The following is a 68,324-nucleotide window of genomic DNA, read 5'->3' as shown; positions in this document are numbered from 1 at the left end:
CGAAGAGGGCCTGTGATCGAGCCTCAGAGGAGCTCGTTGAGCTCAGGGACACTAGGGGACTCTGGCATGGGATGGAGCACCTCTCTGTATGTCCAGAACCCCCGTGGACCCGCTGATCTGAAATGAGAGAAGCCAGAGAGGGCCTAGGGGAGTGGGCAACCCTCGTCTGCTGGCCCATGAGGGTGAGACAGGTCTCTGTATCCCATTTCACAGACGGGGGTAGGGGCGAGGCTCCAGAGATGAAATGATTTGCCATGAGGTCTCATGGCAAGAAGTGATGGAGTCAGGATTCAAACCCAGGGTTTGTTTTGTTTTGTTTTGTTTTGTTTTGTTTTGTTTTGTTTTTTTCTCACTTTGGTGTCTGCTCTTTCCCTCTCCTGGCCGCATCGCTGGGACCCAGCCCATTCCTGGGCCATCCCCACTGCCAGATCCCCAACATCTGTGGGTCTTTCTTTTAATTCAAGGAGATAGAGCTAAGCTCACCAAACAATAGCAGCAGTGTCGTAACCATATTGAACCTGTTCTGTTATATACAAGCTTCTCTGATCTCTGATTCTTATCAGTACTCAGACCTCCTTCTTACCTAGTGGGGGTCAATTTAGCTATATTTGAGGCTCTCTATTTTAAATTTTGACCTCATTTGTAATTATTCATTCATGCATGGTATGTGTGTTGTTGTGTTATCCTGTGTCAGACGTTGATGACCTTTTCCTGATGATAGTTGAGATGTAGAAAATAAAGGCTAATGGCCATGGTGTACCCGTGAATGCTGAGCTGGGGAAACTCTGATCTGTAACGCTTGCTGGTTTCCGCGGTTTAAATGACCCCCGCCCTCTCCCATTTCCAGCCACCGATAGTTTAATGACCAGCTCACAGAATTCCTGAAAAGTGAACAGTCAGCTCTCCTGAGTCAGTGGGAGCCGTCTGCAGCGCACCATTGAGTATGGCGAGTGAGGAGAATTTCTAGGAAGATCAGAACAAGACAAGAGTATGCACTATCATTTCTTCTATTCCCCATTGCCTGGAGGGTCTAGGCCATGAAATATGACAGGATAAAAAAGTATACATATCGGATAGGAAAAGATAAGTACCGTTTATTTGTGCAAGATGTGGTCATTTCCTCAGAAAAATCAGAGGAAACCTGACTTCGTATTAGAATAGAGAATACGGGATGCCTGGGTGGCTCAACTGATTATTCGTCTCCTTCAGCTCAGGTTATATAATCCCAGGGTCCTGAGATCGAGTTTCATGTTGGGCTTCCTGCTCAGCGGGGAGTCTGCTTCTCCCTCCTTGCCTGCTGCTCCCCCTGCTTTGTGCTTTCTCTCTCTCTCTCTTTTTGACAAATAAATAAATAAAATATTTAAAAAAAAAAAAAAAGAATAGAGAATGATGGGGACAGGGAGCGAGTCCCACATGGCACTCCAGCAAGGTGACAGAGGAGCACCCAGGGGCTGGGGGAGGGGGGCTGGGAGCTCGGCGGCTCCAGGGCAATTGGCCACACCACGTTTCTGCCCACTGTGCTCGGCACAAAGGCTAGGCATCTCGTCCTTGAGGGGTCCCAGCCTTGCAGGGACAGAAAGATGTGTGTCAGGCAGAGGTGGAGAAAAGCATGGCACACAGGGGAACGGTGAAGCAAAGGCACGGTGGCAGGTGGGACACTCACTTAATTGGGACTAGAGGCCAAATAGGAGAATGAATGGTGTCCCACAAGCCGACACAGGGAACTGAGGTCTGAGTCTGAAAGGCTTTGAAAGGCCTCTAAGAAGCTTGAGCTTCAGCTCATAGGCCGTGAGGGCCATTGACGGCTCTGAAGCCAGAAACGATGGGATCCAGTATTCCATACCCAGCTCTATATTCTAGAGACAAAACCAGTATTGGTGTGAAGAGTGGCACAGAAAGAGTAGGCTGGCGGGCAGCTGGGGAGCAAGGGAAGCTGAAGGTCTGAGCTAAGTGGGAGGCCAAGGGGACTGCAGGATGGGGAGGCCGGCAATCGACTAGAATCGACTAGAATCTTCCATCCGTGCCTCCTAAGTGGCTGGGGGAAGAAGGTGGTGGAGACTCTGAGCAGAGAGGTGGGGGCAGGAAAGTGACTGGCTGCCACCAAGGCACAACATCTGGCTCAGAGCGATGGCCCTCACCTCCCCTGAGACCAGCCTCTCCCTTTCCCCTAGGTCCCTGCTGTCCTCTCTCCCCCACTCCCTCCTTCCAGCCTCTTACTACAAGGAGCTTCCAGCCCAAGGCAAAAGCTTGGCAAACTCAGCCCCCAGAATTGAGTGAGTGAATGGCTTTTCTGTTTCCCCTCCACCCCTCTACAAAGCGGCATCCCATGGGCGCCTGCCCATAGCCAGGCACTGCGCCCGGGGCCCCCAGAGCTTAGGAGCTGCCTGTCCACGGAGGAATCGGCGGCCCTGTGGGGTCAGGTCCCGCAAGGAGCAGCAGAGCCCTGGGAGGAAGTGCAGCCTGAAGGCCAGACTTGTGTTCTGTCTGCTCCACCTCGGGCTGCAATGCTGAGCAGGAAATGTGGGGCCTTGGACCCTGACCTCTGGACCTGTCCCTGCCACCCTGCCCTGCGGACCCCGTGGCTGTTGAGGGAGGTCAAGGCCTGTTGAGGCAGAGGTGGTGAGGGTGGGCATGGGGCGACATGAGTGATAACTCTCTAGGACTGGGGGAGGTAGGGGAGGTCAGATGGGGCTGTGTGTCCTGCATGGCCCGGGGATGGGTCGCAGAATGGGGCAGGGGTGTGGCGACCCAGGCAGCGGGCACAGGCAGGGGCTGAAAACTCTGCATGTGTGCAGGGTCTACCGAGACCGGGGCAGCTTGCTCACGATGGCTTCCTCTAGGTCTCTGTTTGCTTCCTGGGGGTTCCTTTAGCTGGGGATGTGCTGAGAAGTTGGTCCTGGAGAGGCTAGGGTTCAGAGGTCAAGGGTCATAGGTCTGGGGAATGCTGGGACGCAAGGGTCCGAGAAGGTGCTGAGGCGTTGCTTTTGGACTTGTAGCTTCTCCCGGTCTCCACCAAACAGTCACCACAGCCAAGCAGGGGAAGACAGGGGCCGAGGCCTCTCCGCTCATGGGGACCTCCCCAGCCCAGCACCCAGGAAGCTCCCCAGACACAGGAACATCTCCGTACGCGGGGACCTCTCCTCACGAAGCAACCTCTCCTCATGCAGGGACTTCCCGCTCACCCACACAGCCGGACTTCACCTCCGCGGAGGACACCCCTCTGTCCCCCAGCAGCAGCAGCTCTGTGTCCAGGTGAGCCCACAGTGACCAAGGTCACCTTTCAGGCCATCCCCACAACAGGAGGTGGCTGGGAGCAAGTGAGGAAGAATTGGCACTCCTTCCTCTAGGCGGACACAGCCTCCTATCGGGGCCGTGGCTAACAGCACAGAGGGCAGACGCAGCCCCCGTCCCCCCTCCGCAGGACCCTTGAGCAGTGGACAACCTACACTGCAGGGCCGGCAGCTATGTTGCTCTGGACACACAGGCCCACCTGAGGTGAACGGTCCACGGTGGCTCTGGCCCCCCTCTCTCTCCCCACCCCAGCAGCAGGGGCAGCCAGCCCAGTTTTGCCGATACACCTTGCACTGGGCCCTGTGCCAAGCACAAACATGGGTTTTTTTCTTACCCAACGGGAGCCGCAGCCTGAAAGATTGGTTCTTAGGGGTTGTATATAATCGCACTCCGTTGCTGACGGAGGCTTCCTGTCTGAGATATCCAGGTAACCTGTTGCCAAGTTCAGACCCAACTGAGAGTGTTTCCTGGGGTTAGTAGTGGGGGCTGGAGTCCCTCCCACTGAGACCGCCCAGGTGCTGTGGTTCCCGGTGCCCTCTGATCTCTTTGGGAAAGACAAGGGACATGGCTGGGATGTAGACGTAGACGAAGAATGCTATGGTGTACAGCGTGCCACGGTGATGTGGTGACAGCTGCTGGGGTCCTTCCGTCTCGCCCACAGTGTCTCCATCCCAACGGTCCGCATCTTGGCCCCGGTCTTTGTGCTGCTGGCTCTCCTCCTGGCTGCAGGCCTGGCAGCCCTCGGCAGCTGTGTTCTCCGCTGGAGGAAGGAAGGTAAGCAAAAGTAGACACCAGGGACCCCACTGAGACCTGCAGTCCCCCCACCACCCCAGGGAGACCTTGGGGCTCAGTGTGTCCCTCCAAGATATGAGCATCAGGAGCCGTGTTCCTCCCTTTTGAGGGAGCCACAGGTCAGCCAACATTAGGAAAAAGATATTCAAATGTACAAATGGGAGAACGGGGGCTCTTGGCTTGCCCCCATCTGTCCAACCTCATCAATCACTTCTGTCCCTATTGATCCCAGCAATCCACATCCCGCCTCCACAGGTACGGTTCCTTGTGTGACTACAGCAGGGGGTGGGGGCGGGAGTTAGAAACTAAGCCCTGAACAGGAAGGCTACTGGGGCCTCACACATACGGTGGGGTCTCAGCAGGTGCATAGCTCCTGGGAAGACTTGGCTTCAAGTCTTTTTAGACTTGCTCTGCTACTTTTTAGCCATGTGATCTTGGGCAAGTCACTTACCTCCCCTGAGCCACGACTTTTCCGGATCACAGATCTAGAATACAAGAGAACTAGAACTGGAAATAGAATACAGGTCCAACAGAAGTAGAATCCAAGCCACATATGCGATTTAAACTTCCCTAAAAGTCACATGAAAAAGGGTAAAGAGAAACCGGGGACGTCAGTTTTAATAATATACTTTTGTTAGCATGATCTATCCAAAACACGATCATTCCAACGTGGAAACAATATAAAACTATTCATGCTACCTATTCTTCATCCTGCGTTTTTCTCATATTGAGTCTTCAAAACCTGGCGTGATTTGGCGCAGTCGTGCTTCCGGGGTCAGTGGTTGAGTGCAACTCGGGGCTCCCCTGGCAGACAGTATGGTTTAAGAGGGGTAGCCGAAATATCAATCAAAGGAGCTGCCGTGGGCTGGGCGTTTCTGTGTGGCTTCTGTTGCTTTTATCTCCTCTAATGCTCTCGATACTGTGGCATTAGAAACTGCCCATTACAAGTGCCCCCATTTCACCGGGAAAGAAACTGAGGTAGAGTGATTAAGCAGCTTGCCCTCCGTCCGCACAGCCAGGAAGCGGTGGAACCAGGAAGACGTATGCCAGAACAGTCTGCAAATTGGCAAAGTATCTTACTGCTCCTGGCCTTGGGTGGGGGAGGGCGGTGATCCTGGGCCTGCCTCTGACTTCGCCCTGTGTGGCCCCCGGCAAGAAATGTCAGCTCTGCCCACACCCCCAGCTCACCGCAAAGGAGTCTGGAGGAGCACACAGGGTGGGAATATTCCCTATCGAGACCTCAGAACTTCTTAGCACCTTGCATCTCCAATTGTGGTCCCCAGCTAGCAGCAGTGACATCCTGTGGAAGCCTGTTAAAAGGACTCTCAGATTCTAGCCCCGACCTGCTGCAGAGAATGCACATTTTCATACAATGTCTCGGGATCCTGGAAGCACACTGAGGCTGAGAAGCAATGATCTTAGCTCATAGAATTACTTCCCCAGCCAGTTTCTGGCTCACACCAGGAGATTTCCGTGTACCCATCCCAAAAGTCTGGATCATAGCTAAGGGACTGAGCCGGAATTCCAAGAAGTCTGCCTGTCCCAACCTGTCTCCTACACATGCTCACCCTGGGAAGCCCCCGGTCCCAAGTCCAGGGGGGCCCTTCCACCCCTGTGGGAGCTGTTGCAAGCTGCTCTGGGCTGCTCCTGGCCTCAGGGTATGCCTGCTGGTCTCTTTCAGCTCACCTGGCCACAGAGACACAGAGGAACGGGAAGGTCCACCTCTCACACTTGGTAAGGAAGGCGGCCAGCCCCAAACCCCAGCTCCGATCCCTGTGGGGCCGGGCATCGGGACACCTGGGCCCTGTCTGTGCATCTCCCTACCTGCTTGTCTCTGAGCTCCACTCAAGGCTTGCTGCCCGTCTCTGGGGAATCTCTGTGAGCCCTGAGACTAGCCTTTCCGGGTGCAAGCCAAAAGAATGCCCCACCTCACCCTGAGTGCCCAGCGGGTTCCAGGCAGAGGTCTTCCCCAGGCCCAGCACCCTCTTCCCCTCCCCCTCTTAGAAGCAGAGACTGTCAGAGCTGGATCCTCGTGGTCTTTGGGAGGGCTGCAGGGTCATGGGTTCAGGACACAGAAGCCCCACCTCTGGCCCCCCACCTCTGCTGTTTATTGAGATGCCTCTACTTTATTCTCCTACACATGGGGACGGGAAAGGGGGGCTTGCCATGGCCTTCTTTCCTGGCGCCAGTGAAGACAAAAGACTCAGGCCTGATCGCCCTGGGGAGGGGCCGGGGCAGGAATGGGGTTCTGGGCTTTGGCTTAGGAAGCAGCTGTTGTTGTCTCAGGAAGCCCGGCAAGGCCAGAGGTGGTGGACAGGAGTGAGGGAAAGGTCAGACCCAGATGGGGAGGGGGGCTGCCGCTGTCCTCCAGTGCGTCCTGGGGCATCCTGGGGCATACCCTGCCGCTCTAGAAGAGGGGCGGGGCCAGAGGGGAAGTCTCTGCTCTGGGAGGTCCCAGAACATCTCCCTTCTCTCCAAGCTGCTGCTACCCAGCCCACCCTGGGAAGGGCCGCCAGGCCCTGCTTCCCACCTGCCCACCTGTCTCTGCCCCTGCTCCCGTGGGAGGGGCCAGGAAAGGGCACAGGGCTGTGGGCTGAGGGGCTGGGAACAGGGCAGGGTCCTTGTTGAGGGAAGGATGGAACAGGGTCTCCTGAGAGGATCAGAGACAAGAGCTCTGTGAACACGGCCAATTGAGAGCTTTTGCTTTTTTGGTTTATTTCCCTTTGGGCTTCTTTGTCATTTTTAGCAGGGGCTACAGGTGGAATTGAAAGGGTTTGGGGTTTTCTTCGCCCACATTCGGGTCAGAGAGGGAAGGGGGCACTCTGCTGGCTGTGCCCTAGAGCCGCCGGGGGGTGTGAAACTCGGAGGGAAGTACAAGGGCTCAAGCCAGCATTTCCCTTGCCCACAGAGATATTTCAAGATGCTCTCATTTTACTCTCTAATTGAACACCTACTGTGTACCTGGGGCTTCACCTATGTTGCTGAATCTTTGTTAAATCCTACCTGAGTTCTCATGACCCCCTTCTTACAGAATAAGAAACAGAGGCTCAGAGAGCATAAGTAATTTGCTCCCAGAGGCCCAGCATGAAAGAGGCAGAACTGGGAAAAGGGACCCAGTGTGTGGCGCTGACAGCAGTGCCCGAGCTGCTGCTGCCTCGCCACGCTGGAGTGCGGAGGGCTTGAGAAGTGGAGCCGACTGCTCGGCCCGCCCAGGCCGGTTCCCCTAGACTCAGAAGAAAGAGCCATCCTCAGCTCATGAACATCAGACAGCCAGGCCCCTGACTCCTGAAACAGGCAAGGGGGAGTGCTCGGCTCAGATTAGGGCTCAGCTCCCTCCTCCCAAAGCTTCCCAGAGTCCCTGCTTTTTCCCTAGTGCTCTCATATGTATCTCTATATTCAACAACCTAGAAAATGCCTCCGCACTTGCTGGAACAGGCCACTGGACCCACCCCTGGACATGGGGCAGGGGTCCTGGCCACTCCCTGCATGTGTGGTTTGGTCCCTGCCTCAGGAGAGTTCGGAAAATGCAGACACCCTTGGGTAAAAGCCGCTTTCGTGGCTGCCAGTGGGTGGTGGTGGTCAGCCGGGGCTGGTTGGGGCCGAATCACAAAACTGTAAAGATGGGACTGCTGGGGAAATGCACCTGACATCAGAGTCGTCAGATCGAGCCCCGGCTCTGCCGTGTCCTCACCGTAGGCAGGACCAGGAGAGACCAGGATCTGTGAAATCTCCTTCCACTCCCCCCCATTCCCTCGTCCCCTTGTACCCCCAGCCCCAGCCCCCTCGAGGAATTCTGCTCTGATTTTCATCTCATCCTGTAAGACTAAATGTGTCACCGGAGATGGCTCAAGTGTCGACCTCTGCCTCGATCCCCTGCAGCCAGGGCAGTGATAGAAGTAGGGGAGAGGGGCAGTTAGGGGACAAGGACACTGAAATGAAGGGAAGCGTGTGCAGCACGTCCCGCCAGGATGGTGGCCAGGGATAGGAAAAGAGCGTGGATCTGAAGTGTCCTGAGTCCGAGTCCCAGCCCAGCTGTGTGACATCTGGCAAGTTACCTCACCTCTCTGAGCCTCAGTATCCCTATCTCACGGGGTTGTGGTCAGGAAATTGTGAGAGGAGACCACCAGTAGGTGTCCAGAAGACAGGAGATTCCTTCTTTGTCTTCAGTGCCTGTGGGGTCATGGGACTTGCCAGCCGGGACCCCTAAGGGCAGCTATGCCCTTGGGATACTTGGCTGGAGCCCTTGGCTGGCTCCAGCCCCTTCTACCTGGCTGCTGGCCCCAGGACAGCCCCTACTCACCCTGGACCACCTGCCTCTCTTCCTTTGACCTTGGCTTCCTTATCTGATCAAGGGTGGGGGTTGGCGCCCAGGCTTATGGTTGTAAAGAATTTTTCCTCTGCGGTTTGTTATTCGGTGAACTTTGGAGGTGTTCAACTTTGCTTTCCCCGACCTGCGGACAGCCAGCAGCCTCCACATTCTTTCTGCTTCGAGGAGAGAGGAGACGATAATAAAAACAAATGAATCATTGCAGGAGTTCCCAGGTGTTGAGCAGTAAAACATTACCAGAAATATTCATTATAATCCCTAGGGAAAAATTCTGATCCCCATTTGACAGCTGAGGAGACTGAGTCTCAGAGAGGTTAGTGGTGTGCCCAAGGTCACTTGGAGATGCAGGAAATTGGATGGAAGGGCTCTGACCCTGCAGCCTGTGTTCCTCCCCTTGCCCGTGCTCTCCCGTGGCTCCTTCCTCTTGCTATGGATGGTGGTGGTGGGGGGGGGGGACCATCACTATCACTGCTGCCAGGAATGGGCTGTGCTGACCGAGTCTCTGTTTCAGCCACTGGAGTACACCGTGATCAACCTCGCAGGGCCCCCTGGGCCCCAAGCCAGCCCCAGCCCATGTACAGAAACCCAGGGCCTCAGCCAGGTGTGAACAGAGGTCTCAGGGGAGTGGGGAGGGGTGGGGGGAGGGTTTGGAGCCACCTAGCCTGGCTCCTCTCTGACAATGCAGGGAAGTCGGGGGAGGGGGCTCTTCCGTCAGCATCCGCTTGCTCCGAACACTGCCCCCTGAATCCCCCCACCTACAGGACCACAACTGCAGATGCTGGCCATTTCATTCGGGAGTCAGGACTTCCAACCCTGCATCCTCTTTTTTCCCCATCCAGAAAGTTCTTGAACAGCTTGCTGGTAGTCACAGTTTAAAAGCGCTCTGGGCTGGCAGGATTCCAGTATCTGCAGGCAAAAACCTGGCCGGAGGCCATGAGGAGGGTGTGGGGGGCATGGATCAATGCCTGGGGGTTCTGGGAAGAGCTTGTTAGTTTGTGCCCCTTAGAGGCCCAGAACTGTGGAAAAGGCTGGGGTGGACCCAACAGCTACCTGGAGAACCCCCTACCCTGCCTCCAGCTGGGCTCTGCTTTTCAACCCCTGACTGTTGTCTTTCCAGACTTCAGAGGAAGATGAAGCACCTTCCCAGGACCCGGAGCGGGACATGATCCCAGAGCCTCCCCTCCACATGTCCGGGGAGGAGCTCGGCTTCTCCAAGTTCATCTCAGTCTAGCACCAAGAGTCCCCTCCAGGCCGGCCCGCACTAACTCCGATAAGCTTTCCACGACAGCTTCAGAGTTCGCCTGCCAGACCCCGGGCTCTCCTCCTGCTTGCCCAGCCTGATCCAGAAGCCTTTGTCAGCCCCCAAACCTGCAGTGGTGGCCTCAGTGGTGCCAGCGGGACCCCCGGACCTCCTCAGCATGTTCGCATCCCTGGGGGGCTGGGGGGGGTGTTATGCAGCCCCCTCGGAGCTCACCAGAGCCAGGCAAGGCTCAGGAGATCTGGTCTGAGTTTGAATCTGCTACCAGAAATCCCCCGTGCCTGGGTGCCCAGCCAAAGACCCCCACCTACTTCTCCCTTCCTTCCATCCTGACTCAGCACCACTTTCTCTGGCATAAGTGGGCGAGGAGAAGAAAGAGGAGCGTGCTGGGAATAGACGGGGTTCTGGTTTCTCAAAATGTGACTGCATCCCAGTTCTTCAGGAGGCTGGTTAAAAATGTGCTTCCTGGGCTCTCCCAAGACCTACCAAGACCCTCTCTGTGGCTGGGCCCAGAACTTTACATTTCTAACAAGTGTCCATTGACTCTAATACTTGAGTTTGAGAAGCAGTGGGCTCAGGTTAAAGTCTACACTTGGTTTGCGGGGTCTCCCGTCTGCACCCTCCCCGTAGGGTCTGCTCTACCTACGACACCATGACCCAGCTGGGGGCTTTCCTGGGCTGGTCTGAGTCCAGACCCAGGTCAGGTGCCCATTGGAAGGCCTGAGCCCCCGGGACTGACAGGGAGGGGCTACTTTTCCCGGCTCCCTACTCAGCCGTGCATCCCAGGCTTTGGAAGGAGGCTGGAGAAAAGCTTGGCTCCTTCCTTGTTGAGAAAGAGTTAATTGCCTTTGGGTTGGGGTTGCCTTTGGGTTGGAGGAGTAGGAAAGCACAGGGGGCATCTAAAAGGCAGGAGAGAGGGTACAGGGCAGGAACCTAAGAGAAACCTGAAGATGACCCTGAGTCACCTGGAGATTGGGAAGGGGGAGGGAATAGAATAACAGAACTGCTATTTTTTTCTTTTTCAACTTTCTTTAAAAAGTGAAGTGGGTGGTCGCTTGGTATACAAAAGTTAGAAACACAGCGGGGAGGAGAAGAAAATGCACTCGGGCTCAACCCCTCCCCCCACAATCCAGCTGCATTTTGTTGCATTTCCTTCCCATTTTTTTTTTAACTCCACATCGTTCGCTGGTGTTCTCTGACAAATGAGTTTGTATATACAGATTTAAATTCTGCTTTCTCCACTGAATTCTTTCTTTTTTAAGATTTCTATCTGTGAATCATCTCCACACCCAAAGCGGGGCTCAAACTCATGACCCTGAGATCAAGAGTGGCACACGCTCCGCCCACTGAGCCAGCCAGGCGCCCACCCACTTAATTCTTAGAAACGTTTCTCCATGTTTCACCAAACTTTATAAATAAAATGTGTATCAGCTCTGTGATATTTCCTCACCGTGTGCTTCCATTTATTTCAATTCTCTCTCATTAGATATTTGTTTCTATTTTTGCTATTATAAATAACAGCATGGTGAGTCTTCCCACAGGCTCAATTTGTCTTTTTTTTTTTTTAAGATTTTATTTATTTATTTGACAGAGAGAGAGAGATCACAAGTAGGCAGAGAAGCAGGCAGAGGGGGAGGGGGAAGCAGGCCCCCTCCCAAGCAGAGAGCCAGATGTGGGGCTTGATCCCAGGACCCTGGGATCATGCCCTGAGCCAAAAGAAGAGGCTTAACCCACTGAGCTACCCAGGCGCCCCTTGATTTGCCTTTGAAGACTTCTTGAAGAAGGATTTGTGTGCGTGGAAGTGCTAGGTCATAGGGGGCGAACATTTCTGATGTTACCGATACCCATTGTTGAACAGCTTTCTGAAATGACAGAACCAATTTCACTCCCACCAGAGCCTTCCAAGCAGCCTTTCTCCAAGTCCTCACCAGTGTCTACATCTGTCTCCATGGGTATGGCGGGAGGAGGCACTCAGGAATGCCCCTGCAGTGAGGGTCTGGGGGACTGGGCAAGGTAGAGACGGTCTGATAGAGCATAGGAAGCTCTCCAGAAAGTTCCAGCCACTGCCCCAGGTCCCCAGGGACAGGTGAGTTCCTCTTACCTTCTCTGGGTAGAGAGGGAGGGCAGGGTGTGAGCTCTGGGGTCTCTGCCCAGGATCTGGGTATAGTGTGTAGCCAGCTGTCAAGGGAGGGAGGGAACATCAAGTTTCAGGTGGTGTCAGACGGACCCCAAAAATTTACCCTGTGGAAAACCCTTCAGCTGGAGGGCAGTAAGAACTGGGACTGCTCAGTGGGGAAAGAAGCCTCTTGTCCTCTCAACCTGTCACCTGCTGCAGCCAGGGCTACCCGGGGACCAAGGGACAGTCAGCCAGGTCATCCCACTACCACCTGTTGCCCATTCATTTTTCGACCATGTACCAACTGAACAGATCAATGTCTTTTGAGAGGCACAGCTCTCTCAAAGGCAACCTATGATTGGCATCCCTGGGATTCCAAGTCTCCACGGATTTATCAGATACTCGAGTACCCTCCATAGACATTTGCTCACTCCCTCAACGCCCACTGCTGCCACCGTGTGGGCCCAGTCACACCCTCCAGGCAGGGTTAAGAAAGACCACTCCTTTGCCAGTTGTCACTTTGCAACCTCCCATCTTGAAACACCTTAGTTTTATGTTTGTACATGGATACTCAGACCACTTTTCTACTTATCTCAGTATTCTGCAGTCTTACTCCTGGCCATGAACTCCTTATTTTCTTGTTTGCTATAAATTCTTGTATATGTGAATTCATGCCTGTCATCTGTTCTAGGCCATTCTCTTCAAATATTATCTGCTCTCCACCATTTTTAATCTTACCACAGACCAGAATTAAATTTTTCTAGGCCCTCTCTTTATCGCTGCCGAATCTCTTAACCTCTCCTTCACATTTCCCTCCTCATCTCTGTTCTGCTGGCTATGTCATTTCTACCAGTTTAATATTTCCCGAGCTTGGATATGCCTACAAATCACAGGGAATCTGTTAAACTTCAGATTCTGACTCAGTAGTTCTGGGTGGTGCCCAAGAACCTGCATTTCTAACAAGCTCTCAGGGATGATGATGCTGTAGGTCCAAGCACCATACTTAGAGGAAGAACTTTCTGGTTGACTAATCTCCATTCAGTTGTGTTTAATTGGATGTTAAACTCCCCAATATTGCTTTTCATTTTCATCCTTGCATTATTTTTTTAATTTTGAAAAGTTCTAGATAGTTCTCTTTCAAACCTAACTAGTCATTCTACAGTCTGGTTGCTTGTTAATTTTTGTAATGCCATCTTTTATTCCATTAAATATGTTATACACACACAGTTAGGTTACATTTTGTGCCAAATACCAAAAGTCCCTGGAGATATAAATACGCTGTTGTTTCTGTTGACTGTCCCTCATGGCAATTTGTTTCTTTGTATTTTGTAATCTCACAATGTGAGCTCATCTATGGATGATTTCAACCTGGGGGGCTGAAAATTGAGGATACCTTCCTCCAGAGAGGATTTGCTTTTGTTTCTGTCAGGATACAGGATACCAACTTGGGACCAAATTAGCTCCTTCCCAGATCCCTAATTTACCAAAACCTCAGGTTGTCCCTGACTTTATATTTAATTTTCCAAATGTGATGTTAATATTGTCATTTGCCTTTTAGGATAACTCCACCTTTCCTGTCCACTCACCATGCCTCTTGGATATTTCCCTTCCCACAAGCTCAGCAACACAATAAAAATTGTTTAATGTACAATCTCATTGTTTAAAAGCACACTGGTTCCTTGATCACCATTCTGCATGAACCAGATTCTGACTCCCATTTCCCAGGCACTATGTAAGTCCCATAGGTCTTTATGTAACTACAGGGAAAGGAGGAAGCTCTCCAAAATCGGATTGAGATTTCATTTCTTTCTACTCTAATGAGCAGAGACTCATGGAAAGATTTGATTCAAGTTAGAAAAAAAGGGGGGGGGGTATTTCTATAATTGGCATGTGAGAAAATAACATTCACCATCACCATATTAGAATAAATGATAATTCTTAAACTTAAATATATTCAGCTTAATCATAATTTTTCTTCTTTTGCTCTTAATTTCATCATATTGTCACAGATGAGATGGTCCATGGACCAGTGTTGGGGCACCTCTACCACATGGTATGAGGGTAAGTTTATGCGGAACTACAGGGAGAAGATCTATTTCTGGAAAAAGACCAAGCCCTAAAATAAAATGGGTGGGGTGGGGCTTACACACTTAGATAATTTGTGAAATTGTCAGGCATTGTGCCAAGACTTGTGAAAGTGAAAAAAGAGGGAAGACAAATAGAAGCTACATCCAGATGCTGGATGCAGCCCTTTCTCCTTCCTGGGCAAGGAGGACCATCAGAGAGGCACACCTACCACATCTGGTTCCCACAGTGCATGGTGGCTCCAGCGTGGTGCTTTTTGAGGACATTTGGCTGCTCCTATGAGCTGGATTCCTGCCACCTGAGAGGTGTCCTTGGTTAACCAGATTCAGTGGGCTGCTGCGATCATCAGCTTTGTCTTCTGGGAATGTTCCACAGACTCTCCCTTGGGCTCAGCCTCACTTTGCAGTAGCTTTTCTCCCTGATCCCTTAGCATAAAATAATTTTTTTATTTCCCCGGGACAAGCATCCCGAAAATGGCTATCAATCTGTTATTTCACAACTATTTCAGACATTGCTGAAATTACTAAGTACTTCAAAAGTTTCCTGCACTGGACCCTGTACTGGGATCCATCCCAGGTGTGCAGCTGTAGATGGGAGTATTTGTGTGTGTGGCTGTGTTTAAAGTTTCCTACTGTTGGGGCACCTGGGTGGCTCAGTTGGTTAAGCAACTGCCTTCGACTCAGGTCATGATCCTGGAGTCCCAGAATCGAGTCCCACATCAGGGTCCCTGCCTGGCAAGGAGTCTGCTTCTCCTCTGACCTCTCTCCTCTCCTGCTCTCTCTCTTTCTCATCCTCTCTCTCAAATAAATAAATAAAATCTTTTTTTAAAAAGTTTCCTACTATTTACCTAACTGATGCCGAATTTGCCTTTATCCTTTTGTATTATTCCAGAAAGATCCTACTTCAAGATGCTTCTAGGTCGTTTATCATGAATGCATGCTGAAGGCTAACTGAGCTATAGTAGTGAAAAAGGAAATTAAGGTTCTGTTCCTTACAGGTTACAGGGATAAGAGCTTACACACACACGGTCCACCTCCTCTATGTGTATCAAGGAGTCACACTCTATCTTATGAAGCCCTTTCCTGTTCAGAAGTTCAGAGACCACTGCCCAACTCATACATTTTTAAGGGAAGTAAATCAGTTGATTGTACTGGTTTCTTCAAAGAAATGATTTGGGGTTGACTATAATTGTACTAACCCTTGTGCCAAAGGATAGGAAAGCTTGGCCTCTGCCCTCCAGGAGCGCATGGTTATTGGGGTCCGGGAGGCAGTCATATAGACAATGGCCATGGTGTCCCGAGGGGGTATATGGTGGTACGTGGGGTTCTTGGAGGGTCACAGAGAGAATGAACGGCTGCATGGCAGGCACTTCCAACTATGGATTTGGGTCTTGGAAAATTTCTAAGGAGTTTTCTCAGGAAGAGATACCTTTGGAAAGCCATTGAGTCTCAGTGCACTGGAGGTGAGGCTGCGCATGTGCTGGCCCGACAGCCCATTTTGCAGAAAAGAAACAGGAGCTGCGGAAGGACAACGAAGCTGAGATCGGCTTCATAGATCCTCATTCCCTCCTGTTCTCTTGCCCTTCTTAGGAGAACAAAGCTTCAGTCTCTGCATTAAGTAAGTATATGAAGACACACCTTAGCCCCCAAGTAAGCCAAAAGAAGGGCCCTATTCTAGCCTGGAAATCCTAAGTGTCTTCAGTCTGGCCCAAAGTCAAAGTAGGCTGACAGACTAAGGACGACCGTTGTTCCCTTACTAAATTAAAATATTGTGAGTGGAAGGTAAACGAGAATTAGGTGATCTGTACCTTGAGCAGAAGCTCTGATTCCCACCCTTACCTCTCACAGGCACGCACACACTCAGGTGAGATTTCAGTAGTAGACAAGGAAATTCAATACCCAAAATACCAATTGTTTTTCAATGTGCAACAAGCATTCATTCATTCCCTTATCAAGAATTGCCTTATTTTTGAGAATTTACTCCAGCATCATTGCCTCTTGGAAATGCTTTGTGATGCCTCCCCACAAGTGATCTGATCAAGGAGCAGCTTCTTGGGTCTCCCATAACAGCTTCTTATTACAGCGTCCTGATGGGGACTGACGTCCTCTGTGCTCCCTCAGACTCTGGGCCTCTGGGTGTAGGGACTGTGCCCCAGTGGTACTCAGAAGATGGTGTTGAATTAATACTTAAGGTTCCATGCCATTATTTTTTAAGGAACTGGATGATTTATTAGAAGATGTAAGGTGAGGTGGGGTGGGGGGGACCTTGTTCTCCATAGCAACCTCAGTACAAAATACTCAACAAAACGCAGGGCATCTGTGTAATTAAACCCACTGAGAGATATAACCCAAACTTTGAGATTTGACAGATCAATAACACTTCCAAAATATATTTTGTCAACTTATACATCTAGAAACAAGAAAAAAAATTAAATACCTCCTCCCTTCTCTAAAAAGACTATTTTAACCCTGAAGAGTAGAGAAGGGGCGGGGGGAGAATCTCCTTTGAAAGGAAAGAATTTTGTTTTATAAGAAAGTCACAGTGTTCTCCTGGCTATCAGGCTGCTGCTGACCGGAGACCATGCCAGTCTCACCAGTGCTGCTTGCCAGACAGGTGCATGGGGGACCTGGGCTGGAAGGAGACCTGAGTACATGAGAGACAGACCATGGTCCTGTAGGAAAAGACTAAAGAGTGAGAATCCTCCCCGGTTAATGGCCTAATTTCATGCAATTCCAATTAGGATCCCCACAGGAAAACTAGTGTGCTCTGACAAAATGATCCTAGAGTTCCCCTTCTAGGAAAAATTTGAAAAGTGTTACTGAGAAAAATATCACTGATCAAAAGAGTAATTGGAAACTTTCTTCACCAGATAGTAAAACATAGAAGTTTCTAAATAATTAAAACCTTGATAATAGCAAATAGATTAGATAAATAAATCTATGGGACAAAATAGATTGTCCTCCCTGCTCCTTTGCATGGCCTGCTCAATGTCTCCCAGAGCTGTGGGCTCATTACTAAACCCAGTCCTGAGGGAGGAGGGGCCAGAGCTGGGTGAGCTCTAGAGAGTCGATGGCCTCAACCCCCTGGAATGCCTAGATCTCTCAAAGAGTTGAATCTTGGAGATGGCAAGATAACCCACTCCTCTGCTCAAGTTTCCATTTCTTATTCCATGTTCCTCCTCCAACAGTGCCTTCCTCCCCTAAGGGCACCCCACCCGGACTCTATCAATCCCCCTCCATCTTTAGGAGGCAGCACACAGGGAGAAAGCCCCAGCCTGAGAACCAGGAGTCCAGGGGTCTGTTCCAGCTCTGCCCATGACTTTCTGTGTGACATTGGACAAAAAGCCCATCACCTCTGTAGGTCAGTTTCCCAACTACAATATGGTAAGAATCCATTCTGCCCTGCTAATCATATGCTACTGTGCCAGGAAGGAAAAAGAATTTAAAAACAAAAACAAAACTGGTTGCTAAATTCCTCTTAAAAATTCAAATACCTTTAGTAGGAAACTACCTTGATGCTAATTTGGGGCTAAAAGGAGAGTTCCTCCGCTCCCTAGAGTATGGTGAAAATAGATGAGAAGTGGTTGGCAAACTTGGCTACAAATTAGAATCACCTGGGGAATTTTTTTTAAAAAAGGTTTTATTTATTCACATGACAGAGACACAGCTAGAGCACAAGCAGGAGCACAAGCAGGAGCACAAGCAGGGGTAGTTGGGGAGGGAGAAGCAGGCTCTCCACCCAGCAGGGAGCCCAAAGCAGGACTCCATCCCAGGACCCTGGGATCGTGACCTGATCCGAAGGCAGACACTCAATGACTGAGTCACCCAGGCGCACCACTTGGGGAATTTTTATTTTTTTTTTAATTTTTTTTTTATATTTTATTTATTTATTTGATAGAGAGAGAGAGAAAGATCACAAGGAGAGAGGCAGGCAGAGAGAGAGAGAAGGAAGCAGGCTCCCGCTGATCAGAGAGCCTGATGTGAGCCTTGATCCCAGGACCCCGAGATCATGACCTGAGCTGAAGGCAGAGGCTTAACCCACTGAGCCACCCAGGCGCCCCACTTGGGGAATTTTTAAAACACAAAACTTCCCAAACTCCACTCCTAGCCTAGCAGAGGCTGACTAGATCCTATTTCCTCTTCCTGAGCACCAAGGAAAACTACATTTCCCAGGCTCCTTTGCAATAATCCAGGGCCACATGACTAGGTTCTGGCCAACAAATGTTGGCCAAATGGCCTAGACCATAATATCCCTAAGTAATTTCTGACCCTCTACTCCTCTTCCATCCCACCTGTGCAGCCTGTTCTGAAAGATGGTGGTGTCAAAAATGGAAAGAGGCTGGATCCCTGAGTCACTACCAGGAATGCCACCCAATTCCCATCAGATATGATGTGAGCAAGAAATTAATAATAAAGCTGTGTTGGAGGCCCTGGCTGGCTCAGTTGAAGAGCATAAGACCTTGGTCTCAGGGTTGTGAGTTCGAATCCCACGTTGGTCATAGAGATTGTTTAAAAATAACAATCTTAAAATAAGGGGCGCCTGGGTGGCTCAGCCATTAAGCATCTGCCTTTGGCTCAGGTCATGATCCCAGGGTCTTGGGACTGAGCCCTGCATCAGGCTTCCTGTTTCTCGGGAAGCCTGCTTCTCCCTCTCCCACTGCCCCTGCTTGTGCTCCCTCTCGTGCTGTCTTTCTCTGTCAAATAAATAAATAAAATCTTTTTAAAAAAACTTAAAATAGGGGCGCCTGGGTGGCTCAGTGGGTTAAAGCCTCTGCCTTCGGCTCAGGTCGTGATCCCAGGGTCCTGGGATCGAGCCCCACATCGGGCTCTCTGCTCCGCAGGGAGCCTGCTTCCTCCTCTCTCTCTGCCTGCCTCTCTGCCTACCTCTGATCTCTGTCTGTCAAATAAATAAATAAAATCTTAAAAAAAAAAAAATAGGGATGCCCGTGTGGCTCGGTGGGTTAAACCTCTGCCTTCAGCTCAGGTCATGATCTCAGGATCCCTGCATCAGGCTTTCTGCTCAGCAGGGTGCCTGCTTCCTCCTCTCTCTCTGCTGGTCTCTGCCTACTTGTGATCTCTCTCTGTGGGTGTCAAATAAATAAATAAATCTTTTTTAAAAAAAGACAAATTGAGCCTGTGGGAAGACTCTCCGTGCTGTTATTTATAATAGCAAAAATAGAAACAAATATCTAATGAGAGAGAATTGAAAATTCTATAAATAAATAAAACAAAATAATAATAACAATAATAATAATAAACAACTGTGTTAGTTATAGTGGTCTGCTTTTCCAGAACTTCTGATTTAACTCATCTGGAATAAAATCCAAGCAGTTGTTTTTGTGTGTGTCTGTTTTTTAACCCCTCAGGCAATTCTAATGTGCAGCCAGGATTGAGAAACGCTGGATTAGGACAAAAATACAAGTGTGGAGTCGCTAGGTATGATCATGAAATACTCATTTTTCCAAGGACACTCCAGAGACGGGAAGAAGGTTGTTCAAAAATGAGAGGAAGACGGGCACCTGGGTGGCTCAGTTCTTTCGGTGACCAACTCTTGATCTCAGTTCAGGTCTTGATCTCAGGGTCATGAGTTCAGGCCCCGAGTTGGGCTCCACACTCAGTGTGGGGCCAACTTAAAAAAAAAAAAAAGAGAGAGAGAGAGAGAGGAAGAGGGTGTAACAACATGGAGGGAGACAGGGGACCCCAAAGGGAAAGGTTGACCAGAAAAGTATTCAATGTGCTGGGAATGATCAGGGAATATTTCAGAGTTGGGGCATTTAATATTCAACCCTAAATTCTCATCAGACCTGTTAGGTGGGAGACATGAGTCCTTATGCTGTCTCCACACCCCCCAACGAATTCCGTCCCATGCTCATCCCTGTGTGAGTGGATGCTTTGGGGAAATCAAAGGAAGAAAGCTGGTTCCACGTTTGGTTGTTGCGGGGAGGAGGGAAAAGCTAAAGCCCCCAGCTGAGATTCCTCAGTGAACATTCTGAGCTCCCCTGAAGAATTCAAGGTGGGAAGGAAGGCTGATGCCTTGCCTGAGGGATTTCATACACACACACACACACACACACACCCATGGTGACATCTGGGTGACATTTCAACCAGCTGTCTATGGCTTGTGTTGTTGAGTGCCTAGAACCAACCCCAACATTAGCTCAGAGAGAGTCCCATGACATTTCCATAAAGGATAAACCTAAGCAGGACAGGGACTTGCTGAAAGCCACAGAGCAAGTTCTGGGTGAAGTGGAGTGGATTAGCCTTGGAGTCCCCGAGTCCCCGGCCCCCATGAATGCTCACAGACTCCTGGATATGAGCATTTAGAACAAGCATCTTCTTCTTTTTTTTTTTTTTTTTTTTTTTTTTTTAAAGATTTTATTTATTTATTTGGCAGAGAGAGATCCCAAGTAGGCAGAAAGGCAGGCAGAGAGAGAGAGGAGGAAGCAGGCTCCCTATCGAGCAGAAAGCCCGATGTGGGACTCGATCCCAGGACGCTGAGATCATGACCTGAGCCAAAGGCAGAGGCTTCACCCACTGAGCTACCCAGGCGCCCCTAGAACAAGCATCTTCTGGTGATGGGGCACGTGGAATGGGGAGATGGGAAATCGTAGAAGACATCACTGGACACAAGTCACTCTGATTTCCATTCCAGAATCGTCTGTGCTGGGCTCCCCATTCTCACCCTGTACCAAAACCATATGCCGGGCCCCAACCGAAGACAGACAGAGCCCAGAAGCCTTTGTTTTCACATTTAATCAAAGGAAAAGAAAGAAAACCAGTCAGAGCAAAAGCTCAGGATTTGGCTGAGGGAGGGGAGAGGGGAAGGGCGACAGGGCCACTGAGTGTGGACAGTGTGGGGCAGAGTCCTCATTACCCCAAGGTGCCCCAAATACAAGCGTCCAGGGAAGGAGGATAGGGTCAGAGAGGTAATGTGATGGGCACACACCTGCTCCAACCCAGCCGCGGGCCGGGGAGTGAGTGGGGCTTGTGTAGGGGAGGTAGGACGCAGTTGATGGGATGAAGACAGGTGAGGAGGGGCCCAGCCCTGTCCCCCAGGCATCACTAGAGGTGAAGGTGCCAGAAGCCAGAACAGCATCAGCGCAGGAGATCTGTCCGGCAGGGCCAGGTGGCAGCTCCTCAGCAAGGTGCCCAGCACCCTAGGCGGGGCTCCCCCACCTCCATCCGAGGATGCTCTTTCCATTAGGGGACTTCGAGGGTTAACCAAGGGGAGGGGGCTGCACCTGCAGATCCTCCACTGCTTCTACTCCCAAGCGCCCCAGGTGAGGTGGGAACTGACAAAGGCCACCACTGTCTCCACCCGGAGGAGAGCAGCGCTTCCTCCCCTCCTGGTCCCCTTGGGCAGTGGCTAAGGGTGATGCAAGGAAGAGCTGGAAGCTGATGAAAGGGGAAAGAGGAGTATAAAGGTGACTGCATAGTGGATGCCAAGCTATGCAAATGAGATGGCAGCAGGCTTGACCTTTATATCTCATTTGCATATCCTAGGCAAATGCAAATGAGATCCCTAATATAATAAATATATTTCTAACTTTGTAATAAATATTCTGTTTCTTCTCCCTCCCCTTCCCTAGGAAATGGGCACACAGTGGTTCAGGGGCCAGCTCGGGCTGAACCTGCAGCGAAGACTGATCAGACACTCAGAGAACTAGGAAGGACAGAGGGGCTGGCTGGTGGTGGGGTTGACAGGGTGGTCCCTGCAAGGACAGGCTCACCCCAGACGGGGTCACAGAGAGGGACAAGGGCCAGGTGCCTGGGGAAGTCTAGGACGGCATTCTTAAAAGGGATTCTCCTATCTTACACAATTGCCTTCCCCAAGGACTCGAGCGTGTCGTATGGGATAGGGGGACACTAGGAGAGGGGGAGAAAGACATCCAGGGAGGGCCAAGGCCCTGGAAACTGGGATCAGGGTCTCATAAGAAATGGGGACTGATGGGGAGCCCCCAAAATAGGGCCCCAAAAAGTGACCTCCAAAGCAAAACAACCCTTTGCTTCTCTTCTCCCCAAACCGAGACTCACACACACGCAAACAGCACAAACACAGACCAGGTGCCCCGGCCTGCGGAACCTAAGCTGCGCAGGCAGAAACAGTGTGGATGGCGCCCCCTGGAGTTGTACAACAGGGAGCCGGCTAGAGCACAGACGTCCTCTGCCAAGCCCCTGCTCCATGGCCGGCTGGCGAGCTCCTCTCTGCACCCATCCTCAGTCCCGCAGGCACACCTGATGAGAGTGGGCCCCCTGGACCCCACCGGAGGGACCAGGATGGACTGTGGTCCTGAACAGGGAGCCCAGACGCGCCACCAACCTCCCCCCCACCATTCCCCCAGCCATGGTCAGCAGTCACAGGCTCCCTGTCACACGTCAGCTCACCCCTCCCTGCGCTGAGCCCTGCGGGGAGCAGAGCTGCCCTGCCAGGGGCACATCCGGAGAAGTCCATGGAGAGACTTCGGCAGTGAAAAGCTGTGCAGGACGGAAGGACGGTGTGGGGTCCACTTGCGGGTGTCTGCCTCATCCCCAGGGAGCTGGGACGGCGCTGCTCCCTGGCTGTGGCAGCCGGCTCAAGCTTTGGCTCCCCCAGCCTTCAAGAGGGCCCCAGGCGGGACCACTGCCCTGGACGGCCAGGCCTGCTCCCAGGGACTCGAGCCCCACAGGGAGGAGGGGCGGGAGGAGCCCGGGAATGGAATGGGCGTGGCCAGTCCAAGGGGAAAGGGCGGTTTGAGAGAGGTGGCCAGGGGCAGTGTACCTACTGGCCACAAGGCCCCAGAGCAGCTTTCCTCTTCTCTGCACTGGGCATTATGGAGGTGACTCTGACACACTCCGGGAGACAGCATATAGCCTGGCCCTCAGAGAAGGACATCCGGTGGCCAGGGGGCATCGGGAGTGGGCAGCACCTGGGCACGGTGGTGCCCCATGAACACCCACCTCCTTGGCAGTGCGCGCATCTGTGTGGAACAGCTTAGGGCCCGCTAGGAGCCAATGACACCCAGGGAGAGCCAGACGGCAGGGGATGAGAGCTAAGGACCAGGACTGGGGGTCATGGCTGGGGGAGGGGATGGATTCAGGGTTCTGGGTCACAGCCCAGAGGGGTGCAGTCCCCATGAACAGTCTCAGTACACCCAGCTGACGGGCACCCACTGTGGCTCCGTCCGTAGCTTCTCCATGGCAGCCTGGAGCTCACGAAAGGTCCTCTCCAGGTTGGTGTTGACCAGGCTGAGGTCGAAGTAGTGCCCGTAGCCCCTTTGGATGCGGCTGCTCTCCTCCACGGTCCTCCTCAGGTCAGCCTCCTGCGGCACAAGGGACCCTCCCGGCCATCAGTGTCCCCCACATTCACCCCCATCGTCGGGGGAATTGGCAGCCTTCCCTATCTGTCCCCGTTCCCCAGAGCCCAGTCATATCAAGTATGGGCTCCCCAGGCTGAGGAGGCAGGAGCCCCTCCCCACATGCCCCAGGGCGGCTCTCCGGCAACTCTGGACAGACTAACAGGTGAAAAGAGGGAAGGAAGGAAGGAAATAAACTTCAGTGAGTGCCAAGCAGGGCATACTAACTGCTTTGCAACCCACATAATCTTTACTGTGGCTCTGTAAGGCAGGACTCATTATTTGCCATTTCCAACAGAGAACATTGAGGTACAGGGAGGTCACCTGGCCAGCAGGTGCACAGGGTCCGCCTGACTCCAAAGTCAATGCTCCCTCCACTCTAACCAGGCGCCCTTAACCCCCGCAGCCTGAGATACACCTCCCAGGCATGCTGTTACTGGGGTAACCCCAGGAACCACCATCCCACACCTAGTCAGAGCTGGGCAGCTGGCCAGGCAGGAATGCAGAGGGAACTTTGAATAATAACTTAAATAAGTCAAGGTGGGAGCTCTAGGACTGGCCCAGCTATGTCCCAGTGACCCCAGTTGGCTACGTTTGTCCCGGGGACTTCAGCCTGGAGCCCAGCCCAGGCAGCCTTTTCCAGCGCCTCAGCGGGACTCTGACCTAGGGCCTGAGAGCTGCAGTACCAGATATGGCCAGAAGATGGACCCCTGAGCCCAGAATTCGGCAAACCCAACATCTCCCTGGGAAGAGGAAGGCTGCTCTAAGGGGTTCCTGGTGGGGAGGTAGGTGTCCTGGGGTCCTGTAATACCTGACTGGAAGCCTCCTCCTCCCTAACGCTAACTCATCCCTCCAGCCAGACTTCCAGCCTCCAGCTTCCTCCTTCCCTTCAGCCTTTCCCTCCAGCTATGGACACCTTCACACCACCTGGTCCATTCTGCCCACACATCTCCCACTGGCCCTCTGGACTCCCTTTGGTCAGCACTCTGTCCCCATAGAATGGAAGGAGCTGTGGGGCTGGCAAAAGCTCCTGCAGCCAAGGCTAGCCGAATCCCTGACTGTAAAACTTTGGACACTTCACTTCCTTGCCCAGACCTCTATTTTCACATCTATAAAGTGGGAATCACAAGTCCAAACTCACTGATACTTCGGGTGGGCCCCTCTCCCCTTCCCCGATGCCACCTTCTTCCCCTCATCTTTCCCTCATTCCCAGCCTGTCCTCTCCCCAAGGCAACCACCGGACCCCTCCCAGCATACATAGGAGCCCTCACCGTGAGCTGCTTGGTGGATACCCCACTCTCCAGGGCAGCCCGGTTCATGGCCCGGAGGGTCTCAAAGTCAGGGGCCTCGATGAACACCACGTAAGGGACAAACTCAGCTGTTCTCAGCACTTTCACTGCCTGCAGGAAGAGAAGGGGATGGGGGAGTCTATCCCCACAGACATCCTAGAAGGTTGGTGAAGGATAACTGGGTGGGGGGGGCAGATATCTGGAAATGATGGGGAAATGGTACCTGGCATCCTGGGACCTGAGTCCCGGGGATGAATGGTAGAGGAACCACTGGCAGGTGGCTGGGGTTTGGGACACCAGAGGAGGCTAGAGGAGTGGGGGGCCTGGGAGGCTGAGAAAAAGGTTCTAGGTGTGTTGGGTCCCTAGCAGGAGCTGAGGGGTTATATGCGGGAGCTGCTTGGGAGACCAGGGCCTGGAAATATATGCGGAGTGTGTGGCGGGGTGGGGGTGGGCAGCAGAGTGCACAGAGGGGAAGTGGGCAGGCTGGGAACAAGCAGGCTGAGACCCTACCTGGGGGTTGACATCCAGCACGCACACCTTGCCAGAGGCAACCACACCCCGGATGGAGTCGATGCGTGTGCCATACAGGTTGCCCTCGTATTCTCCATGTTCCAGGTAGCGTCCCGCCCGGATGTCGGCCTCCATCTCCCCACGGGACACAAAGCTATAGCCCTGGCCTTCCCGCTCCGAGTCCTTGGGCCGCCGGGATGTGTCTGGGGGAGGGAGGGCCTGAATGAACACATGCAGGCCGTGTGCCGCCTCAGACACACGTGTACATGTCTTACGGGAGCCACGCAGCCCAGCAGGTGCAGCTCCCCTCCACCTTCAGTGCACTGCTGCCTTCCCATGCCCCATGCCCTCGCCCTCACCATTGATACCCACAGATCCGAGACATCCATATTGGGGCGGGGGCTCCAGAGTTCACTGCTCCAGCCCAGCGCTCACAGATGGGGGAGCTGAGTCCCGGGGGGGCAATGGGCACCCCAAAGCCACCCACCAAGGTCAAGCGGATCTGGGGTCAGCATTCAGGTTCCTGCCTCCAGGAGCCAGGAGCTCTGACCACCCCTGCTGGTTCTGTCACTACATGAGGCCCTGTTTCACACGGGTTCCCAACAGGGTTTTGTTGTTGTTGTTTAAGATTTTATTTATTTATTTAAAAGAGAGAGAGTGAGGGCAAAGGAGTATGAGCCAGGAGCAAAGGGAGAGGGAGAAGCAGGCTCCCCAACTGAGCAGGGAGCCCGATCCGGACCCATCTCAGGAGTCAGGGGATCATGACTCGAACCAAAGGCAGATGCTTAACCGACTGCGCCCCTCGGGTGCCCCCCCCCCCCAACTGGGTTTTTAGCAAGTGAAACATGACAGAAGGAGAGGTAAGCCTTGCTCAGCCTACCCAGGCCACAGGTTCAAAAGAGGGCGTCCCAAACCCTCTCCGGCCTGCAGTTCCCCCATCACCCGCTGGGGGCGCACCCCCCTCCAAAAGTATCACTTGACTTGATGACCTGCACAGGCCCACTCAGTGAATGTGGCCCTGGCCCCTAGGGCACTCCTGCCTCCTGGCCCCCCACCCAGCAGGGCCCAGCTCCCACTCACAAGGCACTGTGGTGCCGTATCGATCCGGATCCCACATGATGAGCTTGTTCTTCAGGCTGCGCCGGCCCACTCCCTGGGCTCCGATCAGCACCAGGGTTTTCCGGCGGAAGGGGGGCATGCGGGCCACTTCCTCGTAAATGAGCAGCTCATGGCGGTCAAACTCTGAACACAGGGAGGGGTAGTCATCAGGTTACACAGCTGGCATAGGAGGGGTCAGGGGCCAAGGGCCAAGGGGCTGGGGCTAGGGGCAGCAAAGAGAGAGTAGCCAGGGCCCACGGACAAGACTGGCAGCATAAGCACAGGGAGGGAGAGCATGCGCACAAGTCCTTGGCGGCTGGGAGGGGGGCAGACCGTGTTGGAGGACAGGGAGGGGGTCTCCAACACCCACCTGCATTCTTGGTAGTCAAATACATCATTCGCTTCTTTTTCTTTCCTGAAAGGCTGCCACACAGCGTCCCTGGCCACAGAGAGATGGGCGAGTGAGGCCAGGTAGGCTTGTGTCGGATCCCAGACTAGGGGTTCCAGGGAGGACCCTCATACCTGAAGTGGGTGTCAGCTCCAGGTCCCGTTTGACAAAGGCTTTCCGCTTCTCCTCCAGCAGCTGGCTGGGGATGAGCCCAGCGCTTCCCCCTTCCACATGGCATGCCTGCAAGGGATATGGGACAAAGACCTGCCCTGAGTGAGAAGACACCTCCCCAGGCCCTCACCTCACCTCCCACCCCCTCCCACGCCACAACAGGAGCCAGACACGGAGCCGCACCTGCCACCAGTTAGCGTCATCCTGGTTTACAATCTGCAGCAAGTCCCCAGCACTGAAGCGCAGGCCCGCCTCCTTGCAGGGGATGAGGCTGTCTCTTCCCGGGTCATAGTCAAAGTGGCATTTCACAAATACCTGGGCCAGGGATCACAGAAGGGTCAAAGGAAGAAGGGAAGGCTGGAGGGCAGTACCCTTCTCAGACCAGCCCCGCCCCACGTCCCCCTCCTGAGGGTGGGGGGGTGTCACACAGTCCCCTGTGTTCCCCCTACCTTCACAAAGATGCAAGAGGCTTGGGCACCGTCCCTCTCCAGGCATGACGCACCCCAGACCCACCCAGCCACCTCCCTGGGACCAGCCTCCCTTTGCATCTAGAACAAAAGGATTCAGAGTGATGGCGTCTCTGCCGGGGGTAGGGGGGTGCATAGATCCATCCACTAAGGAAAAAGCGGGATCACTGAGGAAGGGACACAATCCTGGCACATAAACCAGGATCCCTCGGTCTACCCACACTCTCCCCTTGGCCCAGTGGGCTCTGGCAGATGGCTGGAGAGCCCACCGGAGAAGATGGACAGAGCAGCCAGACCCCCACAATCCACCAACCAGGAGGCAGCCATACAGGACACGTGGCTACCTAACGTTGCGCATGCGTGCACCCCGTTCGCATCTGCAGATGCAGGGCTGCATCCACACGGGCGCTCCTGTGGGCACCCCAGGCCTTAAATGTGCACGTGTCCCTTGCACATGTGTATGAGTGCCCACAACTAGGGCCAATGCACGAGCATGCGGGAGATGGGGCACTCTCACCCCCGGGATGTCACCCTGGCGGCTGCCCCTTAGGCCTGAGTCTGGGCGGGAGTGGGGAGCTTGGTGGAGGGACCCACCTGGCGGGGCAGATGGGGCTCCTGGTAGCTGGGCAGGATCTTGAGGATGACGCTGCCACTGGCACTGCGCAGGAGCTCCTGCAGCGCACGGGGGTCACTGCCCACCGGCTGCCCGTTCACCTCCTTGATGATGTCGCCCACGTGCAGCAGGCCTTGCTGAGCCACCATGCCGCCATGCAGGATGCGTGCGATCACCAGCTCGCCGCCCTCCACGCGGAACGTCACACCCTGGAGGGGATAGAGGGCCGGCATGATGAAGGGGCTCCAAGGGGCTCCAAGCTGGAATCTTCGGATGGGTCTCCTAAGCACCCCTCCATTCCCATTCTCACCCCCTTCTATCCCGGACTCGGCCTCGCAGACTCCTCCTCTTCCAACTCTCTGACCAAATTCTTCACTCAGGGGGGCATTCATGGAGGGAGAGTGGGCACTTTCTGTGCGCAGCTCAGGTGCACAGGGTCTGTGGACTCCAGGAGCTGCATGGGCCCATCTTCCTCTTCGGCCCTCTCCTGACCAGATTTGGTCCCCACCAGTTACTCTCAGTGCCCCCTCCAGACCCCCAGCCCCAGCCCCGCCTTGCAGCCTCACCAGATGCTCTCCAGCTGTCTTGCGGATGCCCACCATGCGCACTGCGTCAGGAGGTACTGGCTGGTTGCTGAAGGTGGGGTCCAGGCCAGGGCTGGGGGGTGGTGTCTCATAGGTCTTGGAGGCCACAGAGTCGTGTGTCTCCAGGAGAGACTGTGGAGGTAGTGGAAAGAGGGCAAACCATGAGACAGTGTCCCATGGTCCCTTCCCATTCCTGTGCTAATGTCCCGCCAGCCCCCTCCCCGCAGCCTGCCCCAGCCCCCACCCCAGCCCAGGGCCCGAACCTGGAAGTGGGGCTCCTGGAGGATGCGGGCCAGCTCCGCGGCTGTGCTGCTCTGCTCTGCCAGCTGGGCCAGGTCCCGGAGGATCTCCTGCACGAGCTCTAGGTTGTTGTCCCGCACTGCCTCCAGCTTGGTCTCCTCCAGCCGCTCATGGGCCTGGTGGGGGATGAGCAGAACAGGTGACACCTGAGGATCACTAAGAAGCCTGAGGTACCACTGTCCCCTACCTGCTCAGATCCTGACTTCCGACCTCAACCTCCGCATCGTTTCTGACACCAGCTTCAGATGCTCGCTCACCCAGACACAAGCACATTCACACACACACAGACATACCTTGCTTTCCCCTTTCTTGCCCCAAACGATGATGAGGACCCAGTTTATAGAAGGAAGAATACAAGCCCAAACGTTCATTCCCATCCTCTTGTCACAGAGGGCCATTAAAATCATCAAGCTGTCCCCACCCCCCGGGACCTTATAAGCCTGTGAGTTCAAGGACAGCTTTTTCCACGTGACGGCACGGTCTTGGACATCCTGTACCCCAGGATGAGGAAGCAGGAGAGGTGGAGCAACTTGTTCAAGGTCACAGGGACCCAAGCTTGGGTCTCCAGACCTTCAGGCCAGTGCTCCCTGGGGGGGGGGGGGGGGGGAGAGAGAAGAAATCAGTACAATTAACCCTTGCAGAACACGAGGGTTAGGCACACCAATCCTGCACCATCAAAAATTGCTATGTATGGGACATCTGGGTGGCTCAGTCGTTAAGCGTCTGCCTTCAGCTCAGGTCATGATCCCAGGATCCTGGGATTGAGGCCCGCATCAGGCTCCCTGCTCAATGGGAAGCCTGCTTTTCCCTCTCCCACTCCCTCTTCTTGTGTTCCCTCTATCACTGTCTCTCTCTCTGTGTCAAATAAAAAAAAAAAATCTTTTTAAAAAATCGCTATGTAACTTTTGACTCCACGAAAACGTAATTACTAATAGCCTACTGTTGGCTGAAGTCTTACGGATAATATAAACAGTTGGTTAACCATATCTTCTATGTTATATGATTATATACTGTATTCTTACAATAAAGTAAGCTAGGGAAAAGAAAGTGTTAAGAAAATCATAAGGAAGAGGAAACATATTTGAGGCACTGTACTTTATTTATTAAGAAAAATCTACATATAAGTTAACTCACAAGTTCAAACCCATGTTGTTCAAGGGTCAACAGCCTACAGTACCAGGAGAAGGCCCTGTACCTATTTGTCCCTCTACCAACCCTGGGGTCCACAACAAGGTATTGCTCTGAAAAAAGGGAAAGGCAGCCCAGCCCAGCCAGGAGAGTCATGTTAGTTGGGTCAGGAAGTAAGGAGTGCCGGGTCAGGGATATACATGAAGACTTTTTTCTCTCTGAGTCGTTTGAAAAAGAAGTCACCTCACCCCAGAGTCATTCAGCATACATCACCTAAGAACAAACAGGAGATCTGCCACATAAACTACAATCCCGTATCACACACAGGAAGTTCAACATTAAAACGCTGATATAATATAATCTAGTAGACAATCTCTATTTAAATGTTCACTGTTGTCCCAAACATTTCCCCTTATAGATTCATTTTTGTGGGGTTTTATTGTTGTTGTTGTTTTGTTTTTGTTGTTTTGTTTTGTTTGTCCCTGATGGGCAATCTCAACAAGCACCAGGTGTTACATTTCATTGTCCCATCATTTTATTCCCCTTTTTTTTTAAGTTTTTTAAAAGATTTTATTTATTTATTTGACAGAGAGAGATCACAAGTAGGCAGAGAGGCAAGCAGAGAGAGAGAGGAGGAAGCAGGCTCCCCGCCAAGCAGAGAGTCTGATGCGGGACTCGATCCCAGAACCCTGAGATCATGACCTGAGCTGAAGGCAGAGGCTTAACCCACTGAGCCACCCAGGCACCCCATTCTATTCCCCTTTAATCTAGACCAGATCCCAATAACTTTTGGTCTTTCAGGACATTTTTAAGTTCAGGCAAGTTGTTTGTAAAATGGATTTTCCCGATTATATCCCCATGATTAGACTCAGGTTAGTCATTTAGGCAAGTGTTCTACATAAGCCATCTTGTCTCTTTCCCACACCTCGAGATCCTGTGACTATTTTGCTCCCCAACAATCTTTCACTGATGAATTTAGCATTCATTTATGACACATGCCTAAGCCAATTCATTTTTTTAAAAGATTTTATTTATTTATTTGACAGAGAGATCACAAGTAGGCAGAGAGGCAGACAGAGAGAGATGAGGAAGCAGGCTTCCTGCTGAGCAGAGAGCCTGATGCGGGACTCGATCCCAGGACCCTGAGATCATGACCTGAGCCGAAGGCAGAGGCTTTAACCCACTGAGCCACCCAGGTGCCCACCAATTCATTTTTTTAAGGGGGCGGGGAGGGGCAGAGGGAGAGAGAGAGGATCCCAAGCAGGCTCCCATGCCCAGGACAGAGCTGGATGCGGGATTGGATCTCACTGAAATCAAGAACTGGACACATACCCAACTGCACCACCAGGCCCCCCAGTCAATTCTTAAATTAGGAGTTGCAAAATGGTGATTTTCTAACTCGTTATTGCTTCTACATTTATTAGTTGGCTTTCTACTATAAGAGAGAGCTTGTCCTTTTCCCTCTTACCCCTCTCCCCATAGCCCCCTCTCTGCATCACTACGGATTCTTTTTACCCTGCGCTCTAAATCATCGCCATCACTATCTTCTTTTTCTCAATTTATCCCCAATTTGTGCAGTAGGAGCCCCCAAACACACCTGCGTCCTTTTGACATTTCCCATCAGTCCTTGAGCACCTTCCTCCTTCTGCCACGGGCTCATCCTATACTTTCCCTACTCCAGGTCTGGGCTCAGCAATTTCTCCAAGGAGCTCAGATTCCTTTTGGCAGGGAATGGTATTTAGAAACCAAGATCTGAGCATCTGGTGCTCATTCCTTCTGGGGTGTCACTTATAGCCATTAGTTGATACTGATTATTCCAAATAAAATCTGAAGATTTTCCCCACCTTCCCTCATTCCATATTTAATACCTTCCATTTAAGTATTCAAATAAATAGTCATGGGCACCTGGATGGCTCCATGGGTTAAAGCCTCTGCTTTCCACCCAGGTCATGATCCCAGGGTCCTGGGATCGAGCCCCACATTGGGTTCTCTGCTCAGCAGGGAGCCTGCTTCCTTCTCTCTCTCTCTCTGCCTGCCTCTCTGCCTACTTGTGATCTGTCAAATAAATAAATAAAATATTTAAAATAAATAAATACTCACATGTGGCTGTTGGCTACTGTATTAAGAAGTACAGCCTTGGGGTGCCTGGGTGGCTCAGTGGGTTAAAGCCTCTGCCTTCAGCTCAGGTCATGATCCCAGGGTCCTGGGATCGAGCCCCGCATCCAGCTCTGAGCTTGGTGGCAAGCCTGCTTTCCCCCACACCCTCACTTGCCTCTCTGCCTACTTCCAATCTCTAGCTGCCAAATAAATAAATAAAATCCTTATAAAAGAAAAAGAAAAAAGAAGTACAGCCTTAGCCTATCTAAGCCTATCTCACTTAGGGTATACAGTCAGAATATTATGAGCAAAAGTAACTAGAATTAATTCCCTTTTCTATATGGTTATGTTAACAATCTAATAGGTGGATGGATTCACTTACCCACACTTAGTTTCAGAGTTAACTTTTTTCATTCTTTTTAATTTATTTGTATTTTTGGAATATGCACATTTACATTGTTCGAATTTTAAATCTATATAAAAGGTAAATGGAAGTAAGTCTCATTCCATCCTCATCTCCTCTGCCTTATTCACACACACACTAGAGGAGATCATTTTATTAGTTCCAATTTATTCTGTTTCTTTTCACAAAAATAAGTACAAATTTCTCTTTTTTACATAAAATATAGAACACAATACCCACTCTTTGATTCCTTGGGATTTGTTTGTTTGTTTAATTGGCTTGGTTTGCTCTTTGGTTTTTTACTTAACAATACGCCCTGGAAATCACTCTACGCTGCTACTTGCAGACCTTTCTTTATTATTATTATTATTATTATTATTATTATATTTTAATTACTGCATTTGACTCACTGCATGACTGGAGGACCATAATTTATTCAACCAATCTCATGGGTTTTTACGTTATTTCTAATATTTCACTATTGCAAATAAGGCTGAAGTGAAGAACCTGGGGCAGCTGTTGTCCGTCTATAGAGAAGTCTTCCATGTAAATTCCTGGGTCAAGCAGAAGACACAGGTTTGATTTTGTTAGATACTGACAACCCCTTTCCATTTGTCACTCTCCCCAGCATCAGATGAGAGATTTTCCTGAAGCCCAGCCTGGACCAAGTACACAGCTAGCTAAGGGTGCAGCCAGTACCTGAATCCTGATCTGCCAGCTCCAGATCCATAGCCAGAATCAGAATGCAAAGGCAGAAACTCCGCACTTCTTAGCCATTTCTTAGAGAGCTTTTCCTTCTGCCCTCCATGCCAACCTCTCTGATCATGGCAGAAAACAGGGAATTCTCATTTTGAGAATTATGAGCCCTGAAGTCTAGGCTAATAATTAAATAGCTCAAATACTGAAAGGAGTCCCAGAGAATGGTATGCCAGAAGGTAAAGTCACTCTTCCATCTGGAACTGATGATGTGATTTGCTTTGGTCAGTGGGACATTAACAAATGTGAGGCAAGCAGAGCCTGGAAAGTGCTTGGGACTTGGGGCTTGTCCTTCCCTGATGCTGAGACTGCCTTGTGGAGTACCCTCCAGTGGCCCCCTCCTGGAGGACAAGAGAGCACGCCATCATAGACCTTGCAGCCTTCCCAGCTGAGACACCAGCCATGTGAAGGAGAATGTCCTAGACCACTCTGCCCCAGCTGAGCAGCCCAGACCAGCAAAACCACCGAAATGATCAAAAAGATCATGAGAAATGAAACTTGGTTGTTTTAAGCCACCAAACAGTGGGATGGTTTGTTACCCAGCAGAAGCTGACTGATACATTGAACTCCTCACCACTGTAGCTTCCACTTCTCCTGTCCCCTGGTCAGAATCTCTATTTCAGTGACCTGCCCCCTCTCCTTCATTCTTCTAGGACCTTGTCTTGCTTTGTCAACTCTCACCCTGGCCTTATCACAGGAATGGAGTCTTCCCAGTGAACTCTGGCCATGGCCAAGACTGCATTGTAACAACTCCTTATGGTTTGGAAAACACTTCTACACCCATGACATTCCCCAATGTCTCTGGAAAAGAGACATCATTATCCCCACTTTTCAGAAGAAATAACTAAAGGTCAGAGAGGTTGTCAGACATACTAAAATCACACAGCCAGCTAGTGACTCTTCTGACTCCAAACCCTGTGTTCTTTCTACCTCATCTCATATAGATTAGATCACAGGCCTCCCAGCTAGCAGATGTCCCCACTGGTAACAGTTCACCTGAATTACTGAACGTCACCTGACTTGGATTCCTCACCTTGGCCTTGCCTGATGTCGGAAACACCTGCTGCTGGATCCAAGTCAGCCTTCCCAGATGTCACCTACTGGCTAGGGCTGCAGCTGTCATCTGCAGCCAACCCCACGGACTTATGATCTGTTAGCCAGATTTGACTTCCCTCCAGAGCCTTTCCTTCTGGATTTGTCTCCTGAGGCCCTTCCCCTCCCTGGTCTTAGATCTACTCAGCCCAGCCCCTCCCACACGGTCTGCACAGCCCCATCAGAGAGAGGCAAGTTCCACTCCATGAGAGTAAGGGAAGGGGATTAATAGCTATTATTAATTCCTGCTTAACTATTCCTGAGTTTATGGGCCACTTCACCATGAGAACCAAGGTTTTACTGCTGGATCTTTTTACAACTGGATCTGAGTACTTTTATCTGTTAGGTTAGAACTGTATCTCTATACATATAATCATTAAAATTGATGAGGAGTACAAAGTAGGTCCCAATGTCCAAAACAAGTCATGTGGTCAAGTCCAGATTGAAGAATGGAGAAACTCTACCTTTTGGTGAGGGAAGTGACCAAGGCCCACTGCAGAGGGTTACACGTACAGGGATGAGAGGGGTTCTTACTGAGCTCAGATGGTCTTTTTGGAGATGCACTTCTTGCTTGTCTCACAGCTCAATGGAGAGAAGTCACAGGGTCCCCCTAGCCCGTCAGCCTCTTACTGGGAGTCTCAGTTTTGAAGAAAGGTCCACACCACCTTCTACTGTGCTTTATGCATCTGAAACCATCCTGGGAATCTCCTCAGAGGAAATTCTCACCAGCTTATCCCCAAGATGAATTCTGGAGAAGAGAGTTTATGTCTACCACCTGATCTGGCTGATTCTAGGTTAGGCTGTACAGGGAGGTCCCAGGCCAACAGATTTGGACCCCCTCCAGAGAACAAACTCTCCGGCAGTTCATTCCCACAGCCTCAGTGCTGTATCTGCTACTCGGTGATCATGCCACAGATACTTATCAAAGCGAAGACAGATGACTGAGTGAGGGACAGTCATCCAGCCGGCAATCCCCTCACTGGAGAGCTTTCCAGTGGACCAGACAAAGACACCGAAGAACACCACTGAGGGCAATCGTGCTTTGGAGGGGCACTTCCAATCCTGAGATTCTGCCTTCCTAAAAGCTCCCTCTTTCACTGGCTGTCTCACTGTAGAGGCAACATCTAACAGGACCCAGAGGTGACATGGTCTAATAAATTCTACTCTGAAATCAGCTTTGGCAGGTTACAGGTGGAGAGGGTCAAAATGTGTATATTCAGCAATGCCACTGCCATGTGTCAACCCTAGAGAGACTCTCACACATGCGCAGAAGCAGAGGAATGCAAGGACGCTCCCCACAGCGCCGCTCTGAATAGCGGGGAAATCAACAAGGCACGTTCTTGTACCTGTCTCTCAGTAGAACCAATAAATAAATACTCTATTTCATATACTGGAACACGACACAACAGCTAAAATGAATCTATATGGGGCACTGGGGTGGCTCAGTCGGTTAAGCATCTGCCTTCAGCTCAGGTCATGATCCCACAGTCCTGGGATTGAGCCTCACATCGGGCTCCCTGCCCGGTGAGGAGTCTGCTTCTCCCTCTCCCTCTGCCTGCCACTCTCCCTGCTTGTTCTCTCTCTCTGTCAAAATAATCTTTTAAAAATAAAATAAAATTAATCTACCTGTATTTCCATCTATACTTATGTCAGGAATCATGTTACTTACATAAACTAGAACTCTCCCAAACCTAAGTGGCTCGCGCTATCATTCCATTAGGGAACATTTAAAATCCCATATCCTAGGGACGGATTGTGTACATCTGAACACAGCGGTAGGCAAGACAGGCAAACATTCAGGGGTGGGACATCATCTGCCTCAAGCCAGGGGTCACCTGAGGGGACAGAAAGCAGTGGAAGTGGGACTGAGGAGGGGTACCAGCGGCATCACACTTCCTTTTTTTTTTTTTTTTTAAGATTTTATTGATTTATTTGACAGACAGAGATCACAAGTAGGCAGACAGGCAGGCAGAGAGAGGGGAGGGGGAGAAGCAGGCTCCCTGCTGAGCAGAGAGCCCAATGCGGGGCTCGATCCCAGGACCCTGGGATCATGACCTGAGCCGAAGGCAGAGACTTAACCCACTGAGCCACCCAGGTGCCCCAGCATCACACTTCTTCTTTCTTATAAAGACATAGCAAGAATGCAAGAAAGTGGGGTCAGCGTTCCCATCCTGGAGATGATACTCAGAGAGCTGTTCGGGTTTTTTCCTACACTCTCTGCATTCATTCATTGAGCAAATATTCCATGAGCACCTACTCTGTGCAAGGCACTGTTCTCGGCCCCTGGGGACACAGGCAGACATGCCCCACCCTGCTGGAGCTCACACTCTCTTTGTTTGAAATGCTGGATCCCTTATTTTTATTTGTAATCCATGAGTACAATCCTTGACCACTGAATGGAAGGCGCTCTGCCTTTCTCCAATCCCCTCCCCCACCACACCCCAGTCTGCTCAGTTTTCTCCTCCCCAGAACATTCCACTTTCACCTTCTGCCATTAGCAACCTCCCTGGGTCTTCAGCCATTGCACGGGTAGTGGGACCAGGCTATGTCCCGGGGACACAGCGTCCCCTGCGCAGCTCTCTCCCTCCAGTAAGGCCTGGCCCCCCTCCACACCCCATGCCAGAGCCGGTCACAGCCATCCTGTGACAGAGTCCCCCTCTCCACCCTGTGGAAAAGCTACCACCTGGCTACCTTCTCCGCTGTCTCATCACTGTCATCACCAACTTCCTGGCCACCCCACCGCCGTTCCCTGAGACCCTGAGCCCGCCTCCATCTTGTCCCACCCCGATGCCTGCCGTACCCTAGATTCCAACGCCAGCTACATGCAAACCTTCCATTTCTGGGCCTCTTGTATGTTGCTGACCTCCCTGCCTGCCGCAGCTACACCCTAAATTGTCACGTCATCCCCCAAAGCCTTCCTCCTTGGAAATCTCCGACCTCCCTCTCTCTGAACTCTGCCTTCTCTTCCAGCTACCCACTCTCTCCCCAAACACTTGGTGACCTCAGAGAGCCCCCGCCCTTCACTCCATTTTCTTCCTGCCTCTCTCCTGCCAGTCCCCCTCCCCATCCCTCCCAGGGATACTCTGAGCCACCTCCTCTCCCCTGTCCCCTTCATGCTGTCCCCTACGTCTCAGCCTTCACAGCCGACACCCAGCACATACCTGGACCAAAGTCACACCCTTTACTCCCAGCATCCCAGGACTGAATCACCCCCACCCTAGAAAGTCAGGCACCTGCCACAGTCAGTCTGGGGCTCTGTCAATCCTGCTCCCCGGCTTTGGTGGGGTCCCTCTCCCCTCCCTTCAGTGATTAGTTGAGTCTTCATTTCCAAATGCCCCAGTTCAACCCTGATCCCTGATTTCCAGCATACAATGCCCCCCCCCCTTTTCTGGAAAATCTGAGCAAGTAGACAGGATTCCCTGCAACTCCATTGCCTCTACCCCAGGAAAGGGGGCACCCTTCTATCCACCCCCACCCCTCCCAACCCTGCCTCTGAACCTTAGCCTCATACCTCCCCTGCGCAGAATCCTGAGTGCCCTGTTACCCCCACCCCTCACCTTCCACGCCCAAACACCCTGCCAATTCACTTCCTAAATACTTCTTTCGTCCTCTCCTCCCTTAAGCCCAAAGGTTTACCACAAGTCTAGCTCAGGGTCATCCCCAACTCTGGCCTTTCCTGCTCCAGCCATGACCCTACAACCACCCTCCATGGAGCTGCCAGAGGATGCTCCGAAAACATCCATATCCTATCATCAACCCCCCACTTGAAACCCACGAAGCCACCTCCTCTCCCCTGTCCCCTTCATACTGTCCCCTACGTCTCAGCCCCATGAAGGGGTCCGTGTCATTTACAGAACATAACAGGACAAGGCCCAAGCTCCCAGCACAGCTCCCAGTGCCCTCCACAACCTGAGAGCATGTCTGCAGCTTACACTCCCTGTCTCAGACCTGAAGCTTCAGCCTCACACCTGCCCTTATGTCCCTTCACAGACCTCTGGCTTTTTCTCACCTCTGTTTCTGCTCAAGCTCTTCCACTGGCCCCAAATGCCCTCCCCCTCCTCTTCAGTCTTTCAGATTCAGCTCAAGGGGCCCTTCTTCCAGGAAGACTTCCCTGGCTACTCCAGACCAGGTTAGACATCCGCCCTTCACATTCCCAAAATGCCTAGCGCATCTGCCTCCAGCAGAGCCACTATCAAAATGCTTAAAAACTTCTCTCCTAGTGAGTTTCTCCCCCACCTGATGCACATGGCAAGTGACCTTAAAAAGACATCTGCACAAAATGCCCAAAGGCAGAAGGGACAGGCAGGATGAACTCTTGAAGACTCCAAGGTATAGGCACCAATCACATCCTCCCCCCTCCAAGCTGGCAGTCATCCCATCCACCTGGGCATGTCCACACTCTCACTGGCCAGGTATGGGACTGCCCACCATCTGCTGTCCTGCAGACTCATTACCTGGGCAGGGATATTGTCACAGAGTCCCTCCACGGGGGGTCTTCTGGGCCACATGCCTCTTTCCCAAGCACCCTATGGCCAACACCCCATAAACTCCCTAGGCACAGTGCCCTCGTGCCCACCTCCCTGGAGTACTATACCTTGGCCAGGGATCTCACTATGGGACTTTCCATAATGCCTCGAAGGAAGATCAGGTCCAGTTCTGCAGCCCCCGTGGCATTGGGGAGTGATCCCAGGTTGTCCAGGACTTGCTGCATGGCTGGGGAGAAGTGGCAGGTGATGAGACACAGGAACTAGTGGGGCACCAGAGCAATCACCCCTCCTCCCCCATGTCCAGCAGAAGACGGCCTCTCTCCGGCAGCCCCTCCCCCCTGCCTAGCTCGGGCACTCCCGGTCCCTGAATGTCCAGGGCTGGGGTCTAGGGTAGGCAGGGAGTCAGTTTCCTTGAGCTGGTCTCTAAGCCCTAGGTAATGCTAGCCTAGGCAGGTGGGAGGGTTTGGGAATCAGGAAATGGACTCTGACGTGGGAAGAGGGGAGAAAGGGAAGCCCTTGTCAGGTTCCAGGTTCTGCCCTGAATCAGAGAGCCACAGACTCCTCACATGATCTCTGGATGGGCTGAAGTCCCAGGACTCAGCCACCTGCACCTAGGGGGCTCAGGGATAGGAGAGACAGTACTTGGAGCGTGTCCCTGAATGCAGGCCCAGAGTCAAGCAGGCAGTCATACAGGAGGTCAGAGCCTGTACAGTGCGCTGTACAACAGCAGCACTAATTCCGCAAGATTTTTCAAAAGTCATGGTCCCTCACTGGCCTCAGTCTTTCCCTCCTGTAAAATGGGTGAGTGGAACTGGACAGTGTCTACAGGCCCTTCAGCTCAGTCAGAGAGTGATCTATTAATGTTGAGAAGTTAATATAGATCATAGGAAGCCAAAGCTACGGCCCAGAACATCGACAGGAGCTGGGGAGACAGGCACCTGGGGGAGCTGTGGGTGCCAAAGGGCAGAGATTAGACCAAGTCAGCCCAGGGATCAGCAACCCCTCAGCCTGCCATGGGACATAACCAAGGACATGAGAATACCTGACACAGCTATGGCAGTGGCTGCTGAGATCTGAGGTGGGCCTTGTCTGTATGCACCCACGGAGGTGGGAGCTCCTAGTTTTGGCAGGTTCTGGGGGGAGGAAGGGAGAAGCAGAGTGTGCCCAGCTGGGGGCAGAGATGGGCAGGGAGTATCATTACTCTGCCACCCATCCACCCACGCCTGCATCTACATAACAGAGCTCAATCCGTGGAGGGGGGCGGACACAGTCCCTGGCTCCTCTCACTACTCTTGTCAGAACCCCCTCCTCCAGGAAGGAACAGGGATGGGGAGGAGGGGGCACTGAAACTGGAGAAGCAGACATGGCTCAGGGAACCCCCCCTCAACCCCTCCTCCTCCCCACCTTCTCCAGAAACAACATCCAAGCCCGCCCTCTAGATCCCTCCTGCCCAGGCCTGGGCTTGGTATTGATCAGACACCTGCAAGGCCTTTAGAGGCCTCAGAAAGAAGCCAGGGCAGGGACCCTTCCCACTCTGCCAGGGTATCCTGGGATCCACCCTCCCCAGCCATCCTCACCTACAGACTCACAAGCCTGTCAGCCTTGGAGGAGGACAGAGCACGGGGGAGTGAGGGCCCTCTGCCCAGGCCAGCTCCCTTAGGTTCCCGAGGGCCCGCTCCCAGGGCGCCCTCTCCAGATGCCCAAACCCTGAGGAAGGAGGGTAGATGAAGGGGCCAGCTCTCCCCGCGCAGCCTCCCTGCCCCACCTTTCCCTACCTTCCCTCTGGAGATCGGCTTCCTCAGAAGAGCCCAGGGATACACCCTCCAAGGAGGCCCCACTGCCTGGGCTGCCCGCCATGGCTGCCCCCCACACCCGGCTCCGGGGGCTCCACGAGTAGCCTCTACACAGCTGTCGCTGCTCTGCCAGCGCGAGGGGGAACGCGCTCGAGGAGGCGGGACTCGGGGGAAGCGCCAGCTGCGGGATCAGCCAATAGCAAGGCTGAGTCTCCCTGACCGCCTTGCTGATTGGCCAAAGCCCCAACGGGAGCAGCCGGGTGGGGAGGGGGCGGTGCCAGAGCCGAGAGTGGGGCGGTGGCAAAGAGTCCGGGTCCTCCCAGAGCCTGATCGCACCTCGCACCCGGTGTTCGCACCCGCGGGGGTCCGGAGGGGGCGGCTGAGGGGAGGTTTGCGGGGCAAGGGGCTAAGGCTGCCGCCCCTTAAGAACGGAGGCGGTGCTCAGAGACCCCCTTCTTACAGCCCAGCTGTGGGAAACCCAAGGCGGGGTGCGGATTTGGCACCGGCTTGTTCCCGCCCCCCTCTTCTGGAAGTCTCTCCTCTAAAACCCGCATGCCACTTCCTCCTCTTGCCCTCAGACCTCTACGTTCCTTCTCCAGGCCTAGTTTCCTTTACAATGACCTCCTCAGAATCAAAGGAAGCCCCCGAGAATGACTCTCAGCCCTCCGCAAGGAGCAGGGGCACCACTGTGGCATGGGACAAATACCGCAAGCCCCAAATGCCTGCCCCACCTGCTAGCCATGGGGAGGGAGGCGTGGGGGGGGCGGGAGGAAAAGGAGGGGAAGGGAGCGGCCTCCCAGTCTGACCCCATAACGCAGCAGTGGCCCCTCCCCTCCCCCATCTCACATTGGCTCCTCCCCTTAGGTTAGGGATTGTGACTGGTGGGCAAGTCAGGCATCTTGGAAGGGAAAAGGTGAGGATGCATTCTCGCAGCATGGAACCCGGTGGGCAGGAGCATAGAACTTGGTCGTTACCCCAGCCCAGTGCCTCCATTCCTCTGACACCCTGTACCCATGAGGACACCACCAGCTGAGGCTGCCACCAGACAGCCATTCCCAGAGGAGTGGCACCAGGTCGAAATGCACCCCTGGTTGCCATGGCAGCAGGAGGGATTACACACCAGGACATTAACCCAGGGATGCAGGAGAGATTTAAAGGGACAGCTTCACCTCAAAACGGCCCGCTTTGATTCAAAGAAAAGAGGGAGTCAAGTAAAGAGGGCAGAGTGGGCAGGGCTCCAGGCCTGAAAACTCCAGGGGCAAGTTCTCTGAACACTCAGCCAATGCCATGGCCCACATATCCCCCAGCCTGTCCCCCACCCTCAGGAAAGGGCCCCTCCACTTTACTAGAAGGAGAGGTGGGTCTCTCTGCGAGAGTACACTCACACCATCTCCCCTCCGCAATGACAATGGCTGTGTTGAGTCATAGGAAAGGGAACTGTTGGCTTCACTCTGCAGGTCGCAAGGCTCCAATCTCCCTGGGAAGGGAGCGGGGAGAGGGAAGGTGACCCTGACCTCAGAGGTGGGTGACTCTGACCACAGCTGCCTCTCTTATCAGGCCTATAGGAAGTGTAATGGCCACCAAATTAGAAGAAGTAGACCCATTATCAGATTTTTGAGGCCGGGAGCCAATTCAGCCTAGGGTGGGCGCAGGGAGGGCTGCCTGCAGGAAGAGCCAAGAGGCTCATAGCTTGGGTCACACATCATCTCTTTACAGAAGAAACTCAGGATCCAAGAGGTTAAGCAGCTTGTTCCTATCCTCTTTCCTTTGGATACAGGAAGGCAGAAGTAGCTGATGACATAACACCCAGGGGATCAGGGGCCCCAGGGGTCCTCAGAGGAAGCAGTCGAGTTCCCTCTTCCCTTGTCCCTTGCCCCTGGCCTCCACTCCCTGCCTGGTCCCCACTGCACCCCCATCAAGCCCCCATCAAGTGGCCTGCAGCCAGGGAAGCCAAATTCTCCTCCCTCTACAGCCCTGCCAGGCACTATTAATGGGTTTACTGGCCAGCCCCAGATTGAGAGGCCTTTAATCACAGGCTCAGAGTTGGACTTAATTAACCCCTAAGCAGCTTACAGTGAGGCCCAGGCAGACCGGAGCAGGGGAAGAACCCAGGGGGCTCAGCATGCTGGACACAAGGTAGGAAGCACTGAGCCCTCCAAGGCCTCTAAGGCCACCAGGGCTGGGGGACATTAGTACAGTTCCTCCACTACATGGAGAAAAGGTCTTTCTGGGGGGAGGGGAGGCAAGGGTGTCACAGTTTAGGATCTGGCCCACCCACAGCAGCCTTCACTTTCCTAGTTCACTTTCTCGAAGGGGAGGGACAGGTGAGTTACTCTAACCAAACTGGGAGGCCCGGAATATCTTGCAGAGGCAGCAGCAAGGCCTGGAGCAAAGGACGGGACTGCAGGGGCAGGAAGCACCCAGGCAGTGAAACATCAGACAAATCAGAGCAAAACCAGAGCAGGCTGTGGTGTGAGGGCCCATAGCCTCCAGCATAGGGAACTTCACCTGGTAGGGCCCTGACTGCACATGGGGTCCATGAACCCCCAGAACAGAATACAGATTTTGTGCACAGAGAAGCATCTGTCTATGAGAAAGGCCCACAGCTGTCATCAGATTCTCAAAAAGGGATCCAGGACCAAGAAAAGTTAAGAACACTTTTCTTATCCGATCCCATCATCTTACAGATGGGAAAACTTAAGTCCTAAAAAAAAAAAAAAGACCCAAGGTCACAGGCTCACCAAGATCATAACCCAGGAGCACCCCTTAACAACTGTGCGTACCCCTATCAGGAATATACTTCCCGAGTCACAGCTTTAGAGTGTCACATCGACTTCTTTATAGGAGAAGAGACACAGCCTCCAAAAGGCTAAGAAATTTGCCCCTGAGGCTTCCTAGCTCATCTGGGCGACCAGCTCCCTTGCCCCACAATCTCCCAGAGAAGCAAGTCCAGGCTTCCTCAGCTGGCATTCTCCACGTGCAACTCCGAGCGTCCCAGGACACAGCCCCAAGCCCTTCCCTGGCACAGGCTGCTTACTAATCTGGTGGCATCAGGCTGTCCTCCAACCCCCAGCCATCCTCCAAGGGCCCCTTCCTAAAGGCCACCTCACCAAGGAGTCTGGCCCCAGGCCATTGCCCTGGGCAATACTGGGGATCATCTCTGGCCCCCCACAGAGGTGAGTTGAGCTATGTCTCCGGCCCCACCCTTGAGCAGGTGCAGCAGAGCCTTGGAAGCTGTCCAAAGGAAAGGCTGAGTAGCAGGATGGAGCAGTGGTGGGGGACAGTTCATTGTTACTGGTGACTGTGGGAGTGCCTCACCACTGCTCTCCACCCTCAAGGCCCTGCCTGGCACTCCCCGAACCACGGATACAAACGGACATCCTCAACCCCTTCTTACCAGACTCAGAGTTGGTGGCGGCAACTGGCATGGTGAGGTCTTGGAGGGCTCTGAAATGTCTCTCCTAGAAGAGGGGAGAGAAAAGAATGAGAAAGCACAATGGCAAAGCAATGAGGGAAGGAATTAGGAAGAGCCTCCCCTCGGGATGAGAGCATTCATTCCCTAGAGGCTGCAGGATCCCACAGACCTGGAAGGCAAGAAGGGCAGATATCACATGCCCCTTTCTCCAAGAAGGAGGGGAGGAGGTTCAGAGAGGATAATTGCTTTGCCCAAGGTCATGAAGCTAATAAAGAGAGCCACATGGAACACCCAGGTTTTATGACTTTAAAAAAAAATTATGTTTCTGTCTGCCATTTGTCCTTTATTTCTTTGGGGGGTGGTCTGAGTCCGGAATCTGAGTCAAAAGCCGGAAAGATGGGCATTCCCAGACTGTAAGCTCCATGAAGTCAAGAACTACACCTGTTTTATTTTGCTTCTGGATCCCAAACCTAGCCAGTGTAGGTGCTCTACAAACATGTGTGTGTGTGTCTGGCTGGCAGAAATGAAGTCATACTTTCCCCAGGCCTCTCTGACTTCCACTTTCTCCATTTGCCCCTTCTTAGTCCAGAGCTGGGACAAGAAAATCAAGGGGCTCCCTATTCTCCAGGGGAGGGTACAGGAGGGATACCCACTACCCTTCTTCCCTTTGCCTTCCTGGGCACTTGCTACTCGAGAAAACCCTAATTCCCAGTTGCTATGACAACTAGAGGCAGTGGCTCACAGCAGGGGTGGGGGAGAAGGGGGAAGCAGCTGGCAGTGCCCACTTTAGGACCGAATGCCTGCTGGGCCCTGGGGGGCAGGGAGTCACAACTTCCTCTCCCCCTAGGTTCTGGGACTTCATCACCCCCAAAAAAAGGATTCTACCCAGAGGGATCATCACCAGGTTTTAAGAAAACCCTCTCTCTAGTCCCATCCCTTCCACCCCCAGACCAGAGCTGGTCGGTCATCTGAGCTCAAGTGGCAGAAATCACAAAGGTTGGGGGATGACTCCCCTTCTTCCTGGGTCTTCCCCTAAAGACATGAAGAAAGGTGTTTTCAGGGAAAAGAAGGGCACCCTCTGTCAGGCTAGCACCAAGGCTGGAAGAAATGCCCAGGATCTGCTGTGCCAGCCAGTGCCCCTGTGCCCACCCCTGCTGTGCCTTCCCTCCTCCCCCATCCAAAGTCCTGACCACCTGGAACCTGGAGCCTTCTCCTGGCTGATGCTGTTCTCCCTGACTGTTACTGGCAGAGCAGACCCCAGACATCCGCCTTCCTTAGAGACTGGAAGGTGAGAAGAGGCAGGGAAGATCCTGTCCCCTGGAGTCTTGCCCAGCCTGCCTGGGTTTTTCTCTGGGTAATCAGTTCCCACAGCCTCGGCTAGCTCTTCCCCACCCCCACCCCGGCCTCTGGGAGGGCGGGGCCTGGCTTGTGCCCACAGGAGAACAGCGGTGCCAGGCAAGCCAGTCTGGCTACGGGCCAAGGCCCGGGGCCCAGGCTTCGGGGAATGCGCACCTCGGCTTCCAAAAGCCTGGGCCTCGGTGTCCTCTCACCCCTACCCCCAGACTATTCACACTATCCAGGGTCAGCAGGTGATGCGGACCCGGAGCGAAAGGGGGAGGTTCCCTCCAACGTCTCTCCCATCCACCCCTCCATTAATACCCATACAAAGAGATGTTGGAAGAGAAAGGTCTGACAAAGGCGCTTTGAAGACCGACAGGTCGTGGGGAGGGGTAGACAGACGGAGGGATGGGGGCGTCCAGAGACGTGCGGACCTGCACGACAATCGGATAGCCCCCGCCCCTAGAGCCGGGCCCTAAATGGCTGGGCGCTAGGACCTGGCGGAAGGGGGGCGTGTTGCGAGCCATCAAAGAAGGCTCTTAGCGAGCGCGCCCGCGGGAAACCAGGGGATGAGGTCACTGAAAGATGTCCCCCCGCCCCCGTGCTCACTCTCCCCACCCCCCCTGTCTTAGTTGACCTAACTTTCTGACCTCGGCTCTTCTCTCCTGGCACCGATCCCCTCTCAGGTCTCCAGACCCTAACCCTGGCCCCCGACCCCGACCCGCCCCCCCCACTGCCTGGAAGGGGAAGAAGCAGTGCCCCCCTTCCCAGGACCCCCTCCCAGGGAAGGTTGAGGTGTTGGCCTCCCAAGGAGTCCGGGGGCGGCCACCGGGACCCACGCAACCTCTGTCTCGCGCCCCCAACCCCCGGAAGCGCTAACAGCGCTGTTCTTACGTAATGCCCGGCTCCAAAGTCCCCCGAATCCGCACAGCCCCCGAAGAGGCCTCGCGGATATCGGAGCTTCGCCACCAGCTCTGTGCCCGATGTCACTTTGGAGCCCTAACCGCTCCGACCAGCATCAAGAAGCAGCGGGGTTTGATTTCTCTCTAGACGCCCCCGAGAAAGGAGGGTGGCGGGCGGTGGGGAGGGAGGGGAACGGCCTGAAGGAAGGGGCCCGGGGAGACCCGACCCAGAGAATAGGGTTGTGCCTGGACGAAGAGAAAGCAAGGGCCCTGGGGTGGGCGCTGGCCCGGGAGTCGGGGGGCGCCTACCTGCGCCCCGGCAGCCCCTAGCTCGTTGCGGCTCCAGCGCAGCCCGGCGCTCCGCGTTTATTGCCTGTCAATCGCTACCCCGGCTCTTAAAGCGGCAAGGCCTCCTCTGCGCGAGGGGGCGGAGACCGAGAGGCGAGAGGAAGGGAGGGGGGCTCTGGATACCGAGGGAAAAGCCGGAGAAAGTAGTCTTTCCGTGCAGCTAGAGGGTAGGCGGGGAGGTGGTGGTTTGGGAGAAACCGCACAGCCCAAGACCCCTTGCTCGCTTTCCACTGGGGGAAGCCCGAGCTAGGACCCGTTCCAACGAGCGTCCCTTGGCGCCCAGCGATCCCTTAAAAGGGCGATGGTGAACGATTACTCCGCTCCCTTCTCTCAGTTTAGAGCCACCTTTCAATTCCAGATCTGCCTCACCTTTCCAGGTTATCCCGTTTCCCAATTGGGAAAAGGAACCGGAGGAGTTGAGAGAGATCCCCTAGGGGCATTCCCATAGGGTCTCAGGCTCAGGGGGCAGTTTGGAAGGATTCCAATGGGGAAGAGTGGGATCCCAGGCTCTCTGGAAGAAGACAGGGGAAACGTCTTTGAGAGAGAGTAGGAGATCTTATTTTAGGTTCGGATCAGAGAACAGGTCCATACCCCCGTTTAGGGAAAGAAGTAATTCTCTATCATTCTTCAGAGTCCCATCTCAAGAAGTGAAGTAAAGTGTTAAACCCAGTTAGCTGTCTGCCTTCACCAGGCTCCGCTCCACCCCAGACCTGCTTGTAAAAGATAGTGTATGGCCTTGGAATGCTTGTAGGTTCAGCCTGGAGACCATCCTTCGCTCAGACAGCCTAGCATAGGCGCGCCAGCCCCAGCACTTCTCTGACCTCAGTGTCCCCCAACCCCCTCTGTCTTCCAGAATATGCAGAGATCATCCCTCTTTCTTGCTAGCTGAGCTCCTAAGACCAGAAGTGGACCTCAGCTCCTAAGACCAGAAGACTGGCTGGCTCAGTCGGTGAAGTCGGCTTTTGATCTCGGGGTTGTGAGTTTGAGTCCCACTTCAGGTGTAGAGATTACTTAAAAACAAATTTGTTGTTGTTGTTGTCGTTGTTACCTGGGCTCCAACTCCATCATGAGGGCTTGAACACACGACCCTGAGACCAAGAGTAGCATGCTCTACAGCCAGGCACCCCCAAAATAAAATCTTTTTTAAAAAAGAAATAAAAGAAAGGAAAGAAGGAAGGGAGGGAGGAAGGGAGGAAGTGGACTGCGACCTGGAAACTTGCTTGGAAATCTCAGAAATGGGTTTGACTTAGGAATCCATCCTGGAAGTGGAGGACTGGTCCCCGGGACCCCAAGAGACTCAGTTCACCCCTGAGCTCTAGAGGGCATAAACTTGGGTATACAGATATAGGGAAAAGCCATGAAAAAAAAAAAAAAAAAAGCCATAAAACCTTTCTGCTGAAAGGCCTGGCGCTTCCTCGCTCTTCCCGCCTTACTGAAGGAGAAGCGACCCCAGATGGTGGAAATTGGAATTGCAGGTTCTGTTTCCAACCCGAGGTTTGCGGGAGCGCACTGTTTCCAACCCTCTCCCCAGCCCTCAGACCAGAAGATCCACCTAATTCACCTCAGGAAACAAGCCCTCTTCCCATTATGAAGGCCACTCTCCAGTGTCACCTGTCCACCTCTGGGCAGAGAGAGAATCACTCAGCTAATTACGTTTGATTGGGAAGTGGGAGGATCTTGAATCCCTCTGAAATACTAATTACTTCTTCTCAATCAGGCAACTCTTTAAGCCACAGCAATCGACATCAAACCTTCAATTTCATCCAGGATCCCCAAGACAAGGTGGAATCCCAGATTCTGGACCACTAAGGAGGTGTAATCCAATTTTATTCTTACAAACTGCCTTCCCCACCCACACTCCCAGTAACTGTCAGTCAACAAGTATCAAGTATCTCTCTAAAAAAGCCTTACAGGGACGCCTGGGTGGCTCAGTTGGTTAAGCAGCTGCCTTCGGCTCAGGTCATGATCCCAGCGTCCTGGGATCGAGTCCCGCATCGGGCTCCTTGCTCCGCAGGGAGCCTGCTTCTCCCTCTGACTCTGCCTTCCACTCTGTCTGCCTGTGCTCACTCTCACTCTCTCTCTCTTACAAATAAATAAATAAAATCTTAAAAAAAAAAAAAGAATTAAAAAAGCCTTACAGAATGCTAGCACCTCACATCTTTTCAGGACCCTTCCAGCTGATAAATTGTTTGATTCTCTCATCAGCCCAGTGAGACTCCGGTGTGAAAGAAGGATTTATTCGTGCAGAGTACCATGTTCCCTGTTTCAGACAAGGTGACAGCTTCAGTAATACTAAGTCAAGATACCAGCTTTGGTGCCAGGCTCAGTGGCTCCCGATCTCCTGGAGCTCCCCTCTAGGGTGGAGGTCCGGGCTCAGGGGCGCCGTCAAAACAAAAAGCACTTTCTGGTGGTGTAGTTGACTGTCATACTGGAAGAGCAGTAAATGAGCCCCAAGGAAGCAGGTTGGAAGGGCCCAAAACGCATCCCATGGCAGTTAGTGGCAACCCAGGGGGGCGGGGGGCGGGGGTGCAGGAGAGTGGGGGAAGCGAGAGGGATAGCATCCTTTCCCTTTCCCTCTCTGGTCTGTAATTAGCTCAGTCGTCCTCCCTGCCACCAGAGATCACAAGGGTGCAGTCAGCGTCTCTGCTTCCCCTAAAATCAAGGTTTGGTGGATGTTCATCTCAGGGCTTTGAGAGTCAGGACACGAAGAGAAATAAAATTCAAAGCGGCTGTTGTGAATTTCTGGCAGCTCTGGCGCTGTTGAGAGTGATGGTGCACCTACGATAATGGCCAGCAGGGGCCGCCACAGCTATCCCAAGTCTACACGCTCTCGTTTGCCGTGACCCATGCAACTCTCCAGTCTTGCTCTAGAAACATTTTCTCTTGGCTGGACCTCTCAATAGGAAAAAAGGTTTGAAACTCTCACTGCATATAGATAGATAGAGATAGAGATAATCTCTTAGGTCATTTGCATTACCTCTCTGAGCCTCAATTTTCTCATCTCTACAATTGGGATAACCCCCAATGGAGAGGACCTATGTAGAGTGACTGCTACAATAGAAGGTACACAGAAGGTGTGTATAATAAATGCGGCTTCCCTTTGGGGCTGGGTTGAACAGGCTCTAGCTAGGTACCTTCTGGGCAGTGGGTGTTGAGTCTCTCTCTGGATATCTGGTGTGCCCATCACTGACCTCAGGTCTTCCTCGGGCAGACAGAGGTCCACCCCAGGGCTGCTGGCTCCCCAGGTATCAGGTTGGATAGTACGTCCTCTTCCCACTGCCCACACAACCATTAGTGGCATCTTGCCCAGCCCTATCTGTGCTACCCACTGTTACCTCTTCTTCCTCCACTGCCCCGACCAAGTTGCCAAGGGCTCTGCTCTGGACACCATATAAAGGGGCCAGGAATAGGTAGCCCATCAACAGAGTGGAGATGAGCTTGTAAAAGACAGAGCAGAACCTAAGAGTGGGAGGGAGTCTTGCTAGCACCCCCGCCCCATAACCCAATCTCCATTGCTGGAGACCCTCACAAGCCAGTGATGCTTCAGAGTGCTCTTGTGGACCAAAGGGAAGAGAGTGGAGGGAGGCTCTAGACCGTGGGAATACGTGCCCTGAGGACTGTGTGAGGCACTCGGGTTGTTGTTTGGAGACAGAAAGAAAGGAGAAGGGAGTGTCCCCACTTGGACTGGTGACCTGGAAGAGGGCTGCATGTGCGAGAATGGACGCACGTACGCCCACACACCCACAAGCGCTGTGCTGCTTCCCACCCCCAAAGCCCTGGGCCACGGGAGCTCTTGTAGAGTGGGTTGAGGCAGAGACAGAAGGGACAGGGAAAGGGGCTATGGAGAGCTTTAAGACAGCTTGCTGGGTGACTTCAGGCAAATCGTTTGGCTGGAGCTGGGTAATATCCGCCTCACAGCCTCTGCATACCCATATAAAAGTGCTCTGTGAGCCACAGCAGGGGAGCTGGGTTACCCAGCACCATGCCCCCTTCCCAGGAATGCCGGGAGGTCCCAGTCCCAGAGCCATTCTCTGCCCATGCCCTGCCGCACACAACAAAAGCTCTCCCTCCCCACTGCAGCCCTGCTTGGTGCCAGCTGCTCAGCTCCAAGCCTCCCCACCAGAATCTTCTCCCACCCTCTGCACTGAGGTTTAACCACCCTGGGCCCACCCCGAGCGCAGGGCAGAGTAGGGGGACCTCCTGCCCATCCCACAGGGAAGAGGGAGGACGGTGTGGAGGTAGGAGAAATGGGGAAGATCTTTTCTTCCCACTGTGTCTGGGGGATTTGCTCAGTCAGTTCACCCCGTTGCTTAATTTGCATTCTTTGACTTTCAAAAAGCTTATTCATAATTCAAAATCTTCTCCTGCCATGTGGGCTGCCACTCCGCTCTAACCGTCACCCACACCAGCGCTGCCACGTGTGAGCTCTGCCATGCACAGGTCCAGTCTCTTCCCCTTTATACATTGCTCTGATCCTCATAACAACTGGCAAGGCAGGGAGTACTATAGTCCCATTTTACAGATGAGGAGACTGGAGTACAGAGAGATTAAGCAGTTTGCCCACCGGCATGACGCTGTTGGTGGTGGAGCTGGGATTTGTCCCCAGGTTGTGTGGCCTTGCTCCATAGGTAGTATTTTTAGCTTTCATTTCTTCAAAGAAGAACAAAAATGAAAGGACAGAGGAGTTCAATGACTTGCCCAGGATCACACAACAAGCAAATGGCAGAGCTTGGCTTAGCAGGTTTTGTTAGTAAAGAAACTTGCTTCATTTTCCATAATTATTCTCCAATCTACAAAAATATGAGAACTCACAAAAACTGCTGAACTTAAATAACATTTAAATTTGACTTAATTTGAGACAATGCATAAAATTATCAGTACTAAAAGAAATAAACATCTAGAAACAATTTGCCATCTTTGTAGCAGATTCTTTGCTGTTATCCACCATGGCTTAATGTAATCTTGAATTTATCTAGACTTGATTAAAATACTGTTACTAATGTGTCCTGAATCTTTTATTAACTTGGCATCAGACACCAGGGTTGAGAACAGCTCAGCAGCTCTCAAGAGCAGCCGGCCTGGATGCCCTTATGGGAAAGTCTTCTGGCTTTCAGAGACTACCTTTCTCCTCCAGGGGAGAAAACCTGGCTACTTGGCCTTGACCTTCTCATCTATAAAATGGGTGGTTTGGAAGTTGGAACTAGCTTCCTGAATTCCCTTCCAAATCCATCAAAATGTGTATCCAAGGAGACAACTTCCCACTCTGCTCATGAAGGAGATAAAAACCTTCTTTTCAGGGTGCCTGGGTGGCTCAGTGGGTTAAGCCTCTGGCTTTGGCTCAGGTCATGGTCTCAGGGTCCTGGGATGGAGCCCCGCATCGGGCTCTCTGCTCAGCAGGGAGCCTGCTTCCCCCTCTCTCTGTCTGCCTCTGTGTCTACTTGTGATCTCTGTCAAATGAAAAAATAAAATCTTTAAAAAAAAAAAAAAAAAACAACCTTCTTTCCAACAGGGATTTCCAAGAAGTGGTATCCTTGGTAGGTATTTCTTGGAGTATTAATTAGTCCATTCAGTAAATACCTATTCCCACTACTGTGAAGTTCCCTGGAGATAGTGACTATATCTTTTTTTTTAAGATTTTTTTAAAAGGTTTTATTTATTTGACAAACAGAGATCACAAGTATCAGAGAGGCAGGCAGAGAGAAAGGAGGAAGCAGGCTCCCTGCTGAGCAGAGAGCCCGATGCAGGGCTCGATCCCAGGACCCCAAGATCATGACCTGAGGCTTTAACCCACTGAGGCTTTAACCCACTGAGCCACCCAGACCCCCTGATAGTGACTATATCTTATTGACTTCTGGAACTCCAGCACCTGACACACTGCCTGCCACCAAGCCTCTGCACTGGCAGGCTCTTGGGGGGAGAGCCACACAACAGAGGCTGGAAAGTTCTCCAGATGATTGCAGCGCACAGTCAAGGAAGAGAATAGGTAAGTTGTCGTCATCAGATGATCGGCCTGGTGCGTAGGCATGTGAGGACCGGCAGGCAACTGGCTGTAGAGAGGATCCAAGGAACCCAAGGCAACGTAAGGAGGGGACCTGGGAGGCTTCGCAGAAGAGAAATTGCCAGAACCGAGTCCTATGATCTTGCCAAGTGGAGGAGTACAAGACACTCATCCCCGAGAGAAGGAAGAGCCCAGGCAAAGGCTGGGGGTATGAAAGAATGGTTTGGGAAGCCGCTGGAGTCTAGCAGGTAGAGGGTCAGACAGGTACGTTGAGGGAGGAACCGATCCAGGAGCAGGAGACATGGCTGAAGAGAGTGGGCGGCAATGCCAACATCCAGAACAGGGGCATGGTATACAGACTGTGGTCCATTCTCCTCAAGGAACAGTACTACGCACCAATAAAAAGGAACACATGGTGGATACACCTCACAATACGGAGGGATGTCCAAAGCCTTATGCTGAGTGAAAGAAGCCGGACAGAAAGAACACACTGACACCATTTGCATGAAGTCTGAGACGGGCACATATGATCTACAGAGATCTGCTCAGCTGTCTGAGGCCAGGTGAACTGGAGAGGGGCGGGAGGGCACTAACTGAGGGGATGGTAATGTTCTGGGTCTTGACTGTGGGGGCGGTGACACAGGTCAGAACTCCACTGGCGCGCTTCAAATGGGCGAGTTTTATTGTGTTTAAATGCTACTTCTCCAAAGTTGTTTCTGAAGGTTTGTTTGGTTTTTAAGTGGGCTGAGGTCAAATTGTGAAGGACCTCAAATGTCACGCTAAGAAGTTTGGACTTAATCCAGGAAGTCATGGAAGGCTTATTAGTCAAAGGTTTTTCAGTTTGCCTTCGTTTGTCTTGGTAGCAAGTAAAAACCCAAATTGAAGTCAGATCAAGTAAAACAGAGAATTTCTCTGAAGGGTCTTGGGGTGAATCACAAAATTCAAGGAAGACGTGGGGCCGGAAGCCTGAAGATCCTTCTCTCAGCTTTGTCTCCCAATAGCCCCATACCTAGCTCTAGTGTTTCCCCTCGTAGCTGAGAACACCGTGCTCAGAGAAGCAAAGCGACCCGTCCAAGACACGCAACCAACAAGCAGCTATGTCCAGCTTGGAAGCCATGTCCGTCTGATGCCAATGCCTCGGTCTTAACCATCAGACCTGGAGCAAAACAGGGAAGAGTTGACTCAAAAAAGCCCCCTGGGGAAAACAGAGCCAAGCAGAGGGAGGGAGAAAGGGAGTGGGGAGGGGACTTAGAGCATGCGCGAGCAACCCCACTCGAGTGGGGAGTAGCTGACAGGCCAAGGAACTGGGAGGTGATCAAGGGGAGACTCTGGACTGCAGATGGCCTGAATCCCAAGAGACAGAAAAGTGTGTAACTGACAGGGGGTATATTTCCAAGAAGATGGGACTGCTTCTCCAGATCTGAGTCAGTCCTGAGCTTGAATCTCAGCCCCACTGGCCTTGGATTGTCTCCTAACTTCTCTGAGCCTGTTTCTTCAAATGCAAAAGAGCTAATGCCTGCAGGTATCATTAAAACTAGAGACAGTGGGGGCACCTGGGTGGCTCAGTGGGTTAAGCCGCTGCCTTCGGCTCGGGTCATGATCTCGGGGTCCTGAGATCGAGTCCCGCATGGGCTCTCTGCTCAGTGGGGAGCCTGCTTCCCCCTCCCTCTCTGCCTGCCTCTGCATCTACTTGTGATCTCTCTCTTTCAAATAAATAAATAAAATTTAAAAAAAAAAAAAACTAGAGACAGTGCAATGCTGGGAGAGTGCTTCTCCCAGCACCTGGCACTAAGCAATGGCAGTGATTATCAGTTATTGGTATATAACTCTATGCTCCACGGGGCTATTATGATTGTGATAGTCCTTTGTGATTGTCATTTTATTGTGATAATAATATTGAGTGCTTCATGCCTCCTTCCCCAACCTGCTCAACCCATCAAGTTTTTTCTCTTCTTCTAGGCCAGAAAGGTGGGTAGATGCACATCTCTCAGAACTTGACCATTCTTGGAACATGTGCGTGAATCCAGAAGGGTGAGGGACTGAGAGCCTTCAGTGCCTTGTGGGAAAGCCCCGGGGTTTATAAGGGCAGCTTGGGTCCTCACAGGCTACAAGAGGACACATCGTTGGAGCTCTTTCAGAAATGGGGTCATCAATGCTGGGCTTGTGCCTAAGTGAAATAAAAAATAGCCCGTTTGTTGGGATCTGGGGTAAACTGACACCTAGTTCTTGCCTCCCAACTTCTATGATGGAATTTTAGCGTGGGAATCTCATTTCTCTTTCTTGAGAGTCTTGGCTCCTTGGGAATGCAGTACTGTCTTACAGGGCTGCTGAGCCATCCCGTAAACTTCGGTGACATTGACAATGAGCTTCTCACCCCTTCTCCTAAGGGAGAAGTGTGAATGGGGGGAAAGGGTGCATCTTGAGTGGAGGGGCTCACCTATGTCAATTACCTTGTGGCAGGAGCTGTCCAAGGGCTTCAGCAACAGCATCCCACTGGATCCTCAGGACAGTCCTAAGGCTATAGATGGGATCAGCTCCATTTCACAGATGCGGATAAGGAGGCTCAGGGAAGATAAGTTCCCTTAATCAAGGTCACACAAGGTCACACAGCCAGGAAGTGATAAAGTCAGGAATCCTATCCAGAAGCCCCTGCTCTTCCTACTGTGTCCCTTCTGGGGATGTGGGCATTGGCGTGAAAAGCATCAGTCCACATTTTACAGCGCTGCCACAGGGAAGCAGCAATGTCCAGCAGGTAGAGTGGGGCCGTAATGGCCACACAGAGCCAAGGCGCTGTAACCTGAAGCAGCCCAAGCTCTGAGTTCATCATTCAGGCACATGAGACCCACCACACTTGAGAAAGCTCTGCACGTCTCCCATCAGGGTCTCCAAAGTAGCTAGGCAGGTGGCAAAAATCTCCAGAATGAGCAGTAGGGCCTGCAGTCCTAAGGCAGAAAGCTTAGCCTCACCCATGCCCCTGTCAGCAGGCCTGGAAGCCAGGAGTAGGGGTGCTGAGCCCCCAGCTAGGAGGGAAGGGGTACCTCATCTCTCAGCCTAGCCCCCTCCCTACCCCAAAAACAGTCCCTGGGCAAACCAGAGTCCCCTCTCAACCCCAGAGACTGTTCCTCCCTGGGAATCTGTAGACTTGAGGCAAAAGGTGACCCTGACTCCCCAGGGCTTCCTGCCTCTGCCACCCACACCTCTGGGCCCCCGGCACGAACTGTGCCCAGATCAGGACAGCTGGCAGCCCGTGTGCTTCCACCCCCACTTTCTCCCTGTTCCCAACTCCCAGGTGATGACACAGGGGCAGGAGGTGGCCAAGCTGGGCGTGGACCCTTTGTGGGAAAGGGGGCATGGAGCTGAAGGTTTATAAAGGGCCTCTGCGGTCCATGTAGGATACCCTTCTGCTGTGCTGCTCTGCGCCCACCCAGCACCATGGTAATGTCTCATGGCTGAGTTTGGGACCCCTGTTAGTTCTGCTTTCCAGGAGCTTGGGAATGGAGGCTGCCACCGAGGTCCCCTTCCCCGGGGCATTAAGGGCATGAATGAGTGAGACCAGGGTCGCTCCCTCTGCCAATCTGATGGCGGACAGTGCGGGGGTTTCCTCTCCCTGCTTTGGGTGGTGGGGGTGAGGGGCTTTCCTGGTCAAGAAAGAGTTGAGGGTCCCAGGAGCTCTGGAGGGTGTGGATCACATGTACAGGCATCAGAGTATGTGAATCACGGGATGCGCCTGCGTAAAATCAACATAAAATTCTCCGTGCGCAGCTGGGTGCGCACATGGGGATCCCTGGGCTGGCATGCCCCTATGCAGCTGTGTTAGTCCTTCATTTAAAATGGAATGGAGCACCTGCGAAGTGTCGGGCACTACTCCAGATGTTTGTGCACATCAGTGAGCAAAATAGGCAGAGTCCAGCTGTGATGGTGCTCACAAATGGGGGAAGAGGAACGTGCCTCTTGGGAGAGATGACAATTTTTAACAAGCATAGAATATATTAGTTAGAAGGTGACACATAAGGGGAAGGCACCAGATCAAGGGCTGGGCTGCAATTCTAAGTAGGGGTCAGGGTAGGACCCATTTAGGAAGTGGCGTTTGAGCTGATGCCTGGAGGAGGTGAGGAAGGTGGTCCTGGAGGATATCTGGATATCTGGAGGAAGTCTTCCAGGCAAGAGAACAGCAGGAGCAACAGCGAGGAGGCGGGCGAGGCTGGAGTGGGGTGAGCAAGGAGTAGCGGAAGAGGTCGATGAGGTGAGGAAGCTGACCGGTGGCTCCACGCAGCCCGGGTGGGTCCAACCGAGAGTGTGTCTCCCGGTCCATTCCCACCACGCCTATACCCCGGGCTTCGTGCGTGGGTGCGTCACGGCGCACGGCCAGGGGCGCATCTTTCGGCCTGGGCACCGGGATGTCCCGTCCGGCCTCGCGCACCTGCGTGCGTCCCGCAGGTAGACGCTTCGCTGAGTCCATTCAGCCCCGGGTCCGCGGCGGGCCGTCACGTGACACCCGGCGGCTCCGTCTGCTTCCCCACCCCCTCCCCAGGCGCCGGCTCTGCGCTGCGCGTGCGCACTGGCCCTGGTGTGCCTAGTGCTGCTGCTGGCACCGCCCCGGGGAGCCCTGGGGGAGGAGCTGCAAGAGCCGGAGACCCCAGCGCCCCGCGCGGCCGACTGGATGGCCAACTTCGCCCACTTCAACAAGTACCTAGAGAAGCTCTTCAACAGCAGGTGGGCGGGTGGGGGGAGCGAGAGGGAGGGAGGGAGAGAGGGAGAACGCGCAGGGGGATGGGGGAGGAAGGGGACATCACCGGGCACCCCACCCACCGCCCTCCCTGCCCCATGATCTGTGCAAAGACGTGTTCCCCAGCTTGAAGTCTAAGGACACCAAGAAATCGAAAAATGTTAAAAACCCCAAGAAAGCCGCGAACGCCACAAAAACCCCACCAGCAAACACCGGGAAACCCCCCCAACAGAGCACGGGGAAACCACAACCGCCGCCCTCCTCCCAGGGCCCCAGGTAGGAGAGCCTGGGCAGGCAGTCACTGATCCAGAGCCACAGAACGGGGGGCACTTTGAGCTGGAACGAGAGGAACTAGAGGAAGCCCCCCCGGAGGGTGGGCGCTCCCAGGGACTTCCTTCTCCAGGCAGGGCCCTGACCTCAGATGCCTGACTCAAGTCTCCTGGCCCAGCGACCCCCTTTGTATTCTGAGAGGAGCCTTAACTCCTACCTACCCACCTCCTTCATCGCCCCCCCTCCGCCCAACAATAAAGAGAAACAGCTCTACTGCTTGGTGACTTCCGTGGGCCCTAGGCAGGGGGCGTCGCGTCCTTCAAGGGGAGAGAGGGCCCTGGAGTTCTTACTACGAGAGAAGAAGACAACCCCTGCAGGTCTGTCCTACTTCCTCCCTGCAGCCCATCCACCTGCGCCCTACTTCCCCACGATCACCCCTGGGGAGGGGTGTTCTAACTAGGGGGCCAGCAGAGGGGAGAGGAGCAGGTCCCAGCAACCTCAAAGGAGGGGCTTCAGCCAAGATGCCCTCCGGCTCAAGTGTCTCCACAGAGCAGAGCAGCTCTGAGTCTAGCCCGGATGTCCCGTGTGGGCCCAGGAACGAGCAGGAGGGCCTCTGCCTGCCCCTCAGGGTAAAGAAGTCCTGCCTTGACCCGAGGACCCTCTCGGCCCATCTGGCAATGAGCCCCACTGAGGCCTGTCCCTGAGAAGCTGGGTGTGAGGGGGCCCCTCTCAGAGGGGCAGAGGGGCTGGTGACCCTCAGAAGGTGGGCAGGGGGGCAGGGAGACAGGCACCTCTTGAGAGCCACCTCTCACACACGAGTATGTCCTGAGCAGGACCCTAACTCTTGCCCTGGGAAGTGTCTACCTCTCTCCCTACTCAGAGCCTATCCCCTTAGCGGCCAGAGAAAATTCTGGGACTTCCACCTCCATCATCCAAACTCAAACTTTGTTCTGCTGAAACAGAACCCCCCGCCCAGCCACTCCCTTGGGTTTGAGAATTGCCCTGAGCCCGTGCATTTGCCTGGTAAGGTTGCATCCTCTCTAGCCCTGTGCCTTTTAGGGCCTGGTTCCACTCTCCCTGCCTGCAGCTCCTACGCCCCAGGCCTCCAGTACCTCTCAGGAGCCGTTCTCTCTAAGTTCTTGGTTCTTCAAAGATGCTTCCTTGTAGTCCTGGAAAGTCTGCCTTCCAGAGCCCCATCCTGGAGCCCCTTGGCTGCTCTTTCTAGCAGGCGTCATGGCGACAGCTGGTTGGGGGGGGGGGTCCAGTCTGCCCCTGAGAAATTCCCATTTCCTGGGCCTTCACGTGGGTCAATGGACCATGCTCAGTGTTTCTTTCCTTGTTTCTTTTTAAAAGTAATTGCATCGATTTGACTGAAATTCGGATTTCCAGCAAATCGATGCTAGAGGATATCGGCCCACACAGAGATCATAATAGGACATCCACGGGTTCACTTGTGAAAGAAGAATTGTTCAAGGGATTCTCAGAGCTTTTGCTTCCTCCAGCTGCGAACACCGGGTTGCTTGGTTTTGTTTTGTTTTTGTTTTTTAAATTTGTACAAGTTTATTGTAGAGAGAGTGTGTGTGATTGGTGGGGAGGAGCAGAGAGAGAGAATGTCAACCAGACTCTCGCCGTGAGTGTGGAGCCAGACACCCCACATGGCGCTGGGTCCCAGGACCCTGCCATCACCACCTGAGCTAAAATCAGGAGTCGGAGGCTTAACCAACCAGGCCACCAGACGCCCCACACGCTCAGTGTTTCATGCGTGTTATTTCTTGTCTCGCTCACTGCAACCCTATCATCCTTCCCTCTTTACAGATGAGGAATGTGAGTCTCGGAGAGGTGGTAGTGCACAGACAGACACACAGACAGAGCGGGGCAGACCCTGGGCTCAGAGCTGAGTTCCTCCAATTCTACAGCGGGTGCTGTGGGCCTAGACTCGCTTGCTGCCTGTGCCAGGCCTGGGACAAGCTGTGGCTCCTCCCCGAGCCTCGGCCTCTGCATACGGAAGAACACAGTATCTCCCTCACTGGGTGGTTGGGAGGGTTGCCCGCTCCTGGCACACAGTAGGCTCCTTTTCCCAACAGTCTGCACAGGATCCCGGCCCCAGGCCCAGCCCCGTCACAGTTACCCTGCGCTCGCCGTGCTTCTACTGAACATGCGCAATGAGCCATCTCTGATCTGCCCGGAGGAAGGCAGCTGGTGATTTGGGGCCACCAGTCATTCCTCCGGGCTGCGCCGTTGCCCCTGGCTCCATGCCAAGGACACTTCAGTATACATTCATACTTGGCCTGGTGCCTAGGTGTCGGAAAGCATTGCTGGGGGTGCCTTTGGGGCAGGGCTGTCCTCAAGCTGTTGATCAGAAAGATCTAGAAGTGCTGAAATAGGAAGAGTCAAACCTCACTGACCCGCTGAATGGCCGTGGAGGAGCCCCTACCTCCCTCTGGGCCTGCCCCTCTGTGGAGCCCGAGAGCTTGAGCTGAATGGCCCTGCTGATCCTACATACCCCGAAGGCCTTCTGGATGCCTGACAGTACCCTCCTTTCCCTCCTGTGCCTCCCTCCTCTCCCCCATCTCTCTGTCTCTCCAAAGCGTGTGGCCCACGCCTGCCCCCACCAGGGGTCCACAGAGACACGCAGAGAAGCTCTGACTTTGATTTGCTTTATTTAGTCTGTGTGGGGGCAGGGAGCAAGCTTTGGCCATTGCCAAGGTTGCCAAGAGGGGAGAGGGGCCAGCATTGCTCTTGGAGTCAAAGAAAGCAGGAGGTGGCATCACAAGTCCATCGGGCTGAGGTCCCTGTGAGGAGAGGGCAGAACATGGCAGCGGGAGGGGACAGTCCTCGCACCCTCTGGAGACCCCAGGGCAGCCCTGGGACCTCTGTTCTCCCCTCCCCACACACCCATTTCAGCCCCAGGGATCTAGGCACACAGAGCAGGGGAGCAAACCCACCTGGGGCCAGCAGCATGGGGGGGGCCCCACTCCAGGATGTCCAGGGTTTCTTCTCTGTCTCTTTTCCCATACCTGGGAGGGGAGAGGCAGCTGGGGCAAGTCCCATGCCCACACGCCAGCTCACCTGCCTCATACCCACCCTTGCACACCCCCTGCCTCTCCCCCAAGGCTCCTGGGGCTCCAGGCCTAGTCAGTAGAGGAGCTCTGCTTTCCCAGGAGCATGGAAGGGGCTGGGGTCATGGCCCACAGCTGCAGGGACTGGAATCTCTCCCTCCCACCCACCCTCACACGCACCTGGGCCTGGTCAGCATGTTGATGTATCTGCGGAGCTCAGCTGCGTACTGGGCCATCTGCTCTGGTGTGGCATTGTCCCCGGGGTACACTGGCTCCAGCGGGGCTGCCCGGGCTCCAAGCCGCGGCCGCAGCAACAGAGCCGCACAGGCAGACAGGAGCAGCAGGGAGAGGCAGCGGCGGGCAGCAGGCATCTGAGGAGTGGGGAGAGGGAAGGTAGAGGCAGAACGGAGCCCATCTGTCCAACCCCTTCGCCCATCACCCATTTCTCCAAGCCTGGGAACGAAGGGGCTGAGCAAAGGGCTACTTGGTCCTCAGTGCCAAACCTCCCAGACGTGCCCTGGAGAGCGCGGACAGCCCAGGTCATGAGCCCGAGCCGCTCGGCAGCCGAGTCTGCACCCAGGCCTTCGGCAAAGTCAGAAACATAGCAGAGAAGGTGGGGATCTGGGACAGGAGAGCCAGGACTCATGATGTCCAGGGCCTGGTGGCCCTGAGGACTCGGATTCGGGGTGGGGTGAAGACGTGCTCCAGCTCACCAACGGGGTGGGAGCGCACAGGATGAACTTGTGAATCAAAGGACAGAAAACCAGGACCTGCGGGTCTGCCCCCCTGCAACTGCCGCCGGGATCCAGGGACAGGTCCTGGAGAAGACACTGTTGCCTGCATTGCCCTCAGCCGATAGGCACAGGCGCACCCTCGGACCCTGCCCCTCACAAGGCCACGGTCACATTTGTGTGAACGGCCACCACGCACTTCCCCACACACGTCTTCAGTCTTCTAGTCCACAGACTGCTCTGCCAGGGTCATCCGTCTGTCCAGACGTAGAGCCGGACCCAAGCAGGACCCCAGACCTCCCAATACCACCTCCCTGCTTTGCAAAGCTCCTTCCCCCACCCCAGGCTCCTAGTCCCAAGGACTCCCCAGAGCCTGGCCTCCCAGTGCCCTCCAGACTAGGACCATTTACCTTGAGTCCTGAGGGCCAGATGGGTGTCCCTGCCTTCCCCCGTGCCCCTTTATAGTCCTCAGCCCCCCAGAGTCCCCGCCTCCTGTCAGCCTCTCTCACTCCGCAGCCTCACCACCACCCCCCCTCCTTCCACCCTCTCCCTGGTGTCCGCAGCACCAGCCCTGGGCCAGGGCCAGGAGGGGGACAGGGATGCAGTATAACAGGTAAAAGGACCACAGAAGGTCTCCTGTGGGCCCCCAACCACCTTTGGGCACCAAAGGAGGCTTGGTTCAAGAAGAATGGGGGTGTAGGACCTCAGGATGACTGAAAAGGCCTCAGAAAAGCCCCTCCTGCCTCCCAGGGATTAACGGGAATCATAAGATCAAGGCTGGGGCTCCAGACTCCAGGATGGAGAGTCAGGACTTCCTTTCCAGGTTGTGACTAGAACGAAGTGGGAACAGGGAAGCTGGGGGGTGGGGGGGGAGATGCCTTAGGTAACTAGACAATGGAGGAAGGAGTGGGGACCCAGGCACAGAGACACCCGGCTGGTGTGTGGGGTGCAGAATGAGAACTCACATGCCTGGAATCAGGGGAACTGGAGTGGCGGGAGTGGGTGCGAGAGACATTTCCCAGAGCTCCTTTCCAAAGCGGTGATAAACCAGCATCATAAAGCCTTGAACTTTCCAGTGTGCCCCTCAATCATCTCACTGGGTCCCTGCAATGACCCATCTTACAGATTCAGAAACTGACTCAGAGACTTTACGGAACTAGCCCCAGGCCACATAACTAGTCAGTGGGAAATCCAGAGTTTAACACAAAGTCTAATTCCAAAATCTGGACTCTCCAAAATCTGGACTCCTCACTTCCTAAGTGAGGCTGTCAAAGTATTGCTATAATTTCCCATTTTTTGGCTGAGCAAGGTGGGGCTCACAGAGGCGAAGAGACTTGCCCAAGACCACACAGATACCTAGGACTTAAATTCTGGCTTGGAATCCCAAGCCCACCATCCCAACCGTGCTGCCTCGCCTCCACCCCCAAGAGCCTGTGAGTCTGCCCAGCTCAGCGTCCCTTCTTCAACCTCCAACCCCTCTCCAGCTCAGGCCAAGCAGCAGTAACTGGCTGTGTCTAAATGATACACTGAAGCCTGAGTAGGGAGCACAGGACCTCTTACCCCTGAGGTCCTGCTGTCCCAGATCAAGACACCAAAAGTGTGTGTGTTACAGGGGGAGTCGTAGAGGGTGTGACAGCCAGAGGTGTTACCCCAGGGATCTGGCATAGCGAGCTTAGTGTCCAAATCCTGGCTTTGCCCTTGGCTCTGTGGGACCCTGGAAAATAATTCCATTAGCCTCTCTGAGCTTTGATTTTCCTCCAAATAGTGAGGATAAAGAAAGTGTTAGTAAATGTCTATTCTTCTCAATTCTGGTTTCTGGTAACAAGAAGAACAATAATGCTCCACCAGACAACAGCTTAAAAACAAATACAGAGAAATGCCTGTGTGGCTCAGTCGGTGAAGCGTCTGCCTTGGGCTCAGATCATGATCCCAGGGTCCTGGGATGGAGTCCCACATTGGGCTCACTGCTCAGCGGGGAATCTGCTTGTCCTCTCTTTCTCTCAAATACATAAATAATTGGTCTGTCCCGGCAAACCCTGGACTTGGTGCCCACTTTGCGAAACAGAGGTGATGAGGCCGCAGCAGCTGCATTGTGCCACTAGGGGGCGCCAGGGCTCAATCCTAGTTCAGAAGGTCTGGCCGCCTACAAGATTACAGCCTGCTGGGACCTGTTCTGGCCACTACCTATGCTGGAATGGAGCCCCTGCAGACAGATGGCAGATCTGCGGACTGACTAGAGTGCTGGGGCCAGGTATAGTTTTGTCTTGTACCTAAGAAATGACTTGTATTCCACGATGTCAACTGAACCTATAGCTTTCATTTTTCTCCTTTGCAAACAACAGATTGCCCTTCCAAGTCCTCTCAGGGATGTTAGGACAAAGGAAGAGGGAAAGATAGTGGGTGTGTTTTCTGAACTGTATGGCCAGATCCAGAAAAGGGTGATGTTTCTCACTCATCTGCATATGTTCTGAGGGCTTGCCCTGGAGCCTCGTTTAGAGAAGGCACCAAGCACTTACCTGCAGGCAGACCAAATGAAATGGAAAAGGTCCCTTCTCACCCACCCAGCCCCATGCCTTCTAAGACAAGGAAGATGGCCGATGGGCCACATTAGGGATGGAGTGAGGGCGTCAGTGAAACCAGGAGGAAACCTGGGATCACAGGGGGAGGCCGAGTGTGCTCTAGCAAGTGGAGTGGGGCCCCATATATGGAACTGCAGGGCAGGGATTTGGCCAGCATCGCATCCTCTGTACCCCCCTCTCCCAAGAGTGCCTCCAGAGCAGCCTGGCCCAGTTCTTAGGACCATGTCTTATTCCTGCAATGGGTGGCAGCAACAAAGGTGGGGACAGGTTGCTGCGCCTGGATGTCAGAAACCCAGGGGGTCCCCTATTTGCTGGAGAAACCCTTAGGCTGAGGACAGTTGTCACACACACACACGCACACACACACACGAGTTAAGCCCCCCATCCCACTCCCTCAAAATCAATGCAGGCCTGACTGGGGACTCAGGTCACTCGTTTGGAGATTGGACTCTGTCCCTGCTTCTCCCTCTCTGGGAGACTCCCTCTGCACCCAGGAGCCCTGCAGGCATCACAGTGTTCAGTAATTTTCCCTCCCTGCCCACAGCGCCTGCAAAAGCAAATCGTATCATGATCAGCCCAGATTTTTCCTAAAAAATCTGGGTGTGGAAGGAGGAGAATTTTCCCCTAAGGATATTGGAAGGGAGAGTAACCAGAGCAGTTTTGAGAAGGGTTACAAATGAGTAGGAGAGTAAAGGAAAAGAGAGGGTGCTAATAAGCATATGCCAAGGCCGCCTGGGCAGCTCAGTCAGTTTAAACATCTGCCCTGGGCTCAGGTCAGGATCCCAGGGTCCTGGGATTGAGTCTCACACAGGGCTCCCTGCTCAGCAAGGAGTCTGCCCCTCCACCTACCTGTGCTCTCTCTTGCTCACTCTCTCTCTCAAATAAATAAATAATATTTTTTAAAAATAAGCATGGGTCAGGCTCTAGAGTCAGCTGTTTTCCTCACTAGTTCTACCACTCACCAGCTGTGTGACCTTCATCAGAGGACATAAGCTCTCTAAGCCTAAGCAGTGAACTCTTATCATTATTATTTAAGGTATAAACTTCCATGCGTAACCAGTGATGACATACAGGCAGCAAAATGGATTGACTTGGCCAGAATCACATGGCTGACTATCGGCAGACAGGACTGGAATCCAGATCTTTCGTATCTGAGGTCACACCGCCCCCCCACCACTGCCCACCACCGGACTCCTGGGCATAGGCCTGCGTGAGAGCTCAGATTCAGGCTGTGCAACGGAGATCGTGTTTGTAACGGACACCGCGTGTTGTCCCAGTACCCTCTCTCTCCTCCCTCCATCACGAAAGAAGAGCCTGAGAATAGCCCTTGCACACTCAGCTAAAGGCAGCTCCTGGGTTGTTCTGGCCACGAGTTAGAGCCACGTGACTAAGTACTAGCCAATGAAGGGGGGCCACGTGACTAAGTTCTAGCCAATGAGATGAGTGTTTAAGTGCCTTGGCACCTCTCTGGTTCTAGTAATGGTGGTGCGGTCCTGAGGCCGGTGGTCGCAAAGATGACCACAAAAGAGTTGCCAGAGCAACTCCTCTCCCAAGTGTAGTTCTACAACGGGGCCCGTGTCCCTTCTTCTCAAATGCAGGTGGACCTGTGACTGCTTGACCAATAGAGTGTGTTGGAAGGGGACTTGTTAGCTTGTGAGGCCCCGTCATAGAAGGGAGCCGTTAGGAGTTGAATGGTATCTGGCCCCGCCCCCCGCCCCGCCAAATTCGTGTGTTGAAATCCTAACCCCCAGTTCCTCAGGACCCAGCCTTATCTGGCAATAGGGTCATTGCAGATGTCGCTAATTAAAATGAGGTCACACTGAAGGAGAGTAGACCCCTCACACAATATGACGGCTGTGTTTAAGTGAACGTGATATTTGGACACAGACAGTCATGCCGAGAGGGAAGCTGTCTGCGAGTCGAGGAGACAGGCCTGGAACAGCCCCTTCCCTCATAGCCCTCAGAAAGCAGCAACCCCGAGGACCCCTGGACTTCAGGCTTTAGCCACCAGAACTGCTGTTAAACCTCTGGGCTTGTGATGCTCTATTACAGTAGCACCAGAAAGCCAAGGGCGCCCTGCTTCCTCCTGCTTCTCCCAGAACCCTCACTCTGGGGGGGTTGGGGGGAAGCCAGGTACCCTGTGTGTCCAGTTACCCCAAGAATATGGTGTGGGAGGGACCGCCACATGGAGTTGTAGTGGAGCTCCCCGCAGCACCCATCAGACAACCTGAGTGAGCCTTCTTTGTCATCAACCCAGGGGTGCCCTCTGATGATCCCAGCCCCAGCCAACCTGTCACTGCATGAACGACTCCAAGGGACAGAGGCCTAGTTGAGCCCTTCTCAATCCTGACCCACAAAGTCATGAGTGATATGAAGTGGTTGGTGGACGCTGCTAAGTCTTCGAGTAGATGCGAATCAGCATAGTACCCAGCGCACCTGCCCTTCTCCGGTCCCTCCCTTCCCTGGAACTGGAACACAAAGGTGGTGTTGGTGGGCCATCTTCGATCATGCAGAGGAGGACATGGAGACGCCACAAAATAGGACCTGGGCTTTTGGATGGCCTCCTGGAACAGCGCTGCTGACTCCCCCAGATGCCACTTGAATTTTAAATAAAAGGGAAATAAATTGTCTTGTTTAAGCCACCGCTAATTCTGCCTCTATTTTAAAAGCCAAATCAATATTCTAGCAATAAGGTGTATGTAAATCAAATAGCTCGGTGTCTAGCACGTAAGTAAGTGCTTTTTTCAAAAGGTACCTGTTGTCATCATTAATATCCCATCTAAGGCTCCTGCGGGGGCAAGGCTGGTTGAGTCCTGTTGTCCGTGAATAAACCACTGGCTCAGCCCTCCTCCAAGTGAATGGGAGGTGAACCCAGGTCAGTGATGGCCAACCAGACAGGCCAAACTGAAATTGGCTGTGGTCATCCATAATTCATACCGGGGATCTCTTCCATCAGCTTCAAACTGACCAAAGTCCTCCCAGGCAGACCGCCAGACAGGGGGCCAGGGACACGAGCACTGGCACATGCAGTCCCACTCCTCTGACCATAAAATGAGCCAAAGCTCATGGCAGCCACTATAGGTTCCCACCCCTCCTCCCCTGGTGCAGAGGGAGTGGGATTGGAGGAGAGAAGGGGCAGAATGACACAGCGGGTAGATCTCAGATAATGCCAATAGAGAAGGGAGAACCAGAGAAACTAACTCTACCCTGAGAAATCAGGAGAGGCTTCTGGGAAGAGGGGAACACTATCCTGAAGATGTTTTTCAGACTGCAATGGAGCGAAAGGGCTCCGCAGGCAGGGGAGTGGTCTGGACAAAGACGTCGAGTGTCAGAGTCCACATAGTTTGTGATGTGTGCCAGGCCCCGGACCTGCCTCCTTTCCACCCATTCCTGCCCTACCTTCAAAGACAGGCAGCACAGGAAAGGATAGGAGTCGGAGCCCCAGGCCCCCTAGGGCAGATGGTGTCAGAGCAGCTATGACAGAGCCGGCTTTAGGATCTTCTCTTCCTCCATAGCCATGTAACTGCAAACAGTCCTAAGAGACTCCTACTCTCTGATGTGCCACACCCGCCTCCCTGACTGGCCGACCCGCTCTGGATCTCTGCCTTTGGCTTCAGCCTGATTCTCCTTCTCATTGCCCAGCTCCCCACCATGTGCTTGTGCCTGTCCTATGACCTAGAGGCCTGGGCAAGAGCCTACAGACTGAGGAGGCTGTGTCTGAGTGGGGAGACGTGGGCCCCTCCTTTAGGGGTTCCTCAGACTTAGAAGGGAGACCAGGCAGAGCAACCTGGACACAACAGAGCAGTGGCCATGAGAGCCGGGCTGCCACAGAGGTCAGGAAGAGTGCAGAGCAGGGACAATCAAGGCAGGCTTCCTGGAGGAAAGGGGTTGGGAAGGAAGGGTATCAGGGAAGATCAGCCTGCAGGAGGGCTCTGGGATTCCTCCGTCACAGAGTGGTAAGAAATTTGGATCAGACTCCAGTTTAAACATCCACAGCGCCATCAGCCTTCAGCGTCTAGTCAAGGAAATCATGGTAGGGGTGCACGGGGGGGGGGGTGTCCCTTGTCACCAGGAAGGCACAATGAGTGCCTTATCCATGGAGTCGGAATTCAGCGATGTGGGGGAGGGCAGTTGCTAAGGGAAAGGGCAGCCTCTACACTCCCATGGCGCCTCCTGTCCAGGGAAGAGGGGACATTAGAAATGACCCCTCCCCCAGCACACGTACACCCACCTCACCCCCCTCCCAAATGACTTCCTCCACAGTCCTATCTTGGATCCCATCTCTACACAACAGCCCTGGAGGCTAGGGTAACTGCTCTGAGAGACTGATGCCGAGCCCACACCCCCAGCCACCTGCACCTCTGTCTCCATCTGCTCTCCTAGGCTGCCTAGCAAGCTCCTTTCCACCCTCCCCATTCTCTCGCAATTATTTTTCCTGCTCCTCCCTGCCCCTTGTCAAGAATTTTCATCCTGCCCCACTGGCAGGTGCCACAGAAGTCCCTTGCTTGGGCTCCATCCTCCTTGCCCCTGCTGGCGGGGCAGAGAGCACCCCCCACTCTGCCCCAGCCTTGTCCTGGGGAGG

General features: G+C 53.3%; 4 protein-coding genes across 9 annotated transcripts in view; 2 read left to right on the top strand and 2 right to left on the bottom strand.

The window, feature by feature from the left end:
• Window positions 1-11,109, top strand: part of CD300LG (CD300 molecule like family member g) — a 13,106-nt gene extending 1,997 nt beyond the window's left edge. Inside the window, exons 3-8 of one of the 5 annotated variants that reach the window (XM_059149404.1) lie at window positions 2,172-2,273; window positions 3,168-3,252; window positions 3,953-4,065; window positions 5,765-5,817; window positions 8,922-9,011; window positions 9,528-11,109. In XM_059149404.1, the coding sequence (XP_059005387.1) occupies window positions 2,172-2,273; window positions 3,168-3,252; window positions 3,953-4,065; window positions 5,765-5,817; window positions 8,922-9,011; window positions 9,528-9,641 (557 nt within the window). In that variant the 3' untranslated portion in view covers window positions 9,642-11,109. Of the gene's footprint in view, window positions 1-2,171; window positions 2,274-2,996; window positions 3,253-3,952; window positions 4,066-5,764; window positions 5,818-8,921; window positions 9,012-9,527 lie in introns of all 5 variants that reach the window. The other 4 variants (XM_059149401.1, XM_059149403.1, XM_059149402.1 and 1 more) reach the window with 4 other exon arrangements.
• A 10,144-nt stretch (window positions 11,110-21,253) lies between these two features.
• MPP2 (MAGUK p55 scaffold protein 2) lies at window positions 21,254-46,459 on the bottom strand. 2 transcript variants are annotated; one of them, XM_059149292.1, is made up of 13 exons: window positions 46,341-46,459; window positions 43,774-43,837; window positions 38,691-38,809; window positions 28,584-28,736; window positions 28,303-28,452; window positions 27,718-27,945; window positions 26,840-26,971; window positions 26,620-26,725; window positions 26,468-26,536; window positions 26,080-26,241; window positions 25,000-25,202; window positions 24,472-24,600; window positions 21,254-23,167 (listed from the first exon to the last, which is right to left on the bottom strand). In XM_059149292.1, exons 2-13 carry the CDS (start codon window positions 43,802-43,804, stop codon window positions 22,991-22,993), a joined length of 1,659 nt encoding a protein of 552 aa, XP_059005275.1. In that variant the 5' UTR covers window positions 43,805-43,837; window positions 46,341-46,459; the 3' UTR covers window positions 21,254-22,990. The 2 variants fall into 2 exon arrangements, with proteins under 2 accessions (XP_059005275.1, XP_059005276.1); XM_059149293.1 differs by lacking the exon at window positions 46,341-46,459 and adding an exon at window positions 46,024-46,043.
• Window positions 46,460-56,769: 10,310 nt separating this feature from the next.
• LOC131816706 (uncharacterized) lies at window positions 56,770-57,657 on the top strand. The gene is made up of 3 exons (XM_059149642.1): window positions 56,770-57,090; window positions 57,230-57,379; window positions 57,507-57,657. The coding sequence occupies exons 1-3, from the start codon at window positions 57,038-57,040 to the stop codon at window positions 57,655-57,657; spliced, it is 354 nt and encodes a 117-aa protein (XP_059005625.1). The 5' UTR covers window positions 56,770-57,037.
• A 2,363-nt stretch (window positions 57,658-60,020) lies between these two features.
• On the bottom strand, window positions 60,021-60,926 carry PPY (pancreatic polypeptide). Its single transcript, XM_059149746.1, has 3 exons — window positions 60,613-60,926; window positions 60,319-60,390; window positions 60,021-60,165 (listed from the first exon to the last, which is right to left on the bottom strand). The coding sequence occupies exons 1-3, from the start codon at window positions 60,873-60,875 to the stop codon at window positions 60,141-60,143; spliced, it is 360 nt and encodes a 119-aa protein (XP_059005729.1). The 5' UTR covers window positions 60,876-60,926; the 3' UTR covers window positions 60,021-60,140.
• Between the last annotated feature and the right edge of the window lie 7,398 nt (window positions 60,927-68,324).

This window comes from Mustela lutreola, chromosome 15, assembly GCF_030435805.1.
Source record: "Mustela lutreola isolate mMusLut2 chromosome 15, mMusLut2.pri, whole genome shotgun sequence".
In the NCBI taxonomy this organism is placed as follows: Eukaryota; Metazoa; Chordata; class Mammalia; order Carnivora; family Mustelidae; genus Mustela; species Mustela lutreola.
The sequence above is the reverse complement of the archived record's forward strand: the minus strand, read 5'-3'. Positions and strand labels throughout refer to the sequence as shown.

Excerpts from the sequence above, each read along its gene's own strand:
- PPY (XM_059149746.1), bottom strand. The coding sequence starts at position 60,875 with ATGGGTGATGGGCGAAGGGGTTGGACAGATGGGCTCCGTTCTGCCTCT. Across the intron at positions 60,391-60,612 it reads AACATGCTGACCAGGCCCAG|GTATGGGAAAAGAGACAGAG; the intron begins GTGCGTGTGAGG and ends CTCCCCTCCCAG. Across the intron at positions 60,166-60,318 it reads CCCCATGCTGCTGGCCCCAG|GGACCTCAGCCCGATGGACT; the intron begins GTGGGTTTGCTC and ends CTCTCCTCACAG.
- LOC131816706 (XM_059149642.1), top strand. The coding sequence starts at position 57,038 with ATGGCCAACTTCGCCCACTTCAACAAGTACCTAGAGAAGCTCTTCAAC. Across the intron at positions 57,091-57,229 it reads GAGAAGCTCTTCAACAGCAG|CTTGAAGTCTAAGGACACCA; the intron begins GTGGGCGGGTGG and ends CGTGTTCCCCAG. Across the intron at positions 57,380-57,506 it reads CCCTCCTCCCAGGGCCCCAG|GCAGGGCCCTGACCTCAGAT; the intron begins GTAGGAGAGCCT and ends TTCCTTCTCCAG.
- MPP2 (XM_059149292.1), bottom strand. The coding sequence starts at position 43,804 with ATGCCAGTTGCCGCCACCAACTCTGAGTCTG. Across the intron at positions 38,810-43,773 it reads CGCCACCAACTCTGAGTCTG|CCATGCAGCAAGTCCTGGAC; the intron begins GTAAGAAGGGGT and ends ACTTCTCCCCAG. Across the intron at positions 28,453-28,583 it reads TCCAGGAGCCCCACTTCCAG|TCTCTCCTGGAGACACACGA; the intron begins GTTCGGGCCCTG and ends CTACCTCCACAG.